The following is a 72,089-nucleotide window of genomic DNA, read 5'->3' on the forward strand; positions in this document are numbered from 1 at the left end:
TGCCTTTATTTATGTGAATAGAAAATCACAGGAGACTTTTCTTTCAGCATTGCTTGTACATTTCAGAATGCCTGTTTCAGTTATCCTAGATTTTCTTGTCTATCTTGTGTTGTCCAACAGTGTCCTGACTATCTGTCTAAAGTCTGAAATTAAGGTTCTTGCTATGTTGGATCTGTTAGTGAATAGTGGTGTCAGATTTCATTGTATGTTGGTGTCATTACATGTTTATTCATCTTTTGCTTCTCAGGAATTTTCAAATGAATTAAAATAAATTAGGCAGGACTCGGGTATCCTTAGTCAAAGAATTTTCAAGCAATTATCTCCTTGTAAACATACACATTGCAGGGAACCATCAGCATTAACATAGAGCATTTAGAATAAAAATTGATTTCACTATGCAAACAGGCTTACAGTACTGTTTACTGTATTTGGACATCACAATCTACAATGTTACCCTATAACATCAGTACCATTATGACCAAATTATTGTGGCCCTTTACATACATGCTCTTCAAAACTATTTTAGAATGAAAGGTATTGTAGTGGTATTGTAATTCATATTTTACAAAAATGCTACATAGCCATAGACTTCAAAAAACATATAGATAGATAACTACAATACCTTTCATTCTAAAATAGCTTTTGAAGAGCATGTATGTAAAGGGCCACAATAATCATACAAATATGAGGTGTAATCATGCAAATATGAGGTGTAAAAGATGTAGAAGAAAAAGAAAAAGCCGTGCAAAGACTCTCTAAAATGTAAAATTAAAGTTCAGAATTGTTCACGTACATGGCAGATATCTCAGCTTTACTTCAGAGAGAGGTAGGGGATAAAATGAACTCCTGGATAGATAGGTCCTCATTTGTTTGACCTGTGCTCCCTTAAAATCAGCATTAATGGCTGAATTCCCAGAATCTTAATTGGAGACGAGAGGCTATAAGAGGGCTTTAAGTGATTTTGGAAGGGCTTCCAATAACTGCAATCACAAGGCCTTTTAAAAACAGTCTATATTTTTAGCTCTTTTTCATTCTTTCTTTCAAGGCCATTTCATCTTCTCTGGAGAGACAATAGGTGGAACAAACCTATACAAATCTCTCTGTTCAACATAAATGAAAAAAATATTGGTGAATGTATGAGTTGTTATGAAACACCCGCACCATATCATTCTTTCTTTCATATCTGAAGATCAGCAATACAAAGACTCTGTGACTGAGAACATTGAGTCCTGACCCAGATAGCCATCTCCTCTTCACGGTCAGCCTTGCAGAATAACTTAAAGAGGTGCAATGCTGCCACCTGGAGGCTCTGCGATACCCCCAGACATACCCTATATGTCATCTGACCCCCACACCCCTTGTGATACAGAGGGCAGTGTCAGGGTAGTCGATCAAAGGTGGACAAGAAGCATATGCTGCTGTGTGAGATATCAAGAGAACATGAGATGCCTGATCAAAATAACCTTTGTGCTCTCATTTAAATTCCCTCCTGTAGCCAATCATACTCATAAATACACACTACCAAAAATCTCTTAAATACACACTACCAAAAAAAAGAAGATTGAGAGGAAAATAAATGGTTTGTTTGCCTGTCAGTGGCTTTGCTGTGCAATGGGGTATTGATGTTATTATGCTTCAGCTGATGATTACGTATCCATGGAGACCTAGTGACCCCGCGATTGCTTTGTGGGCTTTGGTGCCATGGTAACCCTCGAGTATGCTCAGGTTCACTGTCAGTGTCTCAATTGATTTTTTTTTTCAATCTTAGGCACGGTTGGGCTTTAAATTGTGAGTGTAGGTATACCCACACACATATGTATCCACACCACATTTAATATCATTTGTGCAGTCCAGGGTTGTGTGTGCTACAATATGTTTCTAATGTTAAGCAGTGTGTTAACATCAAAACACACCTCCTTTCCGTCTCCGTCTGCCCCATGCCCCTCTCTTCTGTTGCACCTCCAAATTGTCAAACCCCCTGCTGTGCCATGGTGGTATAATCCTAGCCTCATCTACAGTGGAGGATCGCGCCACAGGGGGGTTTGACGAGGTTGAGGTTAGCTGGGTCAGGGCTGACAGGAAATGCATGTTCCTACTTGTCTTGTTTATGCCCCGTCTGTGAGTTAGATATGGTGCAGATTATCTGTCCAACTGCCCCCCTTTGTTTAACGATTACTCACTGCTGTTTGTGTCACATAATATCTTCAATCTTTCTGCTTTCTGGGGTTTTTGGTCACAATGTGCCATGTTGTTTGCTTTTCTCGCCTCTTCTAACACACACACACACACACACACACACACACACACACACACACACACACACACACACACACACACACACACACAGTAGAAATACCCATTCAGGAATGCTCATTGATTGCTACTTGCTCACTGGTAAATGTACAGAAAACACTGCCCCCATAAGAGGATAGAGCCAACAACTAACCTCATCAGAGGATGAACCCCAATGTCTGATAGGAATTTCAGTTAGAAACAAAATCCACCAAATGTTCTATGTCTGTGATATTTGTGAGGAGATAATCGATTCCAGAGCTTGGTATTTCTTTCTCCTTTTTTTTGTTGAAATTCCTCCTGGAGTATTCCAACCCAGCTCTAATTTTCACTGTGTGCCGTCTTTTTCCATGCCCTGCTCCATTTGTTTTCCTCTTCCAAGACAAGAGCAGGGGATCTGTCTTCACTTAGCACGCAGTGCCTCCTCACACACTCAGGCCCGGCCTGGCCGCATGGAGGTGAAGCGAGAGAGCCTGGGAAATATTGATGCTGCAGGCCAACACAGGAGACCAAAAACGAGAGAGCTATAAAGGGAGAGAGAAAGAAAGAGAGAAAGAGAGGGACACGGAGGGGGAGGGGTGGGGGTGGCGGGGAGAGCAGGCAGAAGCAGCCAGGCAGCTGGGGGTTTCCTGCAGACATGCAGCCCTCCCTTCAAACCCCTCCTCTAAGCAGCTTTCCTCTTGAGGTGGGGTCATTCAGGGTCATGGCGGGATTACACTTTTGGCAAACAGTAGGAAGCTCCTCTGGTCTGGAAATGCCCACTGCAGCATGAGAGAAAGAGAGGGAAAGAGAGGGAACGAGAGAAAGAGAGAGAAATAGGTACTGAGACAGTGAAAATGAAGAAAACACAGGAGACATGAATGAGAGAGAGAGAGAGAGAGGAAGGAAAAGAGAGAGAGAGAGAGACTCCCCTGTGGCTGGACTTGGTGTGTAATGAAGCCAGGGCCGGCCTCAACCCTACAAACAAAAAAGCCAACGGCCGATCGATCGTCTGCTGCCAACTTTCATGCGCTGGTGTCAGAGGTCTGTGCTGAGCAGACAGCTGCAGCCACAGCGATGCCGAGAAAAACTCACCTCGCTGTCCAACCACAGACAAGCGCACACACAAAGGCAAGGGCTCAGAAAAGCCCGAGTGCTGACCTCAGTGGAAATTATTACAGTATTATTGTTGTGTATTGTATAATTCTTGTTGTCCGTCAACATGATACATTTTAGTGTTATATCTTGGTTCAACCACTTCATTCATATATGATGTAAATGTATTTACATGTATACATCTATTTTTTCCCTAGTCTTGCAGTTACCAGCTCCCCTCAGAATCTGGTCAGAATGTTTGCTTCAGTTCAAAATCAGTCCAGAGCATTTATCCAGTTATTGCCTGTGACATACTACTACTACTACTACTACTACTACTACTACTACTACTACTAATAATAATAATAATTGCGTGTGCCTGTGTGTGTGTGTGTGTGTGTGTGTGTGTGTGTGTGTGTGTGTGTGTGTGTCTTTACCGCTATGATGCTTGAGGTGTCATATCTCCATCTTCTAAGAACATTAAGGGCCCAGTAGAGATGCAGTGAGCCATCCCAGAAAGCCATTGTAAGTGTGATTTACTATATGACCTTTACACAGGAGGTATTTAGCTATGTCAACACTTCCCCCTCACAGCTAAAAATAACTGACCTGTTGGTATCCTGCTCATTGACCTTGGCTGGGCATGTGCCCACACAACATTTTAGTGAAACAAATAAAACAAACAAACATGTCCAAAGTTGTCCCAGTGTAACTTCGTAAGACCTCCTCTATGTGTGTGTCCAATTGAAATATGTCTGGTAGTGTATTGTCTATGTAATGGCTTTTTATGATAATGTATTTATGAGTAGTGTGATAAGATGACAAAATAACTTCTATTAACTATTCTATTAAAATGTTTTTTTATTTGTAATTAAGTAGGTGGTTGATATACATTCAAACCAAAATAATTCATTTGATTGAATGAATGTGAGGATGGGTACTTCCAATTGACGTTTACAAAATACTGCAATGCTACTGACTTTACTTCACCATGTTTCAATACTTACCTGTGTTGATATTTACTGAATGGCGAGTGATTAATATAGATATCAACAAAAACATGTATCCAAAATAATACATTGGGCCCTAATTTAAAGGGCAAAGTCAGTGAATGAGCAACGTGTCTTGACCTAAGCAGTCATGTGACATGCGGGAGTGTTGAACTGACCCAATGATTTTTGTGTTTAGAATTGTACTCATGGTTAAATAAGCTTTAGTTAGGCTTTTTCATTTAAATTAAGCAACATCCACAAACCATTGTTTATGTTGTATCAGTTATCCAGAAATGCATCTTCATACAGATCATGAGCTGAAAATGTTACACTGAAGTTAATGCAGAACTCTGTCAGCACAGATTTCAGATGATTTTGTCTTATATAACTTGGTATGAACATGGGTGAGATAGTGCCTTCAAAACCAGTTACTCATGGCTAAAAAAAAATCTTTTTTTTTTTTTTAGATAGTGTGTGTCCTTCCCAAGATACATACTGGCTAATCAGCACAACTGCTCTGGCCGAAGTGCATTAAGCTCTGTGGTCCCTATGGTTCTGCTTTGAAGTGATTAAGATGTTTTAGAACCTGCAAGAGAGGGTCTCATTAAAGGCAAACCATGACATGTCAAAGACTTTAGTGGACAGTACACAGTACCACAGTAACTAGAGGTTTATTGGTTACACTTTACTTGACAGTATCGACATATGACTTGTTTATGACATGTTCATCACAGTGTTGTCACTCGACAACACTGTGATGAACATGTCATAAACAAGTTATAAACTATTATGATATAACGCTTCTGTTATTAAGTGACAGTTTTTGTCATAACAAGTTAGGGTTAGGATTAGGGTTAGTTTTAGGATTAGGATTTGGGTTAGGGTTGGGATTAGGGTTAAGGTTAGGGGTCATGTCACTCTTATGTCGATACTGTCAAGTAAAGTGTTACCGGTTTATTTCCCAGTATTGCATCAGTAAAAAAATGGATGTATAATATTGCGGAATGAATGACTGGCCCAGACATCACATAACATCCTATCTACTGATGTGTGATTTTGTATATATACTGTACAAATGTACATAAATTTTTTCTAGTGATTTCTGCATGTTTATGTCCACTGTGTGTACAAGACTGTTTTGTGCAGTGTATTTGCCTATCTGTAGGGTACGTTTATGTCCACTGCGTGTAACAGCCTGTTTTGTGTAGTGCATTTGCCTGTCTGTAGGTTTCTTCTGTACGTTTCACTGTGTACCAGACTGTTTTGTGCAGTGTATTTGCCTGTCTGTAGGGTACGTTTATGTCCACTGCCTGTACCAGACTGTTGTGTGCAGTGTATTTCCCTGTCTGTAGGAGTGTGGCAGCTCCAGTGAGGCTCGGGTTGAAGGTGCAGTGCAGCTTCACAGGCCTAATGGAGATGAATGGATGGCGTAATGCTGGCAAACGCTTTGTCTCTGCTTCATCTGTTCTCATTAGGAGGTGGGACCCACCTCTGGCTTGTTCTGAGAGCCTGAACTCACATACACACACACACACACACACCAATGCAGTTATGGTGGCTTGTGACAGTCTTTAACGAGGGTATTGAATTTTAGGACAAGAATGTGGCACTATGTATGTATTTTGTAAAGCAGAAGAACTTGAAGCACAAAAAGATACAAACTGTCTTAGTGAATGTTTTCACTAATTTATGACTGTTTGGCTTTATAAAGAACTAAAGTACACCTTTTAGAAATGCTTCTAGGTTAACTGATAGCTAAAATAGTTTTTCATTCATGTTTGGTTTTATCACTCTTGACATTTAGTTAGAATCATCATAGGAAGAGAGCAGACACGAGACATTCAGTGTAATATCTGATGTGAGCTTTACTTTCAAATTCTGTTACATTTAGAACTGGCAATCGGAACATAAAAGGATGCCAAAACATAGAACCAAACCAAATACAAAACCAAATAAAAAGTACAAATGGTCTAATTACCAGTTACTGTCACAAACAACCCTGTACAGCCTTAAGAATGAAGTCATAAAAAAGCTTTTTTACAGCATATACCAATTATTTGTATCACCAAGTGCCAAAAGTAGAACAAAATAGAAAAAAAGTTGAGCCTTGTCATAAAATATAGCGAAAAATGCTAAGCGAACGGACTGTTGAAAATGCAGTATTGTTTACGCAGTCAACTGCAAACCATGTTTACAGTAAGTTAGTACTGAGAGGATACAACATAAGTGCAAAGAACTAGAACAAAAAGAGACCAAGAGAGCAATATCATGCAGTTTGTAAGTCTTGTAATGGAAAACAAACATATAAAAAATAGTAGCCGAATGATGCTGCTTATGATCAGGCAAAATATTTAAAAGAAGTGCTTAAAATTAGATTAGCTTAAGAATATCCTAGGCCAGGGATTCCCAAACTGTGGTACGTGCATCACCGGTGGTACGCGAGCTTCCACTAGGGGTAAGCGAGATGAAAAGGGCAATGTGGGAAAAGTGTACAAAATTATTAAAAAAAAAAAAAAAATCTTAAGCCTCTTTGTTCTTTGTGTTTCATAATGTTGTTCTCCACCCTGTTTTTTTAGTGTGAGAGCTCATAGACCAGTTGCACATTTTGATTTTGTTATTTGTTATCATGTAGGGCGGCTAATTAAACATGATGCCCGGAATGCGTCAATAGAATGTGTTACGTTTCTATGTGTCTGATGGTGGGGGTACGAGGGCCGAGTCAGGATGTAGGTGGTGGTACGCCGGGAACAAAGTTTGGGAAGCGCTGTCCTAGACCACAGCCATTCTCATGTTCTGCACGTGCTGGAACAGAGTGAGGGCAAAAAGAAACATGACATGATTTTTCTGTTGGCTTGACCATGACATGGTAGTTGTTGAAGGCAGACTGACTAAAAGAATAAGAACCAAAGGTAGGCTTTTCCAAAAAAGGACACACAGGATTTATATGCATGTGTCCACAGAATGGACCGCAGAGAGCCAAGTTTGACTTGTGTCCTCTGGGGCCTCAGGCCACTTCTTTCCACCAAGTGGCACTGGGGTAGAACATATGAGAAGAGAAGGAGCCGTTTGTATCAAGCAGTGGAACTCCTTATTTTGTTACAACATAGCACCAGAACTGCATGCTGAACATAGACACAAGTTTTAAAGGTTAAAAAATGACAAAAGGGTCAAGTTGTCACTGAGTGACTATTTATGTCCATCATATCCTCATTGTTAACTGATTCAGTAACTCAACTCAATCACCAAGAATATCGCCACCAATTTTATAATCAACAGAAAGAATATATACATGGGGAAAATGATAATACAAGGGTCATCCAATAACACTCCTATTCTCACCCAAGAGGAGGCAAAATTGCAACTAAAATTGGCACTTTGCCAGTGATTATTCCTTTACCTTACAGCATTTCGGAAATATAAAACTAGCAGTGACTAATAGCATAGAATGACAACCCTCCATTTCTAGACACTGAATTCCTGACCATTAATTAATGAGGTAATTTATAGCTAATTGCTGAGAAACTTTCCAAACCTTGTGAGGATAGATAGATAGATAGGTGGGTGGGGATATGGAGGATTACTTTTAAAGATGACCCAAGTTAAATGTTTTGCTTTCATTTGGAGTGTCCAGTACTGAGAGCTCCAATTATTTGTGTTTTTTGTTGTCAAATGTTCTTTATTTGCTCTGAGAAATAGATTCCTCTTTTTTCAAACGTGCAACATTTTCGGCACTGTGCAAAAAAGGCGTATCTCAATTTAGCCTGGCAACTTTTATGGACCAGGGATGTGGTGGTGGGTGGGGGTTTAACCTCTGATGTTTAATTTGGGCTCTGTTGTGTTCCAAGTTTAAAGACAGGAGTCAGGGGCAGGAGAGTCGTCCTCCTATGGGTTTTGCCCTTCAACAAGAACAATTAAATCACGTCTCAATTTAGCTTCCATTTCCCAAAAGTAAAATGACAACAGAAAGCAGGTGAAAGGCATATTGATCAGCTTGTTTCATCATCAGGACCACACATTGTCACCATGCTTATGTATGGGTGGCATCAAAACGTCAGACTTTTGAGGGCCTAAGTGCTTTCTGTCTCTGAAATGTGATGAAGTACATTCACAACTCAAATATAAGAGGGGGATGTCAAAACAGTACCATGTCTGCCCAGCTTCTACATACATCATCATTAACTCATTAAATGGCAGCATCCACATTGCACTTGGAGCCATTTTTCAATGATTCCTCAATTTTTGTTAGTACAGGTAATCATTATTTTCATATTCTACATTTTTAAAAGGCTCAGTACAAATTCCAAAAATAACACAAAAACTGAATATGCAAAAAGATGAACAGAACCAGACACAGAAGGCCACCAACAATCCTCACGTTACACTCAGTCCAGTTACCTCTGTATCACTTTAACATTGAACCCAAAGGAAAATAAAATACATTCATTCAAGTCATTTTGGAACAGTTCTTTTTACACAAAATTACAAAAAACCTCCAAAAAGCACCATTAAATCGGCCTTTGGTGACTGGGTCTGCAGAGTTTCCCCTGACTTGCCAGTCACCTCCACGAAAAAAAAAAAAAGTCCATATCTGATGAAATGTAGACATAGCTTTGCTTTCTGTTAAATACATGACCTATTTGCAAGGAGCTTTCCTGACCCACATCTCATCTTTAAGGTCACGTCGATGGTCTCTGCACTGCCTTAGTCATGCCACTGCTGATACCAGCCACTGGTGGGTTTCAGGGATGGCGGGAACATCACTAGCTACAGCGTGCCGCCAACCACCCCGGAGGCTTCACACGTGGCAGAGATCTCTATGGGTCTGGCACCAGCATGGCACCATCAGGGGAGAAAAGCAGCTCCTCCACCGTGCAGTTACGAAAGAAGGGGCAGCCCATAAGACAGGTGAGATTAGTGTTAATGTGTTTGGTTTTACCAAATCTACAAAAACAACCCAAGCCAAGCGACCAAAAATAACCCACCTAACAAACAAATGCCAAACTATGTACAATCTGATAAATAATCAAGTGCGTGATTTGAGGCGTGGCTTTGGAGAAAAGACATTTTTTTGTTAAATATAGAAAGCAGTCTCTTTCATGGACTGGCTGGGGAACAGGGCCTATAAACAAACACCCTGGGAGATTATATCATACAAAAAGCCCATACATGATGTCAAATCAAACCCCATTCTAACACATAGGCATGCTATCTGATGCTTGGCAAAAAGACATAAATGCACAAAAAAATAGCGCTTGCAGATTCTCTTTTTTTTTCTTTTAACTCTTCTTACTTTTTTTTATCCTAGTCAAAAAGAAAAGGATTACGCCATACTATTTGTTTTGTTTTTTCCTGGTCTCTGAAAAACCTTTGAGAAGAAATAAAAGAAAAACAAACCAAAAGGGAGTAATAATTGGATTGATATAAGCAAGAGGACAAAGCAGCTTTGATATAAATGCATTCAGTACATGTAGCCTTTTTCCTTCTCTTTTTGATAAATGGTTCATTGTCTCTACCGTGGCTAGCCTTCTGGCCAGCATTTGGGCATTTGTTGCCCTTGATTGGAAAGAAGCCACTTTTAAGTGGTACAGATGACTGTCTTATTTAACCTAATAGTTCAGGCATGAAGAGGGCCGAGGGAGTCGAGGGATGCAGGAAAATATGAAAGGAAAAAGGTGGAAGGAGGACAACAGGTCAGACAGTTTTAGCGCGCTCGGTCAGTCCCAGGTAAGCCAGGAAGGAGTGTTTGAGAGAGCTGGGAGTTTTGGGTGAAGGAAGGGATGTGATGCGCCCCTGTCTGGAGAGGCAGGGAGAAGAGGAGAAGAGAGAGGGGGAGGAAGAGGAGGAGGAGGAGGAGGGCAAGCCGTGGGGCGCGTAGCGGCGCATGGTGAAGAGTGTGGTGAGCGGGATGAGGTGAGCCAGCTCACAGTTCCTGTACTGCTCGTAGTAGCTGGACGCCAGCGAGCCGGCACGCGGCGACCACGCAGACGCCAGGGCCGGGAGCGGAGGTGTGGGCGCTGCCAAGCCGTTGGCGGAGAGGTAGTGCTGGAGAGGCGAGGCGCCCTGGCGCTGCTGCTGCTGCTTGCACCTGATGGACAGCGCCACCGACTGCAGGGCCTGCGAGGCCGACAGGCTCATGAGGGGGCTGCTGCTGTTACTGCCGCCGCTCCCACTGCTGCTGCCGCCCAGGCCCGCCTCCTCCTCCAGCAGCAGCAGGGCCTCCCGCCCTCCGCCCAGGCCCAGGCAAGAGCTGCCCTGCTGGGCCTCGCCTTCCTCGGCGCTCCCTTCCCCTCCCCCTCCTCCTCCTCCCCCCTGGTGCTTCTTGAGGTGTCGGCTGAAGACGAAGGGGTGCGTGGTGGTGAAGGGGCAGAGGCTGCAGCTGTAGCTCTGGCGCGGGGCGTGCTTCAGGCGCTTGTGCAGGTTGAGGTTGTCCTTGCGCTTGCAGCTGTAGCTGCAGCGGTCGCAGCGGAAGGGCCGCTCGCCTGTGTGCACGCGCACGTGCTCGATCAGCTTGTTGGCCGTCTTGGAGAGGTAGCCGCACTGCTCGCAGCGGTAGTGGTTGCCCAGCCGGTGGGCACGCGCGTGCCCCTCCAGCTCGGCCTGGTCTGCCCACACCGATTGGCAGATGCGGCAGCGGTACTCCGGCTTGCAGTGGGTCTTCAGGTGGCACTCCAGGGCCGCGGGCCTGCTGGTGGAGTACACACAGAACGGGCACCTGAGTGAGAGATGCACACACAGAGACACACACGGCACATTTGTTTAACCCTTAAAGGTGTAGGTTTTTGAACGTTCTAAGTTCCGCAACAATTGAAGGTTCTAAAATTCTATGTTGCATTCAATGAACCCAGATATTCTTTAGAACGTTCATTTCTCAACATTCCCGTCACACTGGTGTGACGGTACTCCTTTAAGGGTTTAAGGCAATACTACGCCAACACCTGGAGCACAGGAGCAAGAGAGACTGCACGTGTATACTGAGAGAGAGGAGGAGTGGGAGGGATAAAGGCCAAAGATGTGAGGAGGACGCAGAGAGGTGACAAGAAAAGGGAAGAGAAGAGTAAAGGGAGAGACACTGAGAAGAAGAGAAGAGTAAAGGGAGAGACACTGAGAAGAATAAGAGAAAAGGGAGAGACACACTGAGAAGAACAAGAGAAAATGGGGAGACACTGAGAAGAAGAAGAGAAGAGAAAAGGGGGAGAGACTGAGAAGAAGAGAAAAGGGGGAGACACACTGAGAAGAGAAGATAAGAGAAAAGGGGGAGACACACTGAGAAGAAGAGATAGGAGACAGCAGCAGGGAGACAGAAGACAGGCAGAGGGACTGGACCAACTCAATCTGGTGATCAGAGACATGACAAATGATTGAGTCACACAATTTAACAAGTAAGACATAGTGGAGATGAAATGAGAATATGTTTCTATGGCTGTATGGATGCCTGCACGTGTGTTGCTCAACATATGATGTGTGATCATGTGTGTATGTGTGTTGTGTGCAAGTCTGTGTGTGTACACGTGTGTGTGTATTTGTGAGACATTGGACAGGTGAGGAAGGGGATTGATGTTTTAGGCAAATGAAGGCAAATGAAGAAATGAGTGGCACTTACATTTAAATTGCCCCTTTCATCTGCTCTGGCCCCCAAATCGCCTCACACACCCTGCAGAACAGAATCACCTGAGAAACCAGCACTCAACAGAGGCCCTGTCCTCTCTCCACTAACAGCCTCTCTCCTGCCTCCTCACTCCTTGCACCCTCACTCACACTCAACAGCAAGGCAACAAAGAGCACAGGCACACTCTAGTGTGTATGTGTATGTGTGTGTATGTGTGTGTATGTGTGTGTGTGTGTGTGTGTGTGTGTGTGTGTGTCTGTGTGTGCTAAGAAGCTGAAGCTGTGTCCGTGTTCTTATTCAGCATGCATTCGGGGGAATTCTGCCTCATTTGTGCGACCAGCCATGCGACCAGTGTCCTCTCAAGGTTCTCCACAATCCATGTACCAAACCACCACCGCTTAGCTTTAAACAGAGATTCTGACCAGGCGCTGCACTTTGTAAATAAATAACCACACAGAACCTGCAGTTTAGTTAATAAGGTGTTGATATAAATAACCACACAGAACCTGCAGTTTAGTTAATAAGGTGTTGATAATTATTTGACGAAGCGACAGTAGCAGTGACACGCACATGATTCCAAATGATTCGAGCTGGATTTCTGTTTAAATGTGATGCTGTTCGTCTCTCTCAGTCCGTGCTACACTAACCCTCTATCTAGCACTAGCACCACTAATACTGTCTGTACAGGTGGAGGGCATGACACCGGGCTGCAAATGATAGATGATGCAATGACATCAGAGACACATGACTTAACATGATCCACTGTGTGTGCGTGTGTGTGTGAGAGAACTTGACAAAACAGACATGTCAATGACAGATTTTGGAAGCCAAAATAGACACCCTGACAATGGAACAAACAAAAGATGTATTACTATGGGCATCCCTCATTCTGACAAGCATCCCATGTGTAGCATCCCATGTGTATTTTGATGTTTGTGTGTGGAGGGGACCTAGAATTTTGTTCAGTCAGTATTTGAGAGTGAGGGATTTTTCTGTGATAATGTGTTTGCATGAAAACCAGTCTGTCTGTCTGTCTCTGTGTATCTGTATGTGTGTCTGTATGTGTGTGTGTGTGTGTGTGTGTGTGTGTGTGTGTGTGTGTGTGTGACGGACTGGCTGGGAATGAACAGTGTGATCTGGAGCTCGGTGCTGCTGGCAGGCCTCTCTCTCAGCAGATGGGGTGTTGCTGCTGGTCCGGGCGTCTGTTACACACACATATCATGCAGCCTATCGGACGCCCACCAGCCCCTCAGCAGCAAACCAGCACTCCCACAGCCGTCACAAGAGCACTCACATTCCCCCAGTTACTGGAACTGAACAATTCAAATACCAACTTATACTGTACGTTTAGACTGGTTTTCTATGTGTTCTTGACTTTCAGCAGTAATTAGGTTCTTTTAGTTAGTGTATGTGTGTGTGTGTGTGTGTGTGGGGGGTCTTTAACTGTTAAGGCCTCATTCATGAACATAATGGAAACCCAGATTGGGTCCATATCTACCTACATTACTTATGATTCACAAACAGAGTTATGTTCAAACAATTAACATAAATCCACACCCACCAAATAACTAATTTTATGCAACCCATGGAGATGCTGTGAAAATTGTCCAAAGCCAAAATCAAATTACAGATACAGAAATGGACATTACAGCTGAGACAGACATCCTTATTGTCATTCAGCTACTGCCCCACTGCAATAACTGGGCATATAAAGTCAGAGCCAATTCATTACTGGGTGGATTCTTTTTAAAAATAAAAAAATAATCTGAAAAAAATGAATGCTAAGGAATATATTATTCAATGCAAATACAAAATGTGATTTAAACAGTAGTTCAGTGGAACTACAATGGCAATATTGCTGAAGCTTGTGCTCCATTGTCATAAATGAGACCCATAATGTGCAGTCTATGGGAGTATAACTGTATTTATGCAGTGGATGGCAATGTTCATATTTTTATATTGGATGGATGTAAATTTGTGTGTGTGTGTGTGTGTGTGTGTGTGTGTTAGTGTGTGTGCATGTGTGTGTATGTGTAAAGATGTTACTGTGTGAGCGAGTGAGTAAGCACACAATGTGTGTGTGTGTGTGTGTGTGTGTGTGTGTGGGTGGAACAGGAGAGGAGAGAGAGAGGGAAGCTGCAGCTGGTACTTGCTTTCCTTACTTGAGTCCTCCAGTGGGCACGGAGTGGCACTTCTTGTGCTCCAGCAGCTGCTGCGGCGTCTTCATGAACTTGTGGCAGACGTCGCACTCAAACATGCGCGTGATGAGGTGGATCTGCAGGTGCCGCTCGTACATTGCCCGTGTCTTACACACAAAGTTACAGAACACACATTCAAAGCCTGTCGGCGGGAGAGAGGGAGAAAGGGGCCTCCGATTAGTACGGACGCCCTGTTCACCTGATACGTTTAGCACAGCACAATTATCTTGGAATGCAAAACAGCTCTCTTTTGACCCTCATGAATTTAGTAGTCTTTTCCAATAAAGCAGGACGCAGCTTTGAAAAGATATTCGGAGACAGTTTTAGATTTTCAGAAACACCCCTATCCACTACCCATTCAGTGGACAGTGTTTGCATGAGATCCATGCCCGGTCCTGACCAGTATCCAGAGCAGGGCTATAATCACACTAACACGACCCACTCAGAGCACCTGGCACTGGGCTGCATCCATGTGATGTTGAGGCTCATCTGAATGCAGGGACCCTGTTATACATACGCTGTTGATTAACACACTACAGTTCTGCTGCTCTTGTGTTTGCTCCAAACATCTAAGCAGCACAATAAAATGGCGTCAAAAGACCCTGAGCATGAAGTCACCATATTTAAAAAGACACAGCAAGTCATTTGGAAGGGATTTCAGGATTTTTGCCACTGATACAAGGCCTAACAGCGCAATATTACAGCGATTAGCTTGATTGAAGTGGACACGTAAATGTTTTGCCATGCCTCAGACTCATTTGCATTTATGACTACTGAGGGCAGCACACTTAAGCCAGCACTGGGCCTCAGGCTTGTATTTCCTAACTGTGTCCACATTAACAACCAGCTGGCCCTCCTTACACTGGTGCAAGCTGCTAACAGGATAGAGGGGCCCAGAGTGCCAGCAGCCAAAGCCACTTAAGGAGGTGATGGTTTGCCTCTCGGTGCAGCAGCGTCTGACAGCCACGGCTCTCCTGGCACTCAGGACTGACTGGACGGCATTGGATCCTCCAGCAGGTCGGGCCAGTGTCAAACTGGCCATTACAGCCTTCCAGCCCCAAAGGTGCACAGCGCCACGCTCTGCTGTGGGGGTACAACTGGCAGCGAAGGGCTGCTGGCATGAACCGCTGCTGATAAAACAGCAGCAGCAGCAGCAGCAGCAGCTTTCTCTTAATATAATACCCAGTCTCAAGGCTCTGCCATAGCAATGCTTCTGAAAGTGTGCCATTATCTTTGACCTTCTGGAGTTGTTCATGAAAAGCCTTTATAATCACGGCATGAAATGATGACCAAAAAAAGACTAAAACACAGAGTTCATATTTTTCAAAATTGTCGTAATTTTTGATTTCATATATTGTCAGTGAATGAGGTTTCCTACTGCAGCCTTTCTGTATTTGAATGCTTAGTGGCTTGAATGCAGCGTCCAAAGGGTGTCCCCGACGACCTCTCACCTTTCTCGGACTTCTCGTCTGACCCTGAGCCAGAGCTTGATTGGCTGCCGGTGGAGGGCGGGGCCAGGAGACTCTTGAGCTCCTCACTGCTGGGAGTGGCATCGCCGCCCTCGGAGCTGTTGAGAGAGTCGCTGAGGGCGGACAGAGAGGAGGATGTGCTCTTCGTCTCACTGAGCGGACTTCGAGACAGACCTGTCAACCCAGGGAAACACACCTCTAAAGTCCCCTTAAACAGTACCATCATCAATGACATACTGGCACACAATATCAGGAACAATGTCTTTGTCTCCGTCTTGATTGAATCATTCTGCCATGTGGGCTTGCATTTTGATGTACTTGGGAAAGGGGCAATTATACACTAATAGAAATATGTCCTGAGAAGAATTCCTAAAGCACTGGTTGTCTTCCTCTGTAGCAGATCATTCTGAAGGTTACAGCATTTGCTGCATTGCCATGGCGCCTGTAGTTAAGCGGAGAGACCAATCAAGAGTGAGTGTCGGTATTGATCCGTCCTCCAGTGTCTGCATGTGTGTGTATGTGTGTGGGAGAAGGGGAGAGGGGGGATGAACACAAGCAAGATGGAGCATCTCAGGACAATGCTCCCAAGGGCTGTTGAAGCTTGCAAAATGGCTGATGCCAGCTCAACCACATACACATGCATTGTTCTTCTGTAATGGTCAATGTTATATCAATCCCTCACTTTCTCAACCCCCCCCCCCCCCACACTTCTCTTCTCTCTAAAAACAGACATAAATACACACACCAGGCTCTCTCTCTCTGTCCCTGACAATAATGCCATCAATAAGAGGAATGGGACTCAGCTGAGGTGATCCAGACGATGTTATGAACTGATTAAATGACTAATCACTCCTGGGCAGGGAGCACCTGTCCTGCTAAGAAGCATGAGTGGAAAGGAAGACTCCCGGTGTGCCCACAGCATAGCAGCTCTTACTCAACCCTCATGGAATGATAATACACAAACACATTTCATCTGCAACATCTCTACAATGCCATCAAGGACCCAATAAAGGCCATACCAACATACCGAATTCAGAAGGATCTACAATTGATTAAAATCAATTTAATCCATTTTGTCCCTAAATGCAGATATGAGAAACCGTCAGGGCCCTACAACTTTGTCAAAGGACGTGAATGAGAGTGAATGAAAAGATAAAATCTGTCACAGAAAATCGCTCGTTGAAATATTTGTTGTAATCTATTTTTTTAAATGGCTTTGCATTTAGCAATAATAAACGGTAAATTTGACCATGTCATATTACAATATTGCCATGCAAAGGAAGTAAATTGGTTGAATTGCAGAACAACCTACAGTACATCAACTGTATGGAGTCTAGAAAATAAATCAGTTAAATAATCATTACCTTAAAATAGTCGTTGGTTACCTCCGAGACTGTTTGAAATGATGCTAACGTGTGTTGTGTGTGCGTGACTGATGAGAGGCTCTTACCCAAGTGCTCTGCAGCTACATGGGACTTGATGTCACTCTCGTCCACAGTGACATAGTCGCAGGAGGTGCAGCACAGGGAGAACATCCACTGCTCCTTGTCTACGTGCAGAGACATGTGACTCACAAACTGGGCATTCAGCTCGGTCTGGAAACCACACACGTGGCAGCTACAGCAGGGACACACAAACAGACAACAGGGAAATAAATCCACACACAAAGAGGAGATGAACAGAGCCTTTCAGCCTTTCAGAGTTTGAGAGGGAGGAGTGGAATGTGGCTGAGGCGATGTGCCATGCGTGCGTGCGTGTGTGTGTGTGTGTGGGAACGTGCCAACACCTACTGTACCTGTAATAGAATGAGCAGTTCTTGCGTTCATTGCTCTCGCCAGTCACGGCATTAACAATGTGTTCAGCGTCGGTGCTCACCAGCTTGACCGAGTGAATAGTCAGGTGCTGGTTGAGGTTGGCACGACACTTAGCGGCGTAGGGACACAAATGACACTTGTACTTCCTCTCATCTGCAATGGCACACAGACACAAAAACAGAGAGAAGTTAGAGAGACAGAAACACACAAAGAGAAAAAAAGAACGAGAAGCCTCAAAATTCAGTAGACAAAAGGTTGTAATGTTACAACATAACCAAGTTATGAAGCCTACTGATGTGGTAATACAGTTTTGGTAGAGTAACCTGAGGCTACTCTATGCAGCCCAGTCCACTCTGTGACAACACATGGAGGCCATGATGTTGCTGTTCTGGGATCAGTGTGGCCAGTGCTGTGGGGTGGCTGTAATTACTGTGATTCTTTTCCCAGAGACTAATCAGAGGTCTAATCTCTTTAAAGGGAGGGTAATCCTGTCTACTCAACCTTATTTACTCACCACCACAAACAGCACCCGCCTGGGATTTACTGACTGACTGTGTGTGTGTGTGTGTGTGTGTGTGTGTATGTGTGTGTGTGTATGGGTGTGTGTGTATGGGTGTGTGTGTGTATGTGTGTGAGACTATTCCCTATGCAGGCGTTGGCACTGGGCCTCTGGTGTGTCCGCTCACCTGTGTGTAGGGACAGGTGTCTGGATAGAGTTTGCTGTCGGCCAAACACTTTCCCACACACTGGGCACGGGTAGAGCTGATCGTTCAGCCTCCACTGGGCCAGACCGTTCCCCGGCTCTCCACTTGCCTTCTCAGAGTCTGTGGCAGAGGCATACACATCAGGTGTAAATGACATCCATCCATCCATCCAGCCATACATACATACATACATACATATTCATACACAAACAGACACAGGCATACACACATGTAGGTGTGTGCAAAAGCTTTGGGGACAGGTTATTTCTGTTTTGTTGGTCCATGTGGCATCTCCACTACGCTTGTTTTAAATCCTGAAACCACTGCAGCACGGAGATTGGCCTACAGTAGGGGACTGATCCTAGTGTTGTACCCAACTCTTAGAAAGCACTACAGACAGACAGAGAGAGAGAGAAAACGAGAGAGAGAGAGTGGGGGGGGGGGGGGGGGGGGTGAGTGAGCGAGTGCTTTACTACAAGGAGAGTGCCAGAATTAACCTTCTGATGAAGGTGGAAGCCTGGTCAATTAAGATGCAGGACCACTCCTTCCCACAGCAGCATACCCCAAGGATAGAGGGAGGTGAGGGAGACGAGTAAATGAACACATAAATATAAATATAAAGCATACACAGCATACAATATCCAACAGGTAACGTGCGCCACGGTCACCTTTTAATGACATTTCTCTCTACACACGCCTGCAAAACCAGCCCAGCTCCGACACTACAGAGCAAAAAGACTTTCAGGTTTCATCAGGTCAGTGTGGCTTCCTGCAATCCATACATGTGCCATTCTTCTATTAATCTATAAACAAGCAAGGAGCTGTCTGAGAGGGAGCTAAACCAAACCTCAGCCAGTCCTCTGACACACACACACACACACACACACACACACACACACACAGTACACTGAGAGAAAGTGGAATAGAACATTATGTCCAATATTACAATATGTGGTTTAACGTTCTGCATTATGCCCAATATTACAATATGTGGTTTACTGTTATGCATTTCTCATTAGTGGGTCACTTTGATAAAACTATGATTCTATAATGACTGTATGATATCTGTACTGTCCCTGTGTATATCTGTGTGTGACTGTATTTAAAGATAAGCGGGAATATTATGACTTTGCAGTGTTTTACTGTTCTGCATGGCTGCGTCAGTAGCTATCTGCTCCGGATTGCCAGGTTGCCACTAATCAGAGTCTGATTCAGTGTAGTCCACGTGAGATGGGATGACCAACGCCATCTCCTGTCAGCCTGGGGAGATACTTAAACCCTAACTATTTTCTTTGTCTAGTTAGAGCAGCTGATGGATCTTTAGGTGAAGTCATACTGTCTCTCCCTTGATGCGCATCATTGTAAATAAACTCTGTTCCTGATTTTTCATACTATTGGTCTGACTGGGTCTCTATTAAATCTATGGTTTCAAAATTACCATCAACACACAGTTTGTGCGGTGTCAAACGCCTAATCAGCAGGGATACAAGCAGCAATTCAGGACATCCTAGCAAGCGCTAGTTCTAGTACAGTAGACATCTGTTGTTCTTCTTTTTTCCAGTTGTGTGGCTGAAAGTTGTTCACCTTCCCTTTGGAGTCACAGCCAGCTCATAAATAGGCACATTTTTAGCAAATGCTGTCATAAGCGATACAGTAGTGCACGATTGATGGGGCCACGCTGAGGAAGAGAGAGCAAGAGGGGGAGAGGAGGAACCAGAGCCAGAGAGAGGAGGGAGGGTGGAGGGAAGGAGGGAGGGAGAACATGTGGGGAAAAGAGAGAGACAGATAGAGAGAGGAGCAAAGAAAAAAAAGAGAGAGAAGTGGGTGGGAGAGAGGGACATTTTTGGCATTTTGGAGAAGATTTAATAGGGGCCATTAAAGAACAGATGTATTGGCCTTGGAGAGGAGAACATGAAGGACAACACTGGAGTGCACTCACTTGTCTGGGACAAGACCCAAACTCTGGACGGGACCCCAGACAGCGCGGGCTCTCAGTGTCTGCTGCAGCCTTGGACACGCATGGGGGATGGGAACTAGAACTGCCGGGGAATTACAGATCTGTTTCTCACTGTGCTGCGGGTGCCTGAGGAGTGGGGATGGGACCTGAGCAGTGGGGATGGGACCTGAGGAGTGGGGATGGGACCTGAGGAGTGGGGATGGGGAGGAGTGGGGATGGGACCTGAGGAGTGGGGATGGGGAGGAGTGGGGATGGGGAGGAGTGGGGATGGGGAGGAGTGGGGATGGGACCTGAGGAGTGGGGATGGAGAGGAGTGGGGATGGGACCTGAGGAGTGGGGATGGGGCCTGAGGAGTGGGGATGGGGAGGAGTGGGGATGGGACCTGAGGAGTGGGGATGGAGAGGAGTGGGGATGGGACCTGAGGAGTGGGGATGGGACCTGAGGAGTGGGGATGGGACCTGAGGAGTGGGGATGGGGCCTGAGGAGTGGGGATGGAGAGGAGTGGGGATGGGTCCTGAGGCTATTCAACATTTAATGGCCTCTTCCTGTTCACAAACACATGAGGTCTAGAGCTTTCGGTCAGATGAAAGATTCCAATATTATACGGAAAGGTGGCTACTATGCTGCTGGTTTTACAGCTGAACAGCTTACTTTTACATGGCTTAGGATGCTTCAGGCACTGTCTACCATCACATTAAAATCAATACAACGCAGCTTCGGCCAGAAATAGAAAAACGTATTTCTGAATACTGAAGTGTCATGGCGATGCCCATAGTTGGCTCATAAATATTGTGGCATTATAATCAAAATACATACAAAACAAAAAACACATCGCAATAAAAACTCCTTCTAAAACCCCCAGGTGTTCCTGGTGGACTAGTGGTTGCACCAAGTTAAGGAATTGGGTCCAATGTTTAGCACTCAAGAACTTTGCCAACATTAATCTGTTTAACAGGAACTTCTTGTCCCCCTGTTAAAATAGTATCACTGCACTTGGTCTGTGTTTTGCAGATGGTGAATTACTTTGAACTTCAAGGGAAGATGCATCAATACATAGCACCCTAGAAAATTGACAAAAATCCTTATCCTCAAATTTCATTTGACACATGCATGACACATGTCCAGTGGTGCTGTGGTCATTACCCCGGTAAGAGTGACCAGAAGCATCTGTGACAGGTCTGCTGGCCACTGGCATGCTCAGTAGGCTCATGAGGTAGCGGGTGGCATTAGATGGACTGGATGTCCACAGAGGAAGCTCTAATGAAATGAGTGGTAGTGGGAGTTCGCCCTCCACACTCACATCTAGGCTACTGTCAGAGGATGCAATCAAAATACTGCCTGGCCACTCACAACGCCCACCCTTTCAACCACACACACACACGCGCACACGCACACATGCAAACACACACACACACACAAGTCCGTGAGTCATTCAGTCATCAGGCAAAACATCTGCCTGTGACTCACACACTTCAGCAAATGACCATTCCTATGCTGTGGCATTTAGCTTCTGTGTGTGTGTGTGTGTGTGTGTGTGTGTGTGTGTGTGTGTGTGTGTGTGTGTGTGTGTGTGTGTGTGTGTGTGTGTGTGTGTGTGTGTGTGTGTGTGTGTGTGTGTGTGTGTGTGTGTGTGTGTGATCAGAGGGAGGACATTATGCCAAAGAGAGGGTGGCCTCACAGCACAGAGGCACAGTAGTGGTCTGCAGGAGAGGTACTCTTTATCACATCACAGCGTAGTGCCCTTTGTGCTTTATTCCCCCTTTACTTCTCTCCCGTTTGCTACCTGTCTCTTTCTCTCTTGACAGGAGTTCTCTGTCTATTTCTTTCTTTCTTCCCCTCCATCCATCTTCTCCTCTGCTCTCTCTCTCTCTCATCCCCTCCTTCTGTCTTTCTCTCCATCTGTTTTTCTCTATTCCTAGCTCTGCTGGTCTGTGGGGTTTGTGTGGGCATTGGTGTTCAGCAGATAACAGAGTTAGCTTAGCACCAGAGGGGGTCATGCAGGGTCGCACAAGCCAGAGGTCACGACCTCAACAGGGGAGTCTGGGTGGGCTGGGTAATTGAGGCTCTGGAGAGGAGGCGGCCGAGGCCTTGAAGTGGTTAATGGCTTAATTGGTGTTATTAGAGGCAGCCGAAGAAGCACTGACCGTGTGGTACACAGGCTGACCCAGGGCAAGAGAAGAAGATGGAGGAGCAGACACAAGTGCGCGCACACACACACACACACACACACACACCAACATGTACGCACACACACACACACACACACTGAAATACACACACAAATGAGCAGGCACAGTATACACAGAGGATGGAGAGATACTTGTGGATTTACTCCTAAATGCACATTCCTGTGCACAGACCAAGGCATCCACACAAACCAATGCCAACAGCTTACCACACAAATCACAAATAGTAACCACCATGCTAACAGCTTACACACAGATCACAAATAATAACCACCATCATTTTTTGTAAAGGCCATAGCAAACTCAAAACCCTGGTTAAATTAATTAATATAACACAGACACTTCAAGTCAAATACCATGAAGCCGATATCAAAGTTGGGTGAAGATATTTCAGGGCACATGTGATGCAGAAGGAGAATCAAGGGAGTCGAGTTATAATCTTTTGATTCCTAACTAGCGTACAAGAAGAATGTGTGTCTGTATTTGTATCTATATATGTAAATGTGTAAATGTATTTAAATGGAATACCTGTGTGTGTGTGTGTGTGTGTGTGTGTGTGTGTGTGTGTGTGTGTGTGTGTGTGTGTACACTCACCTTGTAGGGCCTGTGCTGAAGAACTAGCTTCTGCAGGTGATGAGCTCTTGGAGCGAGTATTGAAAGGTGATTGTCTGAAGCGGTCATCCAGGAAGGGACTGCAAGGTCAGAACACACACACACACACACACACACACTTTATTATTTATCCTTAAACATGATTTGTTACAAATGTATAAAATAGTAATTAACTAATGTACATTCAAAAATAAAGGAGAACCAGCACACACACAAGTCGTTTTTTCACTGAGTAATATGATGCCTTTTTGTGCACATTTATGGCGGAACGCTGGACGTTTTTAGACACACCGAGGCGGAACGGCTGGTCGACGTGGCCCACCAATTTGACCACCAGGAGGGGTACACATAAAGGGGTCGATGTGGCCCACCAATTTTTGTCCCGTCACCACTGTAATTGTGTCAAGGCGTAATGGGGGAATCTGGGCGGGCGTTTTGATGACACTATGTGTCCAACCCACCACAGGACATTTAAAATCTGCCTGATCAAAAGCAGCAATAGCAGCACATTACGACAATCTTGAAATCCACAACGCTTCCAGTCATTTAACGCCTGCTAAACTTGACTGTAGGTCGGAATGCAATCGGTTGCCATATAGGCCATCCTAAAATCAAGCGATAAAACAAAGCATGATTTGATTAACAGGCTAGCCTTCATGGCGATTAAGCACATTGAAGAGGCTTTCTGTTTCTTGAAAAACATTTTAATATTCAGTTGTCATAAGTTATGGGTGTAAAATTATTGATGAGAAAATCCCCAGCTATGCATGTCAAAGCTATGGGTTTTGAAAATCATGCATAGTTCGTTGTGTTACTCCTCACGGCCAATGTTGCACGTCACGCTTCATTTTGCTATTTAGTCCTGTCTCCTGGCTCCTCAATATGCCGGCTTATATGTAAACACTTGCTGTATGAAGTACCAGGATGGAAATGTTTCGCCTCATTTTTAGATACATAGAGACGTATACATAAAGACGTAGATAAAGACGTTTCCTCTTCCTGTGAATGTTCTCTATCTAAATCTCTATCTAAATGACTAATGATTGCTCTAAATGTGTGTGTGTATGTGTATGTGTGTGTGTGTGTGTATGTGTGTGTGTCTCACCTGTTCATGCCCAGTGTGGTATTGTCCTTGTTGCTGTTAGCTTTGCTGACTTTTTCTGGAAAACAGAGCAGACAGGTAAGAAGCATGAATTAGAGGGAGGTCTGTGTGTCAACACAAATAAATACAGCAATCATTACACATGCTGATAGTAAGGGGACTAATCTGATGTACACTAGCTCCTCACACAACTGAATGTATTGATGAATTGGTCCTTGGTGTGAATTGACATCAAGGTATCAAAAACAGCAAGTCATGGATTGAAAAAAAACAAACGGCTGAATGCAGGTAAAACTCAGGTTTCCAAGAAGTCTTGAGCAATGTTGAGCAGTGTCAAGCAGTAGGCAAGGTGCCCCGTCCCCATCCCCCAAACGCACTGTGATGACCTCTCATCACTCTACATGGCACTCAGTGAAGCCCCTCCACTGTCACCACGCCGAGGACGGAAGGGCTCTCTGTGTTTCCATGGCGATGCAGCACGGGAGAGCTGAGGAGGAGGTGTGTGCAGCCAAGTGTGCTTGAGCCGCCGAGATTCAGAGCAAGGAGGCACACACATATGATCACACACACACACACTCACACACACACTTCTTTGTGTGTGTGTGTGTGTGTGTTTCAGAGGTGCTGGATGCCATTTAAAGGAAGCTGTAACAGTGGGGGACAGAGGAGTGCTCGAGGGCAAGCTCAGGTCTGCTAATCCTCTTCCTGCTATACTGAGCCCATGGCAACAACCTCACCATCATTACCAAAACGTGACTACACACACACACACACACACACACACACACACACACACACATAAACACCACATACAAACACACACTCCCACAGCAATTTGAGGAGAATGCCTGAACACAGGGGATCTTGTGTGGGAGACACAAGAAGAAAGGCTTGTGCGTTCCTTTCGGTTTCCTGCCATGCTGTTGGTAGAAGATACCTGACAGTTTGAAGAGGAGCTCAGAGGCCATCTTCACAGATATGTCCTGGGAGAAAAGATCCTTCTGGGGCCGGGGCAACGCCTCTGGGAGATTTGCCATTGGTTCCCTCTTCTCACATGCTCCTAAAGTGCTGAATCCCAATAGGTGAGATGGGAGAGGGGCTGGGTCAGAAGGGGGGTCCACCTCCATAGGCTCGGCCTTGACGGTCATCGTTTGAGAACAGGTCTCCTTGTTGTTCTCTGAAAAGATATCATTGCAAAGATGCCTTATTTATCTCTAGGCGTATTTATCTTTACATCAAGATGTAGATGTATGATAGTTCTTTTTCATCTCCATATCATGTATTGCTCTTCCATCAATATAGAAAGCATTTAGGAAAAAAGACTGTAGCAGGCAACTGACATACACTTGCCTAGGCTATATGTAATGTGTAGAAATTTGTAGAAACAGGTAGGATTGGGACTGAAGTTTTCATTGCGCTAAAAATCTATCTGAAAAGAACTGTACTGTATACCTAGTCTTACCAACACTATTTCAAGTCAGGTACAACAATATATACACCGAAAATAACAAAAAATAGAAGTGATAATGAAAACAACACACTGTATGGAAATATTAAGGCAGAGTGACCACATGATGATGCAATTGTCTATTCATTTCCTATTCAAATCTCTTATGTTTATGTGAGCGTAGTTGTAAGCATACTGTATGTACAGGACTTTGACTATGGCTACACTCTTCTGTTCATATCACCATTTTGACCATGTAACCTCCACATGTAACAAAGAAAGCCACTTTAGGGCTGCGAGAGAAAATGAGAGGGAACATTTGCAAGAGAGAGAGGGAGAGAGAGAGAGAGAGAGAGATGGAGAAAGAGAGAAGTAGGGGGTAGAAGGAGGGAGAGATGCCATCAGCATGAAAACATGAAAAGGACAGCAGAAGTGATCTCATGCTGGTCTCCGTCAGGGCCAGGGCTTATAAAGTCACTCTTCCATTCAGCTCCTCATTTAGGGGAAAAAGTCTCTTTCTGGAGACGGAAAAAAGCCTTTGTGAATTCTTTAGCGATGGCAGAGAGCCTCTGGCCCGGCCTCTCCTCCCTACGATTGGTTTAGGAGGTTACAGGAGGCAGAGATGGGCTGCCAGCGGGGGTGGTGGCATCTGTCTGTCACTCGCAGGAGGAGGGGGGCAGCCACACTCACACCAACCCGCACAATGCTGCAGACATACAGCACAGATCTGTGTGAGTGTGTGCGTGCCTGTGTGTGTGTGTGTGTGTGTGTGTGTGTGTGTGTGTGTGTGTGAGTGCAGTGTCTAGCGCACGGGAGTGGTTAGCCTGATGATGACCCCAACCCCCCCTGAACTATGCCTGGCGTTACTGGGCGGAGTCTGTCATATTGCTGTTGACTGGATCTGACCTACATTGTGACTGTATGTGTGTGTGTGTGTGTGTGTGTGTGTGCACATGTACTGTATGTGGGTAGTGTGTGTACTAAGGTGTCGTGGGTTGGTGGAGGCAATGCCAGGCGGGAACACGCTTACAACTAGCAGTTCTCTAATCCCTTAATAAGGTGCCTGGAGCCCGAGAGCAGACCGAGGTCAAGAAGGGGACACGGCGTCTCTCTCTCTCTCTCCCTCTCTCTCTCTCTCACACACACACACACACACACACACACACACACACACACACCTACCTATCTACACAATTGCCCAGGGTCTATCACTTCTGACATAGGCAGGAAAGATTTGAACACACACACACCAAGTGCCAGAGCTTTGTGTGGCATGAACCTTCCTTTGTTAGGCTGCCAAGATGGCTGCCGTTGTGATGGCATACGTCACGTGAGCTGTCAAATGCCACGATATCTGCCTTGTCACTGGCCTCATTCTCACGTACACAATCTACGCTTGACCTACACCGTCTGCGGTCAGTGTGACAATTTAAGTGGTGTGTTAAAAGTGCATACACAAATGATCACACACATGCACTCTCTCACTCACTCACACACACCTACTACTAGTGTGCAGCATGCTCTTTCGGTCTCGACTGGATTCTGAACTCCTTTACACATCCACATTTCTCACCAGAGCAGAAGTGTGACATACCCTGGTGCTCCTTTCCGGTTTTTTCCAACCATCAAGTCTCTTATGCATTTCAGGAGCAGCTTCATGTCACACATAGAAGACACATCACACAAAAACAAATGTCTTCCTGGACTGACTAGTGTAAAAACAATGTATTACACATGGCACTGGATCCATTAATATTATATTTTTGTTTGAGATTTCAGTGGTTTTGCTATAAACACTTATTGTGTTCTTCTTAAATGTTAAACTGACTAGAGAGTGCAGGCATTCTGTTTGTTTACTACCAGGTTCTCCACATAATTCAGACAGTACCAAGTGGAAAGTATTTACATTTGTGCCAGAGGCATTCCATGGGAAGAACATTAAACTGAGAGAGATCCTTCACCTGGTTTCTGACCTCCAATCATTTGGAAAAGGTGTCCTCCTCTGTCCATTATGGAAGGCTCAGTGGGTTGTAGTGATGATATAGAAGTCACTGTTTGTTTCCCCATTCTCAAGCTGGGTTTTGTTTAATGCAACTAATACAACTACAACAGGAACCACTACCACCACTACACTACACTACACTACCAACACTACCACTTCTACTACTACCACCAGGAGAGCATCACAAGCTTTAAAATAACACTTGATTTATTCTTTATTTAAACATGAATTTAAATCATTTTAATGTACTGATTAATGTAAGTTAAATCAGTAAAGGGGAAATACAGTAGTTACTTGCAAATTATCTTTTGCTCTTTCCTCTCAGGCTGAAGTGCAAAGAAAGTAATTAAATATCCATGTCTGTTCATTCACACTCATATAGACAATACAGACAGCTGTCTTTCTAAGATGACATTTTATACTGGGGTCTTTTCTGACCAACAAACAAGTGGGCCAAAATGCTCATACAGACGGACAGCACCAGGATTACAAGACAATTCAGCAGCCATGCTGCTTGCACAAGCGCCTAAAGCTACACATCATCAGCCATTCAGCACATGCAAAACCCTTCCATCACAAGCACGCTTTGAAGTACAGTAGCAGCAGAGCAGGAATCTAGAACAGAGACGAAGAAGAGGGGCCAACGACACACAGGGTGCAGGCTGGAAGGGGGGGGGGGGGGGGTTATGCAGAGGGAGAGGCATCGGGAAGAGAGAAAGAGAGGAGAGGAATGGCTGAAAGAATGGAGGGCCAAAGGGAGAATATAGGAAGAGAGAAAGGCTGAGGAAGGAGAGAGACTGCAGTCAAGTGAAAAGGAAGAGCTAGTGAGATCGTAGGCAAGACAGACAGAGAGAGAGGGGGGAGGGGGAGGAAGAGAGAACAGGGAAGTTGTCATTTCACAGTGCACGTCTCCCTGCAGCAGGCTGGGAAAGATGGCCTGGTTAGACACCGGGTGAAGAGTTCATATGCTTCAAAGGGTTTGAGCACCGCAGCGACCTGACTGCACTGATCCCAGACCAGCCAGCCATGGGCATTTCAATAATTCAGCACATCATGATGCAACGCTAACAACAGCCCAGCTGAGAACAGCAGCAGGGCTACAGGCAGAATGAGAGCACAGCAATTCTGGCACCACACACACACACACACACATACACACTTTATGCAACATCAACACAAAAAAATGTCTGAAGGCCTATATACGCAACTGATTCAAGGAGGACTACTAAGTTAACTAGAACAAGGCTGGACCATCTGGCTTGAAGCATCTTTGGGTGACTGGTGGCTCAGGTAAACAGCCCTTGCCTGGCTCTGTCTCCATGCCCATGTGGGCCCTCTGGTGCAGCTGCATGGTAGGCCCCTCTGTCTCAGTCATTAGCTCCAGGACGCACCCAGCAGACAGATGTAGAGATGACACACGCCTGCTGCCTCTCACGGAAACGCCAGCGCAGATATAAATAGTCTCAATTGACCAAAAATAAGGATGACCTAGTTTAAGATCCTGATGTAACATTTCAACTGTTTAGTTATGTCGAGAGACGGAGGTCAGCGGTGGCTGATTACGGTTTGCAGTGGCAGAGATGGCCGTCCTGTTGTTGGACAAGATGTGGGACTAGAACAACCAGTGAACTTCACAGCAGGACTGACACCTAGAGCAACAGAATGCTTTAAAAACAGTACATCATATTGCACAAAATCAGCAGTACAAAGTAGATATGTGAACTGCCAGGCCACTGGTTGATAATTATTTATGGAGATCTTGGATCTTTCTTCTCACAGCTTCACTTCTGGGTATGTGTATAAATATTATAGTGTTATTTACCTTTCAAAGAAAAATGGGGGGGGGGGGGGGGGCAACTGAAGATTGCTATGCTGCTTCTCCACATGGCACATGCAAACACCTGCACAGTTGTATACAGTTGCACACACCAACACACACTCACATACATACACATACACACAACCATGTTTGACAACGTGTTTCCATGACGATTGGGTATGACCTGCACAGCTGGCCCTTGGGGAGCTGATGGTGGTGGGGGCTGTTACTGTGAGAGAGTGCGATCAGCAGAGCTGTAGGATACTGTACTGAGAGAGAGTGTGATCAGTAGGGCTGTAGGATACTGTACTGTGAGAGAGTGTGAGCAGTAGAGGTGTAGGATACTGTACTGTGAGAGTGTGAGCAGTAGAGGTGTAGGATACTGTACTGTGAGAGAGTGTGATCAGTAGAGGTGTAGGATACTGTACTGTGAGAGTGTGAGCAGTAGAGGTGTAGGATACTGTACTGTGAGAGAGTGTGAGCAGTAGAGGTGTAGGATACTGTACTGTGAGAGAGTGTGATCAGTAGAGGTGTGGGATACTGTACTGTGAGAGAGTGTGATCAGTACAATGTAGGATACTGTACTGTGAGAGAGTGTGATCAGTAGAGGTGTAGGATACTGTACTGTGAGAGAGTGTGATCAGTAGAGCTGTAGGATACTGTACTGTGAGAGAGTGTGATCAGTAGAGGTGTAGGATACTGTACTGTGAGAGTGTGATCAGTAGAGCTGTAGGGGGCTGCACTGTGAGAGAGTGTGATCAGTAGAGGTGTAGGGGGCTGCACTGTGAGAGAGTGTGATCTGCAGAGGTGTGGTGTGAACCAGCCCCAAGCAGAAGAACGGCACAGGGTAAGCGGTGGTGACTCTACACTGTCAACAGGCTGTGAATGGCCAGCCTGGAGGAGTGGAGGGTTGGGCCAAGTGTGAGATGAAGGGGGGGGGGGGGGGGGGGGGGGTTGTTGTGACTCCACTCATCTCTCAACATTTTCTTACCAGCAAATGTGTACACATGCGCACCACACACGCACATGCACGCACGCCCTCGTCCGGTTTCCTTTCTGTGCATCTGTAAGCATGAAGATGCACATGTGACAGCACACGCACACCCCCTGAGGAAATATGACCCACAGGCTAGGCAGTTGGGTAGCACATGTGTTAAAAGTAGAGCAGGCCGATTGTGACTCATACTGAATACAGAGAGGGAGAGAGAGAGGGAGAGATCGAGAGAGAGATAGAGTGTGAGAGAGAGAGTTTGTATGTGACTCATCTTGTACACCAACAGCTAACAGAAACAATAGCAGCTGGTGTGAGGTGTGTTTCAAACACATGTGCACACACACACACACACGGCTAATGGGGGGGTTGGCTCTCCTGTCCACTACATCATACTCCCAATCCTCTGTGTACTGCTACTGAGTGACCGGTGACATCTCTCCCCCCCTCCATTACACACAAGCACAGAGAACAGGCCAAGTTCCACAAGCTTTTTCAAATGTGCGCATGTGTGTATGTGTGTGTGTGTGTGTGTATATGTGTGTGTGTGTGAGTGTGCACATACTTGTGTGAGCTACAGTTGATGCATATTGACTGCAGTGGTGAGCAGGGAACAGCAGGGAGAGCTGTGCGATGTTCTTGCCTGGCTACAGCTCTTTTAAAACAGCTCAGTCTCCACAGAGTTCACATAAAGATCACGCCAGTGGCTCAATCTGTGGCTGGCCAGTGGACCCAAAAGCTAATCGATCGGTTTGTTTTGGCAGGGGACCGCACAGGATGAAAGAGATATCGACTGAGCAACATGAAAAGGAATTGACCCTCAACTGTCGGCCCGAAAACTTGGGAGTGACTGATGGAGAAAGAGGGGGGAAAAGAAAGAGGGAGGAGGGTCAGAAAGCGAGGGAAGAAGAGAGTGGGGAGAGGGAGGAAGAGAATGGACAGATCATCAGTTCCTTCTGTAGTTTTATGAAAAGGAACAGACAAGGAAGTTGACGACGGTGAGATTGGAGACGCAGGTGGTCTGCCTGAAGGTCCTGGGGCAGTCAGATGACACTCCAGCAGTTGTGCGCATCAACCACTCCAGTTTATAGACACAACTGGCAACTCAGACACTCACACCAACAGGGCAACAAGAGTGTTCCCGTCCTCTAATTCACATATACACACACACACACACACACACACACACACACACACGCACATACACACACATACACACACACACACACACACACACAAAAACATTATTTAATTGCAGTTAGTCTTCCTTCATCACATTAAGCGCTTTCAGACATACGTGTAAGACCGGAGGTTCTGCCGATGTTAAACGGTGGGGCCGTATATCTGAACGACATAACCGGTCATATGGAAGTCCGAATTCACCCGGTGTTTATACTACCCCCGACCTAGTATTTCTTCCGGACATTATGTAAATGTGCTGTGTCTGAACGAGGCGTAGAACATGCGGTTAAAATCACACCTAGTGAGAGGGCATGTTGGTGACGTTTCTTTTGTGCGTCCATGTGGTTAAATCTGACTTAAATGCCAGTGTTATGATGGAGTGGCATAGTGCTGTCCAGAAAATCTCCGACATGGAAAGATGCAGACATCACGGAGCTACTGTCCATGAGGGCATACAACATTTTGATAAAACACATGAAGGGAATGGCACGTTGTAGCCTACAACTGCATGGCAAGGCCAAATGAATTCAAAAGACTGAATCATCATAAGCAGAAGGCGCTGAAAAGGCAGTAGCCTACAGCGACGTTGTTGACGGACGACAATAACAGGAGTATTTAATAAATTGTTAGCCAACACGGTTTTCTGTTCATTGATAACCTTAGGCAGAATTAGGCTACAGAAAAGAATACAGGATTTTTTTCTCTCCCGGCAGTAAAGACAGTAGATTCGTGTTTAAAATTAAATGAAAACTAAAGGTAGGCTATAGGCTAATTATGCATATGACCATCCAGAGGAGGTGATCTGTCAAGAATGATGAAGATCGTAAGATACAGATGGTTTTATTGTTGCTGTCATTATTACCACAAACACGAATTGACAAGGAAACCATGGCGATCGTGGGTTATATCTTGCCTGCTTATTAGGCCATGCACAGCCCTGTCAGAACTCCGTGTAGCATGCATACTGCAGTTTTCATAAACCATCACCAACTAGTTCGCACTTTGGATATATCGTTGGATTGTGAAAAGCCCAATTTCGAATAACTACAGTACAACAGATGAGGTAGGATGCATCTTTTGCAATTACAATTTCGTGTTGGTGAGACCTGTAGACATGTCATCTCGAGTTCCACGACAGCTTAGCTAGTGCCACCGAAATATGACACTGAAATCCTTTCACTATTGGAGTCGCTCAGATAGAAACAGCTGTAACGTGGTTAGGACACTTTTGCTGTGGAGTGGAGACGCCATAAGTTAGGTGTGGTTTTGACAATCAGAAAAGCAATATACTGAAATAGTTTAATGATGTAAAGTCAAGTGCTGGTCTGGTGTGTGTGCACGCAGTTTTTATTGATGAGTCGGAGTGGCAAGGGCATTATAAAACTTCTCGCTCTTAGGCCTACTCATACATCGCGTTGAAATGGCGTAGCTGTCTAAATTCAAATCATATCATGCTAGGGGAGAAATCGTTGGACATCCATTATTTTGTTATTCAGCACCCATGGTCAAAAATATGTCCCAGCGCGCCTGCATGGGGATAGTATGCTTTTGGAAAAAAATAAATCATGAAAAAACTTCACTGTTATGTAGTATTTTGTTTGTTGCTTAAAAACGTTGTATGATGGCCTTGAAGTCTTGAGTTAGCCTACTGAATTGGCTGGTAGCCTACCATAAAGTGTGTGCATGCTCTCTCTCTCCAACGCAAACCAGATTCTGGCACATAACGTTGAAAACAGATAAATGTGTTTACTCGAAGCACACATACAAATACTGTATGTGCGCACTTACGTGACTATCCTACTTCAAGTATTAGCCTACGCACAATATATTTCTCTTTAGCCTATAATGCATAGGCTACACTTTGTAAAAAGCAGCTGTGACAGGCAGCGGCCGCATATATTTTGCGTCATATATCTCGCATCTTGTGAACTCTAAGCCCCCACCCCTCACTCGACAACCACACGGAGATTCTGTAATGTGCGTGTATGTCGTTCACACATACGTCCGTATAAGGTCAGTATTAGGTCCGCAGGTTAGCATCATATCTGAATCATCCGAAGGGTAGGACCTCCGTTTGACAAACCTCCGCATGTACTCCGGAGGTTATATCTGAAAGCGCTTACTGATTCCTTACCTGAGAGCTTCATGAGGAGTTCCGAGGCCACTTTGATGTTGATGTCCTGGCTCAGCAGACTGCTGCTCTTGGCCAGCATGGGGCTCCCCTCCTCCCGGGGCTTCGGCCCCCCCACTGGCCCCTCTTGGCAGAAGCTGAAGCCAGGGGCCCGGGGGCTCTGGGAGGGTTCGGCCCCTGGCTCCTCCTTCACGCAGAGTGTGCCCTTAAGGCCCTCCTTCTGGTTGGCAGCTTCAGGGGGACACAGACAGATCACCATTAGAACAAGACTGTTCATGTGCTTTCCTTTACAAGTTGAACAATTGATGAATACGATTATTGACATTTCCTGTGTTAAACGTACGGGCATGGCTATTTCGATTACAGCATTTCCTTGCCCATAATGACCAACGCATGGTAGCCAGACACAGTGGAATGGGGTAGGATTGATATTGGATGGAGTGTAGTCACAGAAATCAGTTTTCAGTGCATCTTATGGCCTGTGCAGATTACATGATTTTTTTGTCTTTCACGATTATCTTTTACAATTGACCATGTCAGACTAGGCGATCAGAGAAGCACAAAATCTTGCCAGGTCTTGGTCGTAAGACTGGCCACATTACAAGATCATGTAGCCTATCTATCGTAGCCTTCTCCTCACAATGTCAGTGTCAACATGGGAGTCGTAGGAGATTCCCCCAAAATTCTGACATGCTAGACTTTTGGTCGTGGAGTCGTAGAACGTTGCAGACAATAAATCGTGGGTCGTTGAATATGTCACATTACAAGGCATTTTCTCCTTCGGCGTCGCTCCCGACTATTCATATTCGGGCACGATACTGGAAATTTGTCGGCCACAACAAAATCGTGGCAAAATCGGGCTGAAACCGTGTAATCTGCACAGGTTATAAGACACCCACAGCCACCTCGTTCATTCCAATAACAGTGCCTGGCACAGATGGCAGAGGTGCATTCTGTGAGTGCAAACATCTTAAGAGTTGAGCAAAACACTCCTCCTAACACTGGAGGCCGTCTGTGTGCGTCTGGCGCTGAGACGAGGGTGGGGGTGGCTTCACTGAGATCATGTTATGGGGCCGGAAGAGGGCCTGGCCGTCCTGCACTCGGCAGAGCTGGCTGGGGGAGTGGGCAGAGCTGCCGGCCAGCACAACAGATGGACGCAGAGAGAGACAAGTGCTTCCAGGTCTGCAGGGCATTTCACATCAGAACACACACACACACACACACACACACACACACACACACACACACACACACGCACACACAAGCCACAGCAGTACCAGTAACACTTGAATCAGGATGGCCAAGTGGAGTGAGTTTCAAAACAAAAACAATTGCATGCTGTACATATACTAATATTCAGTTTTACATGGTGCATGAACCCTGTGCATGCGTGTGTGCGTCCGTGCGTGCGCGTGTGCCCTCTCCGAGGCTGGGTGAGTGTGAGAGCGAGGCAGGCCTCCTCCCTCATGTAATCTGCCGTAGAAGTGGGCCATATCTAATCAGGCTTCTCTGAATAATTAATAGCGAGCAATACAAGGAGCCTCATCCCAGCCATGCCAGGAGAAGGCGAGAGCAGGCGCCAGCTTCTTCCTTCTCCTTCCTATCGCTCACGCGCACGGCCCATCCATCTCCCCCCCCTAAACACACAGCATCAGGCCTGATGCCTCCGCAGCACTGACCGATGGCTCCGCCGCTTCGGCCAGGCCAGAGATCTCAGTGGCCATGTTTCCCCTCAGCCATTACCCAGCAGCCCCCGCTGCATGTCATCAGCCTGCGATCGGTGGCTCAGCTCTGATTAATGATGATGGCTGCCCGGAGCAGGGGCGCAGGGAGTGCTGGGATGGCCGCTGGCTGCTGCCCACCGCGCGCCACAGGCGGAGGGGGGATGCCCATGAGCTGCTGACTGGTGACCTTCAGGTGGGCACAGGCTGTAGAGTGGCGAACGGGGTGGCACCGGTGGAAATGCCACGCTGTCAGGTGCCAGCGGCCGTGCTAAGTACACCGGCGGTCAGCACCTGAGCTGGCCACTAATTAAGGACAGTGTCCAGACTGCTACATGGGCAGACAGGGACACACACACAACACACACACACACAAACACAAACACACACACACACACATACACACACACTCATTTCTCTACCTCACCTCTCTTTAAAGACACGCTAGAGAACATTTCTTAGCGGGACAAGCAAGCGTACAGACACAAAGTCACAGTGCTCCTGTGACCTTTCTGATGGTGGCTAAAAATAGTGTGAATTTCCATCCGAATTCATGTTACAGTGAGCAATGAATTATTTATCATCCCATTCCAGCAGCCTGGCTTGTTTTCTGGAGGCTGTGTATTAAGCAGGAAAGACTTCAAAGCATCCAAATGCAGACATGGTATTGACATGATAACGTCTGAACATAGCTCCTGAAGGAAACTCCACACTTGTACATTATGTCCAATGCGATTTTATTTCACTTTACTGTAATTATTAAATGACCATTTTTCCATGACCAGTCAGACTGAGAGCTTGCGATCTGTAGATCACCTGCAGTGATGCGACGGGAAATGGGGCGCTGACTGGTTGCCTAGGCCTTTATTATTAACTCATTGACAGAGCTATCCAGCTGTATACAGCTTGGCCGGTGTGAGGGACAGTAGTGTGGCTGGTCACTACCACATCAATTGTGCACTGCCCACCTTCATTTCCCCTGAGGGGCTGCTGCTGTCACCCAGCTTTGACTCTTTTATTCTCTCTCTCTCTCTCTCTCTCTCTCTCTCTCTCTCTCTCTCTCTCTCTCTCGTGTGAGTGCCAGGAGGCTGCTTGTCTGCTCCTGAGCTCACCTCTGGCTGGGGCTCCATCAGACGGCTTCATTAGCCCTGTCGCCTCTGTCAGCTCTGCCTGCTCTCTCTGCTGACCAGGGACCCAGCGCGGCGCTCCAGGCCCCGAGGCCGCCGCCACACAGCCAATCAGCCCTGCCAGGCCTCACATCCTCGTCCAACAGCTGTTTAGCCCATGCCTGCACACGCTAGCAGCCAGGGGGCTGCGCATAGCCAATCTGATTCTGAAACATTACGCGTTCTTGGAGCATTACACTGGAGACGCACTCAGCTCTTTCAGCCATACAGCGGAGTGGAGAGCTGCTTCATTGCTATTTGGCTCATGACCTATGTGTTATGGTCATATCTGAGCTGCAGGTGGTCCATCACACAAACGTAGACCACGTACCAGTCACAGTGCTGCAGAGCTCCGGTCAGTGGCGGAAAGCAAAAAAAAAACGCACGCACATTCACATCACGCAACGGCCGAGAGCGGCCACACCGCCTGCAAGCTCCCGCTTGGCTATTCCGGTGTGGCCAGCGGGGGTCGGGCACAGCAGTGAACCCGCCGGTGCCACGGCTGCCCGCTCCGAGAGTGCAGGCTATCGTTATGAAATCTGCTCCAGTGGGCACGCATGCCACTGCGCTGCACTTTTCAAAGCCGCTCTGGTCAGCCGCTTTCATCTTCCCAAATCAGCACGCAGGATCAAACCGGACAGGGCTCAGGCCTGTGTCAGCAAGCAGCTCAATCAAAGCAAGACAGGCACATCCACGACCCTCCACTCACAGCCCAGAAAAAAAATATCTGTTATGGCCTACTGTATCAGAGGTCAGGGAAAGTTCACTGGCTATATCTTTTTTGTTGTTTATCTCTTTGTAGGCCGTGTGGAGCTGGTGCTGGATGCAGCACTCCCTCTCCCTCTCTCTCTTCCTCTCCTCACACGGCCTCCATCTCTCTCTTCCTCTCCTCACACAGCCTCTCTCTCTCTCTCTCTCTCTCTCTTCATCCGTCTCTCTTGGGGCGAGAGGCAGCATTGACACCACAGGAGTGCTCCAGCTCCTCTTCAGCGTGTGGCACAGCATTCTCAAAACACACCGTCCCCAGAGGCTCCTCCCCTCAGCATACCTCTACACACCAACACCGCACGCTCTCACACACACACACACATACGCTTTTCTCACACTCTATTGTCCTACAGACCACGCTTTAGAACACACTGTGATCTATAGAGAGAGAACCTTCTTAAAGCAACAGACAGACACTGATTTTGAGGTGTTGTCTTCCTCTATTCTTTTACACATACTAGCCATTCCTCCCATTCCTTTCCAAATGTAATGTCCTCTTCCCATCTCCTCATACATACACATTCTCTTGTTCTCCAAACCCCATTACGTGCTCCTACTTCTCAGTATCCTAGTCTATATTTTAGCTCCAGCCCAGCTTTGAATCCAACAATGACTAACTACGCAGTACAGTTATATGGATCAAAAGAATACTGCTCCCTGGTCTGATAAACCACAAGGCTTCCTTTAAAAGCCCCAGTCCCATGGTTCCAAGTGACTAGTCATCATTAGTAGACTAGTCAAACCGCTCTTCCTTCTCCTTCAGAATGACACGCTGTGTAATGACACTCTTCCTTGCAGACTGTGCCACATGTCTGTCGACACTGAGCTGACATTGTAGAGGATCCTCTGCAGTCTGCTGGGAGTTGGGCGACTTGATTGGAAGTCTGGGAGCGGCGTGGCGCTCAGCCCTGGAGTGCAGAGGAGCAGCCACCCCCCCCCCCTCCCCCCACGTGGAGCCGAGCTGTGCCTGAGGGGAGTTCACCGGAGCAGGGGCCCTCCCGGTGCCGCCAGCTCTGCCGGGGTCACGGGGCTGGAGCTGAGGGCGCTAATCATTCCCAATTACAGATTCCTTTTTAATTATGAATTATGCATGAATTTTTAATTAATCTAATGTTCCCAGCTCTTTTTTTAAGCGCTCAGAGATCTCAATCTAATTACTCTGCATTAAGTGAAGGGGAGCAGGCGGCCCCAGCTAAGACCTTATGGGCCGACCCCTCGGCTGACCTCTTCACATCAATCTCCGCTTCAGTTCGGCACCGACGCGAGGCATGGGCACACGCTGGGTAAAGTTAAGTGTGAGGGACATCACTTGACAACATCCCATCCATACCTCAAGAATGTGCCCCGTGGCACGTGGCCTTGCCATCTTTGCATCAGTGCTGTTGTCATGCAAGTGCTAGCAGGCTAAAGCTTACAACCACGTGCTGGAGATGGGCTTTTGTCCATGTTTTAGGAGAGGAGCTAAGCGCCTGAGAGCCAGTGTCCTACCTGAGAGCTTCATGAGCAGGTCAGTGGCCGTCTTAGTGGTGATGTCGGGGCTGAAGAGGGAGGCGGCGGTGGGTCCGCCGGGGCTGGCCTTGAGTCCGGGCAGCTCCAGGGAGCTGGTGCTGCTGGCGGGCCGCTCCCGGCCCAGGCTGAACGGCGACAGCACCGACACGTCGCGCTCCTGGGGCTCCTCTTTGATTTGGATGTGGTTGGAGCTCTCGCCAGGTGACGCCCTCAGACGGCCGTCCATGTGTGGTAGAGGAGAGGGGGACGCCTCAGTGTCAGTGGCCATCGCAATGTCCCCACAACCACTAGCATCGCCCGCCAATGACCCCTCGCCTTCCTCGTTGTCGGTGACCTGCTCCTCTTTGACCTTGACGTCTGGCCGGGGGAAGTGTTGGTGACAGCGCATGTGTAGCTTCAGGCTGAAATGACGCGAGGAGGTGAATGGACAGAGGTCACACTGGAAGGTCTCCCCTCGGTCTTGGTGTTGGTGAACCTGCAGATGGACAACAGCATATGTTCCCTTTTTAGCTCATCATTCATCCAGTAATTAACAATATCACATGTCAAAGGGATATTATATTCAATTATTAAAGGGATATATATAGTATTTTTTTTATCTTCTACTGTCTCTATTGTGCAGTGGAGTTTTTTATATTTATATACTTACATTACTTTTTCTGCTTTAAGTGCATGTTGTGTGTGATGTCTGCATGCTACTGAGACCTTGAATTTCCCCTTGGGGATCAAAAGTATCTATCTATCTATCTATCTATCAGAACTTGAGTGAGACCGTCACTTGCTTCATTCAATATATCCAAGAGCTTTGCTCCGTAATGTCATTAACTGCATGGAACATACACTGCAAACTGTAAAGATGTAGCATAGATGGGCATAATCAGCAACACACACCATGTTGATTGTTTCTAAGTAGAACCAAATACCATTACCATTAGGAGACGTCAATCAACCATGTCATGCCATCTTAAAACTACATGAATGTAAATGTCACTTTGATGATTTAGAGGCGGCCTCTGTCTTCTGTGATTAATGACATCCTTAGATTCCATAACTTAAACCATCAGCTGTGTGCTCACTAGTCTGTTGGCGAAAGTGGTTTCAGAAAACACTATTACAGGCAACTGGACTGAGCTGACCGTTTAGCCACTGAGTCTGCATATGGGTGTCCTTGGTCACCGCGGGCAGGTGGCGCCCAGAGGTAGGCCCACCTACTCACCTTCATGTGGGACTTGAGATTGTCTTTGCGAGCGCAGCGGAAGGGACAGAGGGGGCACTGGTGGCTCTTTAAGCCGGTGTGGATCACCATGTGTCTCTTCCAGTAGCTCTTGCGCTTGATGACCAGGCCACACACTGGGCACTGGAACGGCTTCCCGCCCTCCTCTGGGGACCCTGAGAAGAGGCAGAAAAGGTTGGCTTACCTGAGGACGCACAAGTGCACACTTACAAGGTTTTTAGTCAAAGGCTGCCATTGACATAATGTCTTTGGTGTTGACATAGCCTACCTATGAGAGAAGATATTTTCTGCCTTTGCTTCCAATGCACATCTCGCAACAGTTCGAAACCAAATTCTGCCGGTTAGAGAGAAGGGGGTCGTGACACTTGGCCCATGTTTTTTTGGGGGGGTCGCCAGACAAAAAGTTTAAGAACCACTGTTATACACAATGTGCAGGTGTTCCCCTAAAGTCACAAACATGAACCTTGTTTGGCCAGTTGAACTCCAAAAGTCTCTGACTATTGCCTTCCACATCTCTCAGTGACTCATGTCTTTCAGTGTCTCCATATCACTAGGTCTCTTGGCTTCAGAAATGGAGTTGTTGTCAAAACACTTCATTACCCCAATCAATGCCCAAAGATGGCCTCTGCCGAAAGAGCCCAAACTGAAGGATGTTTTAGTGAGCCCATTATTGTTGTTGGCTCCATATCCTGTGTCCATTAGAGCTTAATTGGTCTGATTAGGAGCTGGCATGATTGCATTACAGATTCTACGAGGGGACTGTCAGGGATAGCTTCATAAGTATTCCAGTCTTGTCTGCTGAAAAACATCTGGTAATCAGTGTTTGGTGAAATTACCACGCTCAGGCATTCATTGACCTGGGGTGTAAAACTTCGAGACTGCCTATTTGCAACAATAAAACCACCATCTGTGGCCCAACCTCTCCTCCACGAGGGGATGGCTGGTGGAAATGGAAAGGGGGTGGGAGGGGTCTGAAGGTCTTTTCTGGTCGGCAGGAAGAGGGTGTGTGGTAGGAGCAGGTTTCAATGGTGTGCTCCTCGTTATGTTCTAGCTAAAGCACACAGAGTGATATAAATGAGAGAGTAGGAACAGTTGGTCATTTCCTAACACCATCACCAACCAACCCACAAACACAAAATTAATCTCCGGCATTAGAAATGACAAGTGTGATCCTTTTCAATAAAGCTCCTAAATAGAACCTTTCAACCCTATGAGGATGTAGAAAGCGCAAGAACACACTATGCCCAGGTGAGGAGATGGGAAAACGGAGTCATATATGAGACATGATGATGCTGTTACAAAACCTTACCTAGCTATGTTTTATAAATGCAGGAAAGGATTGCAGCCAAGTGTGGCTTAAAGATTGGCCTGACCTCTCTTCAGTTGCTGAACCAGTCTAGTACTCATCTGCTGCCTTATATATGCTGAGTGGAAACTCTAGTGGGCCCGCCGGGCTCCGAGTGTGACCTAAATTCTGTGGGATTCTGCTGAGACGGGCTCCTGCTCCAGCAGCGAGGAGCACATGGTCCGCACCAAGCCTGCGTGTCCGCGGGGGAAACACACAGCCGTGTGTGTCTGGGGAGCAGGCCGGCCCCTCAGACCCTCCCCCGCTGGGCCTCCAGACCTTTCCCAGGCTGCAGGGCCAACTCTGAGCAGAGCTGCAGGTCTGTTACAGCAGCACACACACACACACACACACACACACACACACACACACACACACAGCCCTGCAGGAAGGCATGGCACACCTCCGCCTCTCCGCTGCCATTTTACAGCAGCACACTGGGGCCGAGGGCCAAGTGCCGCAAAATGACAATGAACTGTACAGTTTCAAATTACTGTCCGTTTGTCGACGTGTGAAATGAGCAATTCTTTTCACTTGTACCCATTGTTATGATTCCAGCTTGGTGTGAAGTGTCTGGCGCCCACCACTGAAGGATGTGTGTGGCTCCAGCTGTGTGGCCCGTGACCTTCAGAGGCCCGCGACCTTCAGAGGGGATTCTGTACAACACAAACTACTGTCCCTCTTTCCAGACCCACTGCTTTTTGGGAAGACTCGGCTAATTGTTTTGTTTTAATGAGGACTTCATTCTTGAGAGGATATTTCAGATAGATTTGATCTTGTTTTTATCAGATCAAAAATGAATGAGATTACTTCCCTATTCAATATATGCTTGAGTATGAGAAAAAGATGTTCACTTTCTTTTTTTGTTGGAAAAGGCACAACCTCAAAACGTCCTTTGCCTACTCAACCCTGGAAACAAGGTCCTCTGCATGGGGCCACTGACATAAAAAAGCCTTTGTTAAGTGGAACACCACTTTAAAGTCACAGACCTTTTGTGTTTTCAGAGGAGGGAATCATTAAGCAGATCACGCAGAGTTTTCTTTTCTTTTTTTACATTTTTAAGTCTCCCTTTTAATACATTAACCAATGGAAAGATGGTCACCGTGCTTTCTCTGGGTCAAATGTATACAGTAGCATTATTTCACTTGAATGGAGCAAAGCCACAGAACACCAACACCACTGTTACCTGCTTGACTGCTGGACTTGGTTCTGCCCTTTGGGGTGGGGGGAAGCAGCAGGTCCATGCTCTGAGTGGACGTGGGGGTTTTCTGATTCCTGTCCACCAGGGGCTTCACGTCGTCTGTGGAGCCCGGACCCAGATTAGTGTCCTTCTTGTCGGCCAGTAGGTTGCCTGCTGCTCGTGCCGCCACCTCCTTCAGGAGGGCAGCCGACGAGGTCATGGACACGAGCGAGAGGAAGGAGCTGGCAGGGCTCTGGTGCTCCGCTGCCGCCACGCTGCTCTGCTGCTGCTGCTGCTGCTGCTGCTGCTGGCTGCGCTCGGACACCTTCTTGGAGAGCGCCGCTAGCGTGGAGCTGGCCGACTGTGGGCTAAAGGGGGAGGTGAAGGCATCGAAGCGCACCACGTCATCCGAGCCGCGCGTGCCTAGCGGTGGCATAGAGGTGGAGGAGGTCACTGAGGAGGAGGAGGAGGAGGAGGAAGAGGAAGAGGAGGAGGAGGAGACGGAGGAGGCCGAGGCCACGGCAGCGCTCTTGTCTTGCAGCACAGCGTTGGCCGCTGCCTTCAGCTTCTGGATGGCCGAGTCCGGGGACAGGCTGCTGCCGCTGGCTCCAGAGCAGCCGGACGGTGGTGGCCACTTGTCGGCCATGCCCACCCAGACAAAGCCACTGTTGGTGGCCACGTTGTTGCCACTGGTGCCGTTGCTGGGGCTGAAGGGATCACCGGTGGACTCCTGCTTGACGGTGACAGGCACGGGTGAAGCAGAGGCGGAGGCAGAGTTGGCACTGTTTCCGCTGCTGTTGGCCAGGCGACGGGCGAGGGCGCTGAGCTGCTGGGCGTGGTGGGACGACGGCGAGAGCGTCAGGCCAACGGGAGGCGAGTCGGAGGCTCCTCTGGCCGCCGCGCCTCCCGCGCCTATGCGCCCCAACAGCGCTCCTTCCTCCAGCTTGAGGGAGCCAGACTCCAGGAGGCGCCGCAGGTTGCTGCTGAGCGGCTTGCCCAGCGCATGGGCAGTGGCGTCCCCGTAAAGCGAGGACACCACCGAGGAGAGGGAGTCCTGCGCGTTCAACACGGCCCCGTCCAGCCCCAGCAGCTCCAGAGAGGCACGCTGAATAGGCGTGGAGCAGCCGAGCGAGCCCTCGGATGCTGGGGTGTCCGCCAGCTCAGGCCTCGCTGGACCACTGCCTGCATCGGAGGAGACGCGTAGCTCATCGGGCCGCACATCACCATAGGACGAATCCGAAGGTGTGTCCGAGGCGTTCCCGAACCAGCCATCATCCTCGGCAGCACCACCCTCAGGCCCCCCCTCTGAGACAGAGTCCACATCTGCGGAAGGAGACAGGAGACATGTTTAGCACACACTAGCATTACAAACCCCTCTGCACCGTCCTCCAGCAGCACCAGCAGCCCCATCCACTGTGCCAGTTGTGTCAAATACATGACCATGGAAAGGCTGCGAGTTTACAATTTGCTTCATTTTCTTTCTCACATAATAGTTTGGACTGACTGCTGAGCTCTTATTCTGCATCCTCTGTACCCTCAATATTCAGTTCATATGTTCTGATGTAAAAAAAACACTCAAAGTCAGCCTACATTACCAACTAAAGAAAAATGCATTTGCAATAGCTAAATTTGTTTGCCTCAATTTATTTATAAAAAGCAAATCTAGTCTTCCTACAAATGTTGGCTTCACATTGGGTACAATGGCTTAATGTAAAAGCAATATTCTTAGGAAAAATTTGACACAAATAAATAATGAATTTCGGGGTTTATGGGAAAATCAGTGGCTTCCCTTCAGCGAGGCACTGCACGGTAAAATAACTTGCTTTTCATTCTTTTTTTAAACCATTTTTCCCCCTCACAGGGTCTAAAGGAGTCTAGTAAAGGGGTTACCATGGTGACGGGTCCTTCTGGGAGGCTAGACAGCAAAGATTAGGGTAATAGAGGTTACAGAACTAGATTAATATTCATGAGCGGACAGATACCACCAGGGAGCCAATAAGGATAGGGTTAAGGTCACCAAGGGTCATTAATATACACTTCATGTATCAATATTCATAAGCAAAACATTACAGCTTGCCAGACAAGGGCAAACAAAAGAAAAAGTGAATCTTCCTGATACATATCAGGGCTCTACACTAAAAAAAAAATTCAGGAGCACTTGTGCGACCAAGTTAAAAAATGTAGGAGCACAGACAAAAATGTGGGCGCACAGACAGTTCTGTACTTAACTTACACATAATCTAACATTATACTGCAGCTAACAGTTAAACATGCCAGTGCACCAATTGCGAATATTAAGAATGGCTGACAACATTTAGGCTACAGGAAGGATTTTAAAGATCAGTGCCTAGGCTACTTTATTTTCAGTCTGTTCTATTTTCCTACATTTTGTTAATGTAAAATAGTATAATACATTGCCATATTTGCATTTAGCCTGTATATCAAGTATCCTGCCAAATGTAGGCTAATTTATTTATTTGTGAATCCATCTATAGCTAATCCAAATATGCCCATGGTGACCTATCTGACTGCATACTGCCTAATACTACTACTAAAACAGTCCATTTTCTCTTCCACAAAACCCAACATAGGCTAATCAAGGATATATGTCTTATACTTTTAGTTTTTATTTGAAATATCTGCATTGATGGGGGCAGTAGGCAAACGTTAGGCCTACTTTCGTTTTGCACTTCAGCTTGTATTCGGTGTAAACAAACAAGCATGCGTGGAAGCCTGGAGTTGTCAGTAGCTTTGAATAAAATGGGAGTATTACGGGAGGCTACTTTTGTGCCGGTTCGCTACAGCTATATTTTGCATATTGCAGCCAATACGTCAACTGGGCTAAAAGGTATGTTAGGTTACCTTTCCTTCTCTCACTGCATTCTCAGAATCTTATCCTGTTCCTCCTATACCCAATAAATTCGGTGGATAGAAGAACTAATTTCTTCAATCTTTGCATCTTGGCTGGCTAGTCTAACTTCCCGCTTTTTCTGCACGCTCTTGGATTTGATAAAAGCGACTACTAGCGAGTCACAACGCAAAACTGCTAACGTTGATGGGAGGTGTAGTTTTTATGCTGCATTCGCGACGTGATTCTATGGTTTGCACCAGTAATGTTTCTCGATGTTGCGGTGTATTTTGTAGACAAATATTGACATGGTTAGAAGTCATTCACACCAGTGCGCCTAAATATTTTTTTGCACTCGCACGGCATCATTTTTACTCGCATGTGTGAGTGAAATGGGCGCACTGTAGAGCCCTGCATATTAACAAACCACCACAGAAACATGTTAGAAAGCTACAAGTCTGTATAAGGGGGCCACAGCCAAACCAGCATTCTTTCTTTTCTCTTCCTGACTTTAGACCACATATCAGTTGATCTATAATTGCATGCATATGTACACCTATCCTTACACTGCATTACCAACAAAGACAATCTGCAGATGAGACATAAACACAACATCAGAGTGGCATCAGAGCCCAGGAACTTGAATATAATGTCTTGAAACTCATTTTGGTGGGCTCCCCCTCCTCCCTCACTCAAACACATCAAGGCTGGCCTTACACTGATGACCCCAGCATAAGCCTGGTGCGCTGCACTCTGTTTACAGGGAAAAGAAAAGCCGTTGCCCAGCAACGCCACCCCTGCGACCCGCAGGGATCATTACAGTCAGTGCACATCTGGCCGGCACTGACTGTGTGTGTGTGTGTGTGTGTGTGTGTGTGTGTGTGTGTGTGTGTGTGTGTGTGTGTGTGTGTAAGGGGTGGTGGGTCTGTAACCGAAGTGACCCTATCCAACAGTACACCCCTGATACTGACAGAGACATACTTCATCATCCTTTCCTCCTCCCTCACACACACACACACACACACACAGTGCAAAACTATGTCTGCTGATGCTTGTGAGAGTTGGTCAGAAAAGAAGAAAAGAACATCTGACGGTACACATTAGTTTCTAAGACTGTGACTGTGATGCAGGACAGATGCACTGGCATGTGATTAAAAACTCTGCAAGCATCTGAGCCTGACTAAATTTCACATTGAACGCAGACTTGCACTTACTGCAAATCACCTGGGCACCACAGCAAACTGCAACAGCCATGAGCTACACTCATGTGACAAGCGTAAACCCTGCCTCTATAATGACTCTAATGCTGTTAGCAGGAACATGGCTGGATTGTTGACCCGAACTACTGCACACACACACACACACACACACACACAGTGCCTGGCCACGCAAGGCTAGGCTAGGCTAAGCTATGCCTTGCCACTCTGAGCTCCCTGACCATGGCGTGGAGGCTTGACTCTGGACTAGAAGCTCTGTGGGCGGGCTGACATTTCCCAAGGTCATGGCTCGACCACATTTCCGCCAGGCTTTGTCTGAGACAGACAACCCCCCTGGCTCCTGACACACTCTCTCTTCTCGCTCTCTCTCTCTATCACACACACACACACACTTTAGCCTTTCTCAGACACCACAAAAACATACATAATGTGCTGGCACTGACACATTCACAACTCACTTTCATATTGTTCTATGTGAATAGAAAATCACAGACTTCATGACAAAAACAAACCTGAAACTCCAGCTGGTTCACAATGGCTAATGGAACATGGAACGCAGTAGAAACAGTCCACTGCTGAATGAGCAATGATAAGTGATGGGACTGTGCTTATACTTTACATGTGTGGGACTAACAGGGTTGTACTGAACTGGTTCTTGCTGTCCCTGATCCCTTCGGCATTCCCTCCAGTGCCAAAGGCTGCGCTACAGATCTACAGATCTACAGAGTTACAGATCTACAGAGCTACAGATCTACAGAGATACAGATCTACAGAGTTACAGATCTACAGAGATACAGAGAGGCTGTTCTGTGTAGAAACGGTATGACTGACATGCGGTGCGGTACTGTACAGCGGAGCTGGTGTTCAGCTGAGGGTAGCCCCGCAGGCTACAACCAATCACATCTGACCCTGACTGTGAGATCAGAGATAAAGATTAATTTAGTTTTACAATTAAGATTGTCTTAATAGAGGAATAGAAGTGATTAGCATAGGAAGAAAAATACAACTGACTGATCAAAAAATACAAATATATGCTATAAGCTTACACATTTCAAGATAGATAGATAGATAGATACTTTATTGATCCCCAGGGGACCAACACCATCCTATACAACAATAGTGCTGCTCCTAAGAGTTCTCTAACGTTACTATGCATTGATCCTTGTGTGTTGGGAGATCTGGATGCGTTAAATTGCTTGTATCCGTTAAATCCGTTTGTAAAGTGTGTATATGTCAGTTTTGAAATTAGCACTTCGCCCAGCAAGCAGTACAAGGCAGTTGTGCTAAAGTTCGCTTGCTATTCGCAATGCTATTTTAGCATTGTTTTGGTCATACAGTCTATGGTTTCTGTGGTGATCGACGCAGACACAGGCGACACCGAACTTCGAAGCCACACACCCCCTAGCGTTATGGCGGTGAAATGCACCGCGATGCAAAGCAACCCGATGCAGAACAATAAAAGGGTCACAACGCCGTAGGAGTGACGGCGTAGCTATGCCGTGGAGTTGATGTAGAAGCATGTAACAGCCTTAAGAGTTCTCTAACGTTACTATGCATTGATCCTTGTGTGTTGAGATTTGGATGCGTTAAATAGCTTGTAATTTGGTGCCAGCATAACCACACTAATTTCAGCTTTATTTGGCTAACGGGGCCAGCATATCCACAGTAATTTCAGCTTTATTTGGCTAACGGGGCCAGCATATCCACACTTTCAGCTCTCAGTTGTCCATCAGGGGACACGCAGAAGATGGCCAGAGGGGGAGGATGAGGAGTAGCTGGGTTCCTTTGGTAGGTCAGCAGCCACATGACTTGCGTGAGGTTGCCCACCAACACACTGCAGTTATTCTGCGACTTAGTCAGGCATAAAAATCAGCCCAGCTGACCCCAGGGTCACGACGAGGGCACTGGAGAGGAGAGGAGTGGAGAGGCAGGCAGGGAGGAAGGGAGGGAAAGGGGAGAGAGAGAGAGAGAGAGAGAGAGAGAGAGAGAGAGCGGGCGGGCGGGCTGGCTGCTTCAGCAGAGTGCTAGAGAGAGCAGCCAGGCCATTAGTCGATTAAGCCTGGGCGGAGCCATCAATATTCCCCTGATGCCAATGGAGCAGAGACAGGCACTCCAGCGACAGCAGCCACAGACACGGGCAGAAATGCGCTCAACTGCAGCCTCAACCCCAATGCTATACAGAGACTTCCCCAGTACACCATTACAGTACACTTACTAAATCACATTCACAGATGAAATGGCAGCCCAGGGTATAACGACCGATGCCTCTTTTAAATTATTACAAAATATGGAACAATAACTGCACATGAGCAGGCATCCTACCACCCTCCCCAGCGGACCTTCTCCAGCCTCCTGAGTGAGGCAGTGCGATGCGGAGCTTCGCAGGGAGAGGTGGACACTGGCCGCTGGGGGGCTTGCACGGACGCTGTCAGCGAGGCGGTCGCAGCACCGCAGGCAGATAAGGAGCGGTGGCGGTAATTAAGTGTCCGGCTGGGCCCTGCCGGGGGTTGCCATGGCCGCGGGCGATGCTAATGAGCCAGCCTGCCGGTCATTGAGCGCCTTATTAGCGGTGCGGACGGCAATATGGTGAGATGCGGTGCTCGGGCCGCTCTGTGAGCTCTGGCGTCACTGTTGACTAACGGAGCGCCAGAGGGGGGGGTAATTCCGTTAATTGGGACACTCTCAGGATCGCCCAGCCTGTCCGGCTGATGGCTGTGGAGGAACGGGGGAAAGGTGGGAACTGCAGGGTTCTCACAGCAACGGAAACGGATGGATGTGGATTTTATATTGTTCCTCATATCAAATCATTAAGACCTTCAGTACTATAACTCCAACATCATTGAGGTCTTGACTAAAATGAGATGTGTCCATTTTTCCCATGGGGTTTACGATTACTTTTCCCCTCACAATCTCCTTAAAACCCAATGGTCATATTTATCTGCAATCCACAGGACCATCAATCCCAAGCTTTTAAACTCCCTGGCACCATCTCACAGCACAGACAGAGGCCTTGGATGGGCCATATTTCTCCCACAGCGAGACTACCCTCTCAGCATGGCCCTTTGCTATATATAATGGCGGGAGATGTCGTGGTGAAGTGTACTACATATTACCATCTGTGTATTTTGGGCTTGGCCCCGGCAGACTGTGGGCACTTTGGGCAGCGAGCCAGAGGTGAAACAGGAAGGAGAAGTGTTCTTGGAAGAGAATGAGACGGCTTCGGCCCCCAGACCTCTGAAATTCCTCTCCGCAGATGGAGCGACCTTTTTCTGCTCTCGCGTTTATTTTTCCCCTTCCATTTTTAGACCAACGAGAAAAAAAAAGCAGGACCAAGAACACTCATAATCTCAGATGTGTCATCAAAGAGCACAGCGACTACAGCATGAGTGAGACACACGGTTTCCATATTCTACCATGTGAAGATCCGTCTACTGAATGCTTATCCCAACAACACCAACAGCAACATCATCCACATAAACATATTCATGTCGACACCTATGTATGCTTTGCAAAATTCCCCTTAGTCTCTTCCCTTCTCTTCCAATTAGACGACACTAACGCCACACAATACAAATCATCATCGCTGTGTGACAAGCTTGTTTTAAGGGGTAATGGCATGAAATCAGTAGCACACAGTAAGACAACAGGAAGTAGATATAAGTGTAGCTAGAGGCAAGCAGAGCAAAGGGACGGGATGCTGAGGTGGGTTACAGTGGGTGCTATGACGCTAATGCCACCATGCGTTCACACCAGCGCTGCCCACTCAGCCAGACATGGTACATGGTGTGCCACAATCTGAGGCACCAGGGGAGCTTTTTCTTTTTCTCTCTCTCTCTCTCACTCTCTCTGATTTTCTCACATTGCCTCGCACACTCTGTCTCTCTTCTCTCTCGGCTCCCCTCCTCTCTCTCCTGCAACTGTAAATCACACTCGTCCCACTAGCGCAGCCCAAGATGCAGCCAAGCTTGACTACCCAGCCACCCAGAGAGAGAAAGACGGGCAGGGACAGGGGGAGATAGAGAGAATGGGGTGGGGGTGGAGGGTGGAGGGGGGGCTGTTGCTTAGTGTGAGAGGAGGGACAAAAAAGATGGCTTTTTTATAGCAGCATTGGTGTGACAGCAGCTTGGCCACGGAGCCCGCGGCTGTGCCTGCTTGGATTCGAGCCTGTCACTCAAGACAGGGACACTAATCAGGATTGGTCCCGGTTTCTTCCCCAGGAACAGAAGGGGGTGGGGGGTGGGGGGGGCAGCTTGCAGCCATTAAAAAAAAGGTTGGTGGGGGAGAGAGAATTGTAAGCCCGGCAGGGGAGGCTGCCCTCATTTACATGCAGGGCCATGAGAGGCCAAGAGCTGATTCCTTTTCCAATCTCCATGTTAAACGCTGGCCAGGGCGGCCCACGCTCAGCCAGCCATTGTTCAGCCACGCTGCTCTGTGTCACCACGATACCCATCTCAGCTTTCAAAAAGTAAAAGAAGAGACAACACCGCCAGATAATGATGACCTTATCTACGCACACACCTAAAAAAGACTGTCATTTGGTACAGTGGGCTTATGTTGGTCAACCTTGTTGTTTTTCCGTGGCATTCATCAGATTTCTTTTTTACATTCAGCCAGCCAGTCATTTTCATTTATCACAATTAGGTTTGTCTCATTCAGAGGCACTCCCGCGAGATTTTACTGTTCACTGGAAGAGAAATGATTACTATGACAACCATCTCTGTGACTTGCTGGGTGAGGGGGCAGTTTGGAGCAGTCAGACATTTTGTGATGACCTCATCTTAGGGTTTTGAGGGGTCACCAAGGCCTGCCCCTCACACAGCAGCTCTGAGTTAAGGCGGCCAGAGCCCACTCACTGAACCAAAAAGTCCACGTCAAAATGACTTACGAGGGCGAGGGAGGCAGCCAGAGGAGGGTGGGCTGACTGCAGCAGACCCTTACTACACTCTAGTCTGGTTTGCATGCCAAATGGGGCTTTTAAATGGTTTTTCAGAAAGGATTTGTACTAATCTGAAAAACCTTATGGAAGAAGTGCAAATACATCTGCCACTGACCAAATCCTGGAACGTGCAGAAATAATGACACAACAACCTGAGCCAACATGGTCCCCTCTACAAATGGTCTCTTCCAGAGCAAACCAAAACAGACACGTCAATCACTGAGCTGAACATCAACATTTAAACAATAATACATATCACAACCTTTGAAATCACCACAGAATACATAAACAACCAGATAGATGCTGCCACAGTATGTACCCAAAGAATTCAATGCATCCCTACAATGTTCCCATAAGAAAACATGGAAAATGTCCATCAGTGAAGAGGAGCCTGTGAGGAGCCCCTCCCCTCCCCCAAACACTAGTAGCTAAGCTGCCTACACTCACCTACATTTGAAGCCTGTATGTCAGCCCACTGCACCACTGAGAAATCGCTTTCACAAAGAAGATGTCACAAATACAACTTGGCCCTTGTAGAGCAGCCAAACCCTCCTCTGGTTATACATCCGTTCCCCTGAAAGCTGCCAATAGCTTAATAAAATGCTACTCTATATGAATGCCTTATGTCTTAATATAAACATAACATATTCTGCCAGTCATTAGTGTTACCTCATTAGTGTCCCTGCTTGTTGCCCTTCTATGTTCATAAACACTGTGGGTACTTTCTTGACCAGGGGTTAAGTTAAGCTTAGACAAGTGAGCGCTCAAAACCGCTAGATGGTCTGGCAATCCAGGGCATCTTTGTTGATCTGCACAAGGGAGCGAGCTAGGATGTGAGCAGTAATGAGTGTATATCCATGAAGATAACAGGCTCTTAGAAATGGTGCCCAATTTGGCACTCCACAGTAAATTCATGCACATCCTGGTCCACAGAAAATCCAAAAGACGGGTTTTAATCGTCTGCCTCTTCTTCTCCACACACTTTCTCAGCAGTTTCAAAGAGACCCTTAATTTCATGCTACAGATAGGCATGAGCTGTGGTGCGCTGTTACTCAAGAACAACTGCCCCAAAGACAAGCCTCCATCCTCACAGTGGAGTAAGTGGGGCTGCTTCAAGTCTCTCCTCAGTCATTTCCATCTTCCCTTTGAAGTCTGTGAGGCAAGCGTGCACACACACACACACACACACACACACACACACAGAATGTGAGTGAGAGAGAGAGAGAGAGTGTGAGTGAGAGAGAGAGAGAGAGTGTGTGAGTGAGAGAGAGAGAGTGAGTGTGAGTGAGAGAGAGAGTGTGTGAGTGAGAGAGAGAGAGAGAGAGAGCTGGCTAATAAATCACACCCGTGTTTAGTGAGGCCCGTCTGGCTCTGGCACAGCCTGATGGCTCCGACTCCCTCTGACTCCGCAGCTCAGTCCCCCTATGAGCACCGTTGCCATTGCATCCGCGGGCGTGTGAAAGGCCTGTCCCGGAGGGGCTGGATGCACTTGTGTGGTACAACAACAGAGAAAGCGCCTCAAGCTCTCGAGCTGCTACTAACCCCCGCCATTCCCCCATCCTACTGCACTCCACCAGTCTCCCCAGCTGAACCAGCGAGCTGTTCCTTGTGAACGGCTGCCAGCAGAATGCCTGCTACTCCTGCGAGAGGGTTATTACTCAGTGTAGGGGCTCGGCTGTAGCCAAAGGGCTGCTCTCTGTGCTGTAGATCTCCATGTTGTGACTTGTCAACATGCGGAAAATCGTTACTGCGCCCAGGCACTATTCCACATGGGCATTGACTGAGATGGGCTGGTTGAAGGGCTGTGTTTAGATTTCTTTTTGGAGATGTTTTTAGCCTTTCCTTGACTGTAGGTGTGCATCCACTGGCAATCAGTAATTCCCTGGCATCTTTTCAAACTGATAAAAAAAAATCAGGTATATTGTGGTTTTAGTTGGTTAGTTAATGAGAGAAAGCCAAGAAAACAAATACAAGTACCATCACCCAGATATGGCAAAGAATTGAAAGTTGATTCCATTTAAAGAGAAAATATATTATACATGTGTGTCTTAGGAAAACCTAATTTGACTCTCATATATGCAAAGAGCTTCAGTGTGTAGGCCTACTGGCTTTTGACAGGTCAACCTTTTTGTTAGATTAGCGTTTTGTAATTACTGCCAACAGTGAAGCCATACTGTCAGCGTGAGACTGGGGATCACAAGACCACCCACTCTGCACAACAGGTCCAACTCTGGTACCACATAAATGTAAACATCTTTCAGTTCTATGACCATGTGTAAGAGTCGAAACCTGAAAAGAAGAAACTCAAAGAGACCCTTTTGTGTGGTTGACTTTACAGGCCCAACTCTGACATCTGACAGTTGTCTAACACCTGAGCTTCCACGGTGTTCTTCATAAGTATGACATTCAGCATCATTATACGCTTGACCTCCAGTGAGCAGACCCCATGTCTGATCAGGCCGGTTGGGGCATGGAGGGGGTCCTGTTGGGAAGAGGTTCGCTTTTTGGCACTTATTCCCAACACTACGGGATGCCAAGGGCGAAATGGAAACCTCCCCTCATTTTCCTTTCCCCTTAATCCAATGTTTTCAAGCCCCGGCCCAGCCAAGGTCATTATAATCATAGTGGAGTGGAAGGATGCCAGTGACCTACCATTACGGTAAGGTACGGGAAGAGAAAGAAAGGGAGGGAGGGAGAGAGAGGGGAGAGGGAGAGAGCTTCTCCATTCAGCCCCACTAGTGTTTAGAGGTGGAGTGTGGGGGGCAGATGCAGTATCCAGTTTGAAAATTCATCCCTCCATTTCAAATGCAGATAACCTCACATCCGTCTGAAAGAAAATGTCTTCTCTCCCAGAGGAGGACATTTTAGCTGATGGCAAAGGTCAGAGCTTAACCTTCACTGTAATAAAAGACTCTGTGGCTCCTCAAAATGGCGACTGTCCACAAAAACAAAGAATGCGATGGGTGGGGAATTGGTGAGGCAGGGGACTGGAGAAAAATGTGGCAAGACCCTAACCTCGAATCACCTCAAGGACGAGAGAAAAACCTACACAAACACCTCCATGACGTTCAGCTTCCAAATTCAACCACTTCCTGAACACCTGTGCCAGATGAATGTCTAAACTTTTACTGCAGCACAGAACTAGGATTTTTTTAACTGAGATTTTTTTTAATAGTTCAATTGGAAACAAACAACCAGATTATCAAATAATTTTGGGTATATGGGTATATCAAATCATTTTGGGTGTATGTCTGCAGTAGGGGTGTAACGGTACACAAAAATCACGGTTCGGTGTGTACCTCGGTTTTGAAGTCACAGTTCGGTTAATTTTCGGTACAGTATGCCTGTAGGTACTGCTAATCTAAAATTCACTGACAATAATTTTGTTGCACGGTGGGAATAGTATTTTGAAAAGGTGTCAAATGTTTTTGATGTTAATTGACTAAACTGACATATGGTCCACTACACTTGTTTGTGTGGAAACTCAAATATGAAACATGGTCCGCAAGCAAAAAAGCCTACTGTTGATTACTGTTAAAGACTGTATGACTTTGTGACATCTGTATTGAACCGAACATCCTGTACCTAAACGGTTCGGTACGAATAAGTGTACCTTTACACCCCTAGTCTGCAGTGGGCTATAGAGTATAAAACAACAAGTAAATAGGGGAGATTCTGTTCAGATTCTATTCAGTCAACAGCTGCTAGGATTCTTTGACTGTTTTTTTCAACAGAAAATTATTTTCTGCAGATGACATGTGACATGTTTTATGTAGATGACAGGATATATTACAGCCAAATGAAAAATGTACAGAAAATACGTAGATGTATGGCCATAATATCTTTACAATGTGGAAACAAATTATTCAACACCAGTGGGGAGCCAATTATCAATTTAGCATTCTGTACACTTTCTGAACTGAATAAAAAAAATTGCCACAACTAAAAGTGCCCATCAACTACATATCTTACAGGTGTCCTACAGCATGAAAAGCAGTTGGTAAGACAGGTGTGATGTCACACTTCCACAAACCCACCTCCAGAGACCTAACACATGGAGAGAGAAAACAAAATACAAACCCACACCTTTCGGAACAGAATCCAGGGTCACCTACCGCCAGATTCACTTGGAGAGGTTAAGCGCTCACCCCAATATAATTAGGTATGTAGACCTCAAGGCTAGAGCAAACTTAACGCCACTGTTTTCCAGTAGCCTAGACCTTATAAGGTTTACTATACAAAACCCTGGTGTGACTCTCAAAATGTGTGAGTCAGTTAGAACTTAGTTCTTCAAAATGTGTCAAATTAGCCATGGACAAATACGCAATAATCAAAAGATTCAACACTAAGGGAAACGGCCACTTGCACATTGTTTTGTGACAAAATTACATATTATGTCTGGTCAATTTCTTAGTTGACGAGTCTACCTCAGGGATCCTCTAGTGGCCAACATTAGCAATTGCGCCTTCTTATTGCTGAGCTGATAAAAGCACAATCTTCATCCTAGCTACACCGGGTCAACTGAACACAAATGGTGATTTCTGGTTCCACTGGGTGTAGTTTCAAGCGACGAGAACCGTGAGGTGTGTGTCGCACTTCACGTTCACAACGAGGATAAGTGCAATTCGCCTCTGTGCCCGCGTTATTGATCGTAGTCTGTCTGCAATGAATGGCTGCAAAGGGAAGGAAAAACCATGAACTTCAGGTGACCGACCATGGCTTTGACACAGGCAGCCTGCAGACATGAACCCCACTGAACTGGGAGGGGTGAAAGAAAATACCTCAGCTTAAAAAAAATCTTTTGACACGCAAAATAACTCGACATATTTAAGAAACCAATGCGTGAACAAATCAAGCAGTCCTTTAACACAACACGATAGAAAGTTGTATGAATGCGTTTAATAAAGAATTAAGTTGACAAGCTAATAGCACTGAAGCTAGCGAGGCAGGGGCATGGAAGCCCGAGTCTGCCTTGTCTGATCCGCCTGACCCTTCATTTTATTGCGGCCAGAATCTCAGAACCTCCCCTTTCTCTTTCGCGGGCGAGAGACTCCGTCAGACGGACAGATACACGAAAACGCTCCGCTATAAAGGCGTATACAACCAGTACACAAGCAAACTGACCGCAACCTTTTGGCGGAACGGGACCTTTATCGATTATCTACTATTAAAGCCACCGCTACTGCACTCGCTGACTAGCCTCTCATCGCCAACATGGCTGCCTAGCACAGACCTAAAAAAGGAGAAATAACCTACGCCGTGCCTTTGTCTGCTTCACCTCTTTAACCCTAAACTACTGCGCAAAACACACGGAGAACCGTCAAAATCGCACTAATCAAGAAATCGACTTACGTGAAGGCAGGCGCTTAGGTTGCTCCTGCTTCCTCCTTGGCATTTTCCCCCGTTTTATCACATTCTCCTTCTTTTTAGGGGTAAGAAGAAAAAAGGTATTTTTCCATTGAAATTTTTGCGAGAGAGCGTGGTGGCAGGGACTTATCGTGCACCTGGCTGTCCTCGGTTTCAAAGTATTGTTGGGAATAGGGAATAGTGGAGGAGGTGCTGTTGTTGTTGCCGTGTCTTGACTATGGCTGCTCTCTGTGTAAGTGTGTGTCTCTGAGCCCCTAACTAACACTAATGCAGGGATCAAAGGGCAGCAACAGCAGAGCACACACACACACTCCCTCTCCCTCTCTCGCGCGCTCTCTCTCTCTCTCTCCCTCTGTCTCACACATACACACTCACATTAGAACTCGCCCGCTAGCTACAGCTAGCGCCGGAGAGAAGGGCAAGCTGCCCCTATATGGTTCTAAGGTAGGCTATATCCAACCAAATGAAATGAAAATACAAATAAAAAATATATATATATAAAAAACAAAAATCTACAGGTGCTTAATTTTTGATGACAGTGAAAAACAATGTATAATGCATAGCTTAGGCTACATTAAATGAAAACATAGGGAGCCATTGTACATTGGCTATCTTTGCATTATAACTTGCAGGTAGAAAGATGCGTTAAAATTTTGAAACGTGATGTAAATCATGTACACTTATTTTTATAATAGGGCTGATTAGTAGACTAATATAAAATGCTAATATGAAGAATAATTCAATATGCACATTTACCTGTGTGGTGCGTGAACATAGTGGTTACCTACAGGATAGCGCATTTTAATCATCTTTAGTAGCCTAAATTAATATATAGGCTGATATTAAAACTGCTGTTCCATCTTCGTCTGACAAAATAAAACAGGATGCAAAAGCTTCAAGTCTCAACACAGTAGAACATGAATGTTATCATCTCCTCATTCCATCAATGTCAAAAGGACATCATCCTTGTGTGATCAACAAAAGCCTTTGTTTTGCAGTGTCAGAGCTGGACCCTGAACAGGTTGCTATCAGCAGAGCATGCATGCTGCCCCCCTCTAATATCTAATAGGCTAGTTGTGGCGCAATTTGTACTTTCACACACAACCATCTCCACCTATCATCTCTCTCTAGCTCTTTCTGGTGTTGAAACAACTGTGGAATCCCTTGTCATCTTGCTATGCTCCCTTAGCAGCCACTGGCATGTGTGTTACCGTGGCAATTAGTGGGAGCCCAGATTAGCTCTCTTGGTGGGCTGATGTAGCCTAGAGGTGACTGACACCTAGCCTACTGTACTTCTTTCTCATTACAATATGCTATATCACAATGAATATCTGTGCTGATTTTGCTGTAAAGTCCAGGGATGGGAGAAGGATGACTGCTATGCAATGTGTCTGGGAAGGCTGCTATACAGCTGGGAAAAAAACAAGGAAAATTACATGTAGACATGTCTAATACAATTCTATATTATACAATTCTAATGTTTTTGAAATAGCCTGTTTATGTACATTCATTCCAACATATTTTTTACCAGCATGTGTGTATGTGTGTGTGTGTGTAGCATTCTTGTTTTTGTTCAAGTTTAGCTCAGTCACCATGGCGAGGTCACAGTCTGTTCCGTGACCCCAGTGATGCCAGGCTGCTGAGGTAATGCAGCCAAAGAGACAATCTACTGATAGTTGCTATGGTAACAGCAGCATGACCTCACACTTGGTGGCACCTAAAGGTCATCATACAGGCATCAGTTTTTGAAAGGTTCCTCTATCACCTGCAAATACTTACAAGTGAAGCTTGTGGTTTATGGGCAATCTGTTTCTGTATTTAGCATTTATTTTCAAACATTACTCTAACACAACAATATACACTGCTTAAGACAGATCTCTGTATTAGTACTCAGTAATCAATTCAGAATGTACTTGCAGATAAGCATATTCCTCTTGCTCATGTCCTCAAGAGCCACAGGCTCCTTGAGTAGGCCTTACTTACCTTGCTCAATCACCTCCTCTTCCCTAAGCCACTAGACCACAGTCACTGTACTCTGAAACAAAGACTTCTTAAGTCAGTGTCCTGCATCCACAACCTCTCCAAACAAAGCCACGTACTGTCAATTCTTGGAGCCTCTTCCCCCTTCTATGACAGCATGTCACACTACACCGGTGTTCACTGGCTCTTGCTATGTAATTTGGAGTTAGAGTGACTCGGGCTGTGCAACATCTGTCCCTTCTCTGGCTGTAAGTGTCTGTGTGATGTACCCAGTGGCTGAGTAGTAGCAGTGTTGCATACAGTATGCCACCTGTCCCAGTTACCCTTTTTGCCTTTCCTATCCTCCACATTCTCTCCCAAATAGGGTAACAAAAGCAGCTGGAGACCCCAAACCCCTCAACCTTTAACCTTCTACAGTCGCAAGAACATTTCTTGGGGAATAAGGATGTGGACTTGTGCAAGTGACCCTTGGTTGAATCACTTGTGTTAAACATTTCCCTGACAATACAGTTTTATATATATTTTCTTACTATAATACTTCTACCTCTCTGGTGCTTTCATTGAAACATGCATTCACACACACCCGCCATTCAGACACATACAGAGAGAGGGAGAGAGACACACAGAGAGAGAGAGCTGCACTCTCTTTGCTGTGAGTCTGACAGAAACAGGTGGTCCCTTCACTGCCCTTTGACCTTTAGTTCTAGAGAGGCATTAGAGTGTGGTGTCATAGCTACTTATCTAGAGAATGGACTGCTCCTGGCCATCAAAGTTGTGTCTGCTGTCGTGTTTTGTGTGTGTGTGTGTGTGAGAGAGAGAGTGTGTGTGTGTTTATGGTGACAAAGCGTAGGCCTACTTTATATACATTACAACACATGGCAAACCTACAAGTCTGTGAATACTAATTGTCACAGTCAAAAAGATTGATAATAATCTGGTAATTTAGATATGCTTTCAGGAGCTGAATCAGGAACTGAATGAAAGGCTATCTACACTTTTTAGGGCCCTTAGTTGTAAAGATGGTGTCTGCCCTTGAAAATTCTGGAATTCAAACAACTCCAGGCAGAGAATTATTAGGTGTTTTCTGGGTTGCATTTAATTACACAGTAAAGCGTTGGGTTGGATCTCGGAAATTTGTATTGATAGTTAAAATTATATTCACCATCGGCCAGACTCTCATACATGGATTAAGCATGGAAAAGCCTTTTTTGCAATGTAGATTTTCACTGACAGGATCTTTTAGTCTAGAACTAGGCTTAATTCATGTACGGAAGCTAGACCTGTTATGTTAAATCACAGTCCAGATCACCTGTAGCTCAACTGGTAGAGCAAGGTAATAACATAAGTCATTGGTATGATATCAAGGGAGCATACTGATGAAAGATATTCTGTATGTATTCTGTCTTATGTATTCTGATAAGTTATGTAATGGGCTTGTACATGTACAATTATGTGTCAAGTTTCAATTTGTTAACACAGGGTTTAGAGAAAATACTACTTATTCATGAAATAGAGCTGAGTATCCCAATATTAATTGAGTATGTTTTCAGTTCAGGTTGATTTAATTGGCCAGACAATGAATAACAACTGTTTATATTTGCTGGACCACTTGAATGTAAGAGAAAGAATAAACATTCTAGAGAATTGAACAAAAATATTGTTTTTAGAATATCAACAGAATGGGAAACATGGAACGTATATGAGTTTAAAAAAATATGATTCTTTTGTCAGTCAGTTTGATAGAATAGTTTTATTTAAGTCTGTCCACACACTGTTTTTAAATGTTCCAGTTATGGCTGAATAAATTCGGGGGGTCAGAGTCAGACCATTCGAATGTCCCCTGTAACACAAGTCGACAGTACCTTTGTGCAACCCTGTTTCTGTCCTTTGATGGGATTTCAGCCCCTGCTCTGTCTTCCTTTGTTTCTCTCCCTGTCTACACCAGCTCCTCCCCTCCCCCAGCCAACCCTCCAATGGGAGAGTCTTCAGGTGTTGACCTTATCGGGTGGAGGTCAATGCCAGGTCAGGGATCTGTTGCTAGGTTACCATCAGATAAGTGGCGGGAAGCCTGGCTGCTGGGTTGTTCTGTCATTCAGCGGTTGTCATGTAATCTCATTCATTTGCAGACAATTGCCTGGACGTCACAGAAGGTTATCGCTCTCATGCTGTTGTAATGAAACACATTAAAATATTAAAACTGAAGCTCAAGTCTACAGTTCACTATTTTCCAGATGTGCCAACCATCATGCAAAACGTGACCTTTCTACATCACCTATTGCAGCATGTAATGTGTATGTCTCTGTGAACAACTGCAATGAATGCAAAAAAAAAAAACCTATTGAAGGACATTTTAAATATATAATTTAGCTTGCAGTGCATAACAGAGGAACCTGATATTTTGACATAAGTCAAATTGTTTGCCAATTTACTCTTGAGAATGTTTTTACGGATACACAATGAAGCAAATAAGTGAATTTAAAGTATAATTTAATATAACAGTGTCAGCTGTATGGGGTGCTTGTGTTTCAAATGGACCAAATGACTGCCATCTATCTATTCAAGGTGCACTTCCTGCTTGGCCTCAATATTGTAAATCTGAGCAAATTGTAGCCGTCTATGTAAAGCAGGGACCTTTCAATATGTATGACGTCAAACCAAAGCTGCCTCACATCCATGTTGACCCATCAATGTATAAACATTAAGTTGGTTGTAACTTACAACATGAAGAGCAGGAAAGGGCTTATTCAAGAATCTGAATGGGTTCAATGAAAGGCATATGATGGAGTCAGCAAATGTGAGCACGATAATGAAATAGGCATGGTGAGGGCAATAGTACAACGTCCCTGTTTTTGATATAGTGGTGCTGGAAACAGAAGCATCACGTGAGTGTTTGTGCATGTCATCACTGCACTCACAGCCTCACCACGGATCCCTTTGGTGACATCAGCTTTCCGCTGTCACACTGAGACGGTCGGGTTAATAAGAGGTCAAATGATTTGGTCATCAGAGGCCTGGTGAAGCATGACCCCTGGCAGAAAGCAGACAGGGTTCTCTATTGGGGTGGGCATTTGGTCTGACTGTTGTATCTGAAGTGCTAATATTGAGCCCTTATGAGATTGGCATGCACTGAAAGGCAAGTTTGAGTTTGCTGGGTTTTTGCCAGCTGACATTCTAGTGAGATACACACACACATACACACACTCACAAAGAGAGAGAGAGAGAGAGAAATTGATAGATAGATGGATAAATAGGAAGGGGTGGCGTAAGGCAGGCATACAGAGCTCACCTCAGGAATGCTGTTGACAGAGAGAGAGAAAGAAAGAGAGAGAGAGAGGGGCATCTATAATAGACAGATAAGCCTTATTTTAAAATAATTCTTACACAAATGATGAAGTGTTCTGATCATGCAGTTTAATTTGCACATTGGACAAAAATGCCAACATCTTTGATCCCAGAATATTATAACTTTATCCCTTTGAAGTGATTTTGACTGCACTTCTGTAGCCCACATTAAAGGTGCTCCAAAGGTGTTACCAAACATCACTTCTGTTGACGTTCAAACAAAACAGAGTTCTAGTTCGCCCCTCCCTATACCCTCCCTCCCGCGCAATTGAAACATTCCTGAACGCGCATCTCGTCGGTGAATGGCTGGAAAAGTTTGTTATGTTTCATGGTCCAGGCTGCACCAGGCTATTTTTGTTGCCATTTTTGGAGCCTGGGCTGTCTACAGAGACCACGTTTTTTTACAGTGTATTTAGGGGACAGGCAGCTAGCGGATGGTGAGGAGATGTTTGCTGTGTGACAAAAAATTATTTAGCTTATAAACTGTATAACATTGCTTAGAGCACCTTTAATATCATTAATATTTTTTTTTGGTGAATAAAAAAACAAAGACATATGAATTCTATTATCAACCTTAATCATACATTTTTCTGGAGGAAGTGTTCCCCTTCAAGACACAGAAGAGAAGAACAAGAACACATGCTTTATGTTATCTTCCTCATCAGGTGAGCTGAAAGGGAGCTGAATAATGCCAAGGCAGGTGTGATAGTATGGCTACGTGCTACAGGAGAGAGGACAAACTCATCACCAAAGCAAGATGAGCGGCTTTGTCGCAAATGTCACAATGCATATTTATGGCTCTGGCTAAGTGATCCTTTGAATAAGCATCATCCAACATCTAAACCATCTCAGAAACAATAGTCTATGTATTATATGTTTCACTAGCAGTACACTTGTGATACCAGTATGTATGTTTATTTTGCTAATCACATAATATTTAGCAAAGACCTTGGTAGTCAGTGTTGGGAAAGTTCACTTTATATGTGAACTAGTTCAAGGTTCAGTTCACAAATTTTAAAATGAACTAGTTCAGTTCATAGTTCATAATTCAAAATTTTGAACTAAGTTCACACTTTCCAAAAATGAACTAGTTCATAGGTTTTTTTTTTTCATATGTTGCTGCGAGCTATTATTTTTCAAAATTATTGCCACAGCCCATATAAAATGCAGCTCATTTGGGTTGAGGATCTGTCTTGACAGTCTTTTGATTTTGTATTGGCTTGCACATACCTTGAAAGGCCAGCTTAAGTTCAATGTGCCGTTTCAGGTTTGCTGTGGATGTGACTGAAGTGCGAAGTTTGCACAGAAATGTACGATTTTTCCCATCCTCACCGACCTTGTCATAAAACTTGTTTAAATGATCGTACGACGCCTCCTTGCTGCTTTGTCGTCTACATCAGCCTTTCTCAAACTTCTTTGACCTGAAGCCCAGTCAAGGCATACTTTGGGCCCACCTACATGAACCCACCCCCTCCTCCCACCCCCCATCAAATTATCATAATGATATCACAATTATTATTATTTATATACTATATTGCTATACATGCACTTCAAAACAGTCAATGTTTAAAGTGCTAAGATTGTTCACAAAAGTTTGTGAAAACATGCACATCAGAGTACTGCTTTACTAATGTAAAATATAATTTACCTACAATAGTTTCATTGTTTTTGCATTGTTGCATGATGCTTGCATGATAAATACTTCTCAAAACAACAGCAATTATATGAGTGCCATGAGTGTTTTGGGATGTTTCCCTCATGCAAGCATCATACACTGATAGAATATTTATATGCTATTTAATTACATTTCATTTGAATGCCTGAATGTAAGGATTCAGGAAACACAATCCCAGCTTTTGTGAATGGTAAATGGCGGATCAGAGCATGCGTAAATCACTGATCTGGAGATCTTTAACTATCTTTAACTAAGACTAATTAATAGCTTTTGGCTGACTTTGGCAAATACTTAATGCTAGACAGTGTTTTATATAGTCTGTGCTCTGTTTTTTATGGAAGTTGCGTAAATCCACGTCGTAGCCTTCCTCTGAAGTTCGCCTACAAAAAAGCTGCCATCTTTGACATCCGGTATCTGGCGATTTTTCCTATGGGAAAATAACATGGGGATTTTGAATAATCGCACCTGTTAAAGTCTCGTGGGGATGAAAAAGTCTGAAATGCAGACGTTTTCCTGAACACACTTTTGTCCTCTGCCTTCGAGTGGATACTGTGATCTCCGATAAGTGAAGGCGGCACACTTAGATTTTTGCTACCCCAGAGCTAACTTGCAATGCAATTTGCCATAGGTAGTTAGCTTCAATTAACAACCGGATCTCCTTATATGGGCAAAGATGGCCGTTTTGGATCTTTTTTGTAGGCGAACTTCAGAGGTCTATAGGTTGAAGCTTAGCTTTGCTACCAACGTGCACACGCATGCATTGAATAAACTCTCATACCACGACTTAATTCTATGCCTCTATGTTTGATGACACCAAATTAACAAGTATTTCCTACTAATTGCAGAAACGTTTGTTTTCTTTTTCTGTCCGCGGTTCCTTGATCAATTGCGCAGCAAATTATCAGACGATGCCCCGGGAATAATTTCACTCTGCAGACCAGCATTGTCCACGTTGCGGACCGCGGCCCATAGTTTGAGAAATGGTGACCTGCATGCTGCCATATTAAGGTCTTTTTACGGTGTGTTTTAGCCGGGTTTTCGCGTGGAAGGCTGTGTAGAAATCTGGCACCCTGTTGAACGAAGTTAAACTGAAAGAGCGTGCCGTTCACAGACACCAGAATGAACGAGTTCACAGTAACGTTCATCAGGCAGTAATACAGTACGTTCAGTTCACGTTCGCTCAAAATATGAACGAGTTCATGAACTTTCGTTCAATGAACGCGTTCAGGCACAACACTGTTGGTAGTCATGTCGTAATGTGTCGTAATTTGCAACTTTAGCAAACTAAACAGGTCCAGCTGCCCTGTGATTTGGATCTGCTGTGAAATTGAAGGTGTTCTTCTTTGACTCATGCCACATCTTTCCTCCAACTCTCAGGGAAATCAGGCAGGTAGTGTGTGTTTAATCCTGCTTACAGACAAGCATACTGTCAGGCAGAAAATGTGGATGTTAGGCTATGTATTGTTTGAATGAATAGTAGCCTACATTTTGTGTGTGAATTTGGTTTTAAGTGTATTTGTGCCTGCTATAGTTAATGCATCTTGTGTTAATGATTGTGTGTCTGTGTGTAATTTCAATGCCATGGTGTGACTGTCCTCGGTGTGTAATGTTTGTGTCAACCCTTGTTGTGTAGCCTGTCTGTGTTCGGGATCCATGAGCCTTTTCCCCATCTGTATCAACTATGTGGCAATGTTCTTCAAAGCTAAGCTTGGCCTCTGTTGGTATCAGAAGTGGAATCATGTCACCTACCTAGCAGATAAGAAGACCCAACAGGAAGATGGCAGTGCCTGATTGACGTCAAGCACTCTATCATTTACAGTAACTGCAACAGAAGGGAGAGCAGCCACTGGCAACATTCTGGGAACTCTCTTGGGCTATCTGCCATCCTCAAAGGACTTCCTGCCTAGGTTGTTGCAAGCCAGAGGGCATGTCATAGCAAGGTGCTGTGTGACGACAGAGTGGTCCTCCAGCAGAGAGAGCCCACTCTGCTGGTGGTGCTAACACCAGAAGAGTCAGAGTCGGACGGATTATCCGTTTGCATGGCTTTTCATACCACTATGCAGACGACACACAGCTCTATATGTCCTTTCCACCTGATGACCCCTTGGTTTCAGCACGGATCTCGGATTGCCTCTCAGGCATAGCCAGGCCCGGAGTGGGTAATCGGGAGAATCTGGAGAATTCCCGGTGGGCCGCTTCACTTTTGGGCCGGTCGAGGGAAAAATATTGACATTTGCCACGTTAATCTATCTTCTCTTAAAGTTGGCTACACACATTCTATGCCTAACACCGCAGCCTCTGCATGGATTGTTCTCCCCTCCCAAGAAGAGTTAATTGGTTGGGTCCATATAGCCCGCCTTTCCTAAAAAGTTTTCTCAGATACCACCAGCCGGGTCGGCCCTACCGTAGTGAAGCGTCAGGGAGGATGGATGGTAGAAAGAGGCCATGAGGAACTGAAAAGGCCAGGTAAAAAATCGAAAAGTATTGGAGGAAAATGCTGTCAAATGTGTCAAGCTTCCAGATTTTTTTTGAAGAGGACAGACATAAATGGCAACTGGTAAAGAGAGATAGCCATGCGGCGCACAGTGGCGTAATTATTGGGCTAATACTGGACGTTGTAGTGTTGTCAACCTATTCGCAAGCAACATATTAAATGAATTAAAATATTAGCCTTTTTGTATCATCCAATATGGCGATTCATAGACTTTGCAAATATTGCAAGTCTCTGTCATCTGTGTATGCAGTAGCCTAGGCCTAATAACAAAAGTAGCCTCTGAGCAGCAGATCAGCCAGTCCCCCGCTGAAAATGATGAGCCCGAAATTAGCTATGACTACAGGGACAAGTAGAAAGGATAATAGAGTTAACCATGAATTAAAGTTATTTTATGTAAGAAAGAACAGTACGCTATATGACAGCAGTAGGCTACATGATCAACCTATATGCCTTGTTTGCAAAGAAGTGGGTGTAGTAAAGGAGCAAATCACCAAACAATAACATGATAGCTCTGACCCATGCAGAAAATACAGTAGTTCAATAGGCCTCTTAGTGGAATTGTGGGATACATTTGAAATGCTTTATTTCTTCCTTCCTGTTTTTGTTAACTTATCAACCTATCCTTGTGGAATAGTGGAATATTGGTAGCCTATAATAAAAACTACAGGATAAGAGCTGAAATGTTGCCTTATTTATCCAATTTCCACCACCACTAAAAAAGTGGGCCGGTCTTGGGCCTGAAACTCCAGTGCTGAAAAGTGGCCCCACTCCGGCCCTGGACATAGCTACATGGATGAAGGCACACCACCTCCAACCTTTCAAAAACTGAACTGCTGGTCCTCCCAGCTAAACCTACCATACACCACGACATCAACATCAAATTTGACTCTCTGTCTGTTTCACCTACCAGGACTGCAAGAAATCTAGGAGTTGTTCTCGACAACCAACAAACATTCTCAGATCATGTTGCCTCAGTCACCCGGTCGTGCCGTTTCGCACTCTACAACATACGGAAAATCAGGACTTAAGATGCTACCCAACTCCTGGTTCAGGCAATAGTCATCTCATAACTTGACTACTGCAACGCCCTCCTGACAGGTCTCCCAGCCTGCACAGTGAAACCCCTTCAGATGATCCAGAACGCGGTGGCGCGCCTGGTCTACAACCAACCCAAAAGGGCACATGTTACCCCACTGCTCATCCAGCTACACTGGCTACCTATGGTGGTCCGCATCAAATTCAAGGCTCTAACGCTTGCCTACAAAGTAGTCTCCGGTTCTGCTCCCACCTACTTGAATGCCCTCATACAGACACCGTTACAGCTACCGTTGCGTTCCTCAGACAAACGACGTCTATAGCTCTACCACAGGTACGCTCAGGCCAATCCAAACTTTTCTCATCTGTTGTTCCTCGTTGGTGGAACACACCTACAAGGGCAGGGACATCCCTCTCCATTTTCAAAAAACTCCTGAAGACCCAGCTCTTTAGAGAACATCTCCTCTCATAGCACCTTAACAAGTCTTGCTGATCCTAGCACTTACCACCTGTCTTGAACTGACACTCAACTGTTTAAAAACAGCACTCACTGATGCACTTATTCTTACTGTACTCTACCGTTTTTAAATTGTCCTAAAATTGTTGAGAGAATTGCTTTAAATCTTAAACTGTTTACCATGTTGTTAGTCGCTTTGGTTAAAAATGCGTCAGCCAAATGTAATGTAATGTAATGTAATGTAAAAGAGTCCCTCTGATATCAGTGGAGATGTTCTGCAGTGTGACTGCCGTCAGCTGCAGTGCTGATGATTCGGTGGTTCGGCAAAGGGGTCGCTGTGTGTGTTCCTGCTGACCGATAATGTTATGACCGCCTGGGGGTCAGCACTGCTGCCAGTAGGAAGAGGACTCTTTTTGCTGCTGTTCCAAGGTAGGGTCTCCTTGGATGATCTGGTATGATGATTTGTATGGATCATCTTGGATGATAGATACCATAACTTGCCAGAGTTTCCCTGGACTTGAGTTTGAGGCTGCTGGGACAGCCATCTCTTAAAGGTGCCCTAAGCTATGTTACGTGGTTTCTAAACTAAAACTATTTTTGTCACATACAGCAAACATCACCTCACCATCCGTTAGCTGCCTGTGCCCTGAATACACTGAGGGAAAAAAATGTGGTCTCTGTGGAAAGCCCAGGCAACAAAAACAACCTGGTCCAGCCTGGACCATAAAAACGTAACAAACTGTTAAAGCGAATCACAGACGAGATGCGTGTTTAGTAGTTTCCATTGCACGGGAGGGAGGGGGATAAAGTAGTGAGCTAGCTCTCTGTTTTGTTAAGCATCAACAGAAGTGACGCTACCCAACAGTGCTAGAGCACCTTTAAGAGGGAGCTGTTTAGTGACAGCAAATGTTGGATGTACCTTGTGTTAATGATTATGGGTGTGCATGTAAATGTAATGCTGTGGTGTTAGACTTGTCTACTGTCTGTGATATCCTTGTGTTGTTTGTGCCTGAGCCTTTACCCCATTCTGTATCAATCTTCTAACGGCGGTATTTTGCTAAGCAAAGCTTCGATTCACTGGTCATTACAATACAGACAAAAAAAATAGACAAACCACTCAGAAGATACAAGCTAACCGCCTTGGAGGTAAGCTCACAATAAATATTTTTAATGAGCCACAATTTCAAGAAAAAAAATATGAACATAATTTAGGAGGTAACAAATATGTGAACGTAATGAGACAGGACAGAATTGCTCTTGTCTGACTCCTGTTCTCCCCATCCATGTAACTGGGCTGGCCTCATCGGAGCTGGGTTCTGTTCACGAGTGGATCCAGGCTTTAGGCTCTGTAAAGCAATTTGAGACTGTCTACTGTCAAATGGTGCAATTGAAATTGAAGTAGAAGTTTTCAACGGTGTAATAGTTCACTACATGTATAACAGGTGCCGGATACTGGTCCAAGCAAAGGAAAAAGCAAAAATCTTTGCTCCCAAGATAATTTAATACGTACAACATGAGGTACAACCACTGAGGTCTTTGTCAGGTAGTATAGCCCTCTGGTTATGTTAAGAAATAGTATCAATAATATCTTGGTAGGAGAAACTCCTTAAGTGTAGATGGGTAAATTGGATTACTTGAGCTTGTGGTGTTCGAGTCACAGGAGTGCAGGTAACTATTAGATTTATGCTGTAACCAGGCTGATATGTCTGGACTCAATGCTGAAAGGAGATATCATTCATACAGTCAGACAGGCATGTCTCACAGCAGTTTTACTCAGGAGAGGGAATAGTGCATCTCTGACATGAGCCCTCTCCTTTCTCAGGCATAGATCTTGGTTTAAGGTATCTTTGATCAACAGACAATAATTTTCCTTTTTCATTTCAAGGCAATTGCCTCTGTAAAGCAAAAATCTGGGAGGGGAGAAAGAAAGGGAGAGAAAGGAGAACTGGAGAGGAAAACTACACGCCAGCAACCAATCTGTTTTTCATTTTCAAACTCCCTCGAGATTTTTCCATTATCCCCCTCCATATCCAGATTGACCCTGCGGAGCACAACGCTGGCACAGTAAGGTCAGCCCAGTCTAGACTTGCAGTGCCCCTCTCCCCTCCCCTTTGCCTTCTACCGGGCGACTGCCTGCGGCAAGCCAGGACTCCTGCCCCCCAACCCTACACCCCCACGTGACCTCGTGCAAGCCCCTGCCATAATCTTTCCATTTTGTTGCCCCTCCTTCAAGGTCTCGAGGGGACTTTAAGAGGTAAGGCTAGGTTGCTCTGATTCAACCTGCACTAGCACATCTCCATTGACTCCTTCAGAGCTACATTCAGCCAGGACCATCTGGACACATCAGAGTCATCAATGTTGCCTTACATTCTGCAATGAAACAGGGGGAGACGTCAATATTGATGTGGTATGTATGTTATTGAATAAATGTGAAGGTCTTTTTCTTACAATATGAGGCTATGCTTTCAATTTCTGAAGAAAAGAGCCCAGATACATTATTACAAAGGAAGGATATCCACAACTTACATGTTCACATCACCTATGAATTCATTGAAAGAGGGAAAGAGGAGGTGTGTTGGTGAGTTAAGATTAAGGGTGGTTCTTAAGAGGTTAAAATGTCTTTTTCAGAGTAAGAGAGAGCAGAGAGAAACATTCTCAGTCCTTTGCCTGGCAACAGGCACAATAGTCAGGGAGCAGCTTGTGAAATCCAAGTTGTGTTTCCACAGCCCCATTGTGCTGAGACTCAGTATCACTTAACAAGCCTTGTGGCTGGACCTCAGCCAATAAAGTCAAGAATGTGTGGCAATAGACTCAAAAAGGCCACTATGTAGTGTCTGTCAGTCTGAATATGTGTGTGTGTGTGTGTGAGAGAGAGAGATACTGCAGCTAATAGAATAAACAATATTGTGAATGGCTGCTATTTTATTTATTTAATTCTGGTAGCATTTAATAATTTCAGTTTTTTTTGTATAAGTTGTGACATACTGTATGAAAAAATGTCAGCATCATATGTAAAGATGTGTTTGGTAATAGAACCCTTTCGTTTTTACCTTATAAATCATCCTACTGGACATGCATACAGCTAGGGGAAAACAGTTAATTGAATATTCATTAACCTGTGCCTAGGTGTGTACACGGCTCTTAAGCACACTTGTTTATGACTTAAGGACTTGTAGAGCTGACCTGAGTTTAACACTGCGCCAGATACCAAATTAACCTCTACCCTCCACAGGGCTAGCGATGCCCTGCTAACAAGCAACCTGTCTGGACGTGTGAGGGCTGCTCTCTGCTGCAGGTCCGCAGCCTCGCCAAGTAAACAGACTGTGCTTTCCTTCTCTCCTGTTTCTTAGTTTATTAATGCTCTTTCTTCTGACTTCACACAATATTTCAGTTGGTATGTTTTAATGCAATACAGATTACACTGAGAAAATCAAATGGGAACATTTACAAGTTGTATAACAATAAAATAATAAAAAAAAATAATAATTATAAAATGTGAAGCAACAAAAGTGTTAAGACACTGATTCCCTCAAATGTAAAAATGCTTCGAACTTTAAAGTATTCCTAGAACAAACAAAGAAACAAGGCAGGAAAGAAACAAATATTAAACCAAAATGATTTTTTATTTTCCTCATTTGATCAGTATTAATAATTGAGACCTCAGACAGATCCTGCTGATTATTTCCACCATGGCAATAGTTATGCTGCACCATTTGATGCATGCACAGTGAGCAACTCAAGAAGTCTTTGTTTGAGCAATTCTTCTGTTACAGCAATTTTTTTAAAAGATGCTCACATCGTTTAAGTAAGGGATAGTGTATTGTCCGCCGGTCATTATCGGAAAATAAGTTCCAATGGGACCACGACGCGCAGCGGAGGCTAGTGCACCTTTGTATGGAGTTACGGGTCCCTCCATTCATTTAGACAGGAGCCTGATCTTACTGGTCTGAAAGAACTGCCCAAGGGCATTGCCAAGACGGCTGTCGAGTGGTGAGACTTGTCTAAGACTTTGACAAAGAATCTGCATTTCACACTCAACTTTTTGACAGTTATGACTAGTCAATAATGTGCACTACATGTTGCCATAATTGTAGGCTAAGTGAGAATTTACACACTCAAGATAGCAAGTGTAAGTATGGATGATTTCAAAATAAGACCGGTGTGTGTGTGTGTGTTTTCCTCACACACAATAAAACACTTTTAATGTAAGCTCTCAAAAGTTGCATTACTTTCCAAG

At 45.5% G+C, this 72,089-nt stretch overlaps 1 protein-coding gene across 1 annotated transcript; it reads right to left on the reverse strand.

Annotated features, from left to right (window-relative positions):
• Positions 1 to 6,222: 6,222 nt before the first annotated feature.
• On the reverse strand, positions 6,223 to 57,180 carry znf827 (zinc finger protein 827). The gene is made up of 14 exons (XM_076294220.1): positions 56,855 to 57,180; positions 42,508 to 43,824; positions 39,959 to 40,131; positions 38,722 to 39,217; positions 33,582 to 33,809; positions 24,944 to 25,183; positions 24,010 to 24,064; positions 22,887 to 22,984; positions 18,132 to 18,269; positions 17,427 to 17,598; positions 17,082 to 17,248; positions 15,614 to 15,805; positions 14,127 to 14,304; positions 6,223 to 11,070 (listed from the first exon to the last, which is right to left on the reverse strand). Exons 1-14 carry the CDS (start codon positions 56,895 to 56,897, stop codon positions 10,050 to 10,052), a joined length of 4,518 nt encoding a protein of 1,505 aa, XP_076150335.1. The 5' UTR covers positions 56,898 to 57,180; the 3' UTR covers positions 6,223 to 10,049.
• Between the last annotated feature and the right edge of the window lie 14,909 nt (positions 57,181 to 72,089).

This window comes from Alosa pseudoharengus, unplaced genomic scaffold (genome assembly GCF_046254945.1).
Source record: "Alosa pseudoharengus isolate Yale_2024_CS ecotype anadromous, Long Island Sound unplaced genomic scaffold, YU_APseudo_1.1 YU_APseudo_1.1_scf_2, whole genome shotgun sequence".
In the NCBI taxonomy this organism is placed as follows: Eukaryota; Metazoa; Chordata; class Actinopteri; order Clupeiformes; family Clupeidae; genus Alosa; species Alosa pseudoharengus.

What these genes read in the sequence shown, in the direction of transcription:
- znf827 (XM_076294220.1), bottom strand. Translation starts at nt 56,897, where the DNA reads ATGCCAAGGAGGAAGCAGGAGCAACCTAAGCGCCTGCCTTCAC. An exon ending in TTCAGCACAGGCCCTACAAG is followed by an intron (nt 18,270 to 22,886) that starts GTGAGTGTACAC and finishes CCTCTGCCACAG; the next exon opens with ACTCTGAGAAGGCAAGTGGA. An exon ending in AGACGAGAAGTCCGAGAAAG is followed by an intron (nt 14,305 to 15,613) that starts GTGAGAGGTCGT and finishes TCCCGCCGACAG; the next exon opens with GCTTTGAATGTGTGTTCTGT.